The following is a 55,392-nucleotide window of genomic DNA, read 5'->3' on the forward strand; positions in this document are numbered from 1 at the left end:
ATATACAGTTTAGAAAAAGCTATATGCCAAGATTTGAATTTGTTTTTAAATGTAATAACCATTTTTGTTTGAAGATTACGGACAAGTCAAATATACATATCTTTGTCTGATATTAATGAATCTCTGGAGAATATAATGTTATGGCAAAGTGCGTGTCACAAGTAGCAGGCAGAGCGTTGCATCTTCTTATTGCAACACTTAACACAGTGGCTTGATTATAGGAGCGCAGTTGTAGGCTTTCTGGTGTTTAAGTTCGTGACACTCAAATAACATTCAAATCGCATTTTATGTTTTTGGGAAGATTCATTTGTTGGGAATTTTGGCTGGATGGACTGTATCGATTAATAGGTTTAGGCTGGTTAGAGTGCCATGATCTAAGATCAACAGTAATAATACTCACTGTGATATTCAAAGCATTCTTGGGTTGAATTTCAATATATATTCGAAAATATATATTATGATTCCTTAATGATTTGTGACTTGCTTGCTTGTGACATGGCTGAAAATCGACATTTTCTATGAAACTGAACTGTGTGCTAAGTCAGTTATGTAGAGCTGGTTTTATTGTCAAAGAATTAAAATTTGTCAAAAAACAAAATATCAGTGAGGATTATATTTATATTGAGAATGTACACCTGCATAAAAAATCTTTGTTAAATAAGATGGAGAATTATTTCATAAAACATAATGTAGAAATTTGGATACAAAGTTCACGTTGCTTATCTTCGACGATAAATAACCGAAATCTATAAAGAAAAAATAATAATTTAGTGTTGGATACAAAAACTTACGAATATCATATATTTAAAAATATACACACTGGCATTCAGTGTAAATAAAGAACTTTCCTTACACTTTAAAAAAAATAAACGTGGTGTGTTCTTGTTAAAACTCGTTCTGTACTCGTTAAACCCTTTTTAAATGATACCAACATTATTCCGGAGTACCAGGCATTAATATATTATAAAAAATTTTTACATCGGATACCATACAAGTTTATTTTGATTAATATGTTTGCACTAAACATCTTTTGTTCGCAGCTGCAATTACGCCCAAGTTTTTGAAACCCGATAATATCTTACCCCCACATCAAAAAAAAGATTGTTCAGTGGTTACTTATCTGAACATAGGCGTAACAAAAAATAATTTGTTTTCGGTTTCCCGATCTACTATTTTTCTTCCCACCCGACCCGATTTCTTTTTAATTTCCACATGACACTTTTTTTCAGACCGTTGTTTTTTTCTCCTTTTGTGTACGTTTTTTTAAATTTAAAAAGACGTTATTTACTGTTTTATGGAGCGCTCTAGTTAACTTTAACCTAGACCAAATAGAACTGTTTTGAAGTGTGGCAATGATATTCAGACACAAAGAAAAAAAGGAAGAAACAAAACCTTCCTACACTTTTATTTTTTGGTCTTGAAATAGGCAACAAACAACAATTCCTTTGGCCTACTTTGACAACTGATACAGACAATACGAGCTCATTATTCATATAAACAGTTCAAATTGTCCCAACAGCGTATAGTTATAATAGTAAATGTGTTAGAAAACTAAAAAACAAATGTATTTTTTGATGATAGAAATAGGTTTTGCATTCATATATTACCAACTTTGGCTAAAATGTGTGAGCACTGGTCTCACTGCGAATATGGGAACTGTTTTGGCTGAATTTTAAATATATAAGATTTTTTTTACTCAAACATGTATTTTAAATACAAAAACGTAAATATTTTTTGCAATTATTATTTTTTTAGAATAACATTAATTCCATACTGTGAATAAGCTTATTATGAAGTAGATATTTATCGCTTACAGCGATCGAGTGTTAAGAATTATGAAGTAAACCTAGAGTTGTCACTGAACCAAAATAAATTTGCTTGCAAAGTATTATTTGGTGTGAATTATTAACTGAATTAGCTGTAGTGTTACTGTAATAAAATGTAAAAAAAAATCTTTAAAAAATGAAATAGTCTATATAAATTTGGTAATTTACATTATTAAATGAAATTGATGAAAATAATGTTAAAAATAGAAAATAAGATAAACAAGACAAAACAAAACATTGCGCCGGCAGCAGGAGTCAGTCTTGTTTTTTCTTGGTCTGTAAGAGCGGACCATATCCACTGACCTCGGTAGAAAGGTTAGGTTGATAGCTTGATGAACAATATAATCATAATCTGTTATTGTGTCAGAATTTGTCAACATTGTGACAAAAGTTATCAACATTCAAATGCTTAAGTTAATGTTCTGTAGATTAGTTGAACATACGTTTGAGCAAATTCATCGTTTATGTCGACAAGTTTCAGTCAGAAGGCAAGAATCTGTGTGAAAACAGTCATGTATTTCTTTATTCCTAAACATAAACTAATGCACTGTTAAGTAGGGCTTAAATGAATGTTTGCATAAGGGGTATCATGTTTCTAAAATCATTCAGGTATACAATGTCATTTCATTGTGTGTTAATATCGGATAACTCGTGAAAACTCAAACAATCCAATCTCCGAGTTATAAGGACTATCTGCGTAGGATGTTTTCAAATATGATATTCTAAAGTGTGATGTGCAAACGTTAACATGTATTTTGACATTTACCATTGATTGAACTTTAAAAGAACTTTAAAACTAGAACAGAACAGCATTTCGCTCCTTTTCACAAGGTAGTTGTGGTTGATTTTGACTTTCAGAAACAAAAGTGATACAATATTGCCGTTTTTGCTGGTTTATGAAGGAATTAGGAAAATACTCTATACCTCTATCAATATGCGGGTTTGAGTCAGTCAGGAGAATAGAGAGGTTAGCGAATCACTTCTTGAACAGCTATGGGTACGTATGGATTTCCTTTGTGTGGGCAACGTCCTCCAGGTATGTGTACGTATGGATCTCCTTTGTGTGGTCTACTTCCTCCAGGTATGTGTACGTATGGATCTCCTTTGTGTGGTCTACGTCCTCCTTGTATGTGTACGAATGGATCTCCTTTGTGTGGGCAACGTCCTCCAGGTATGTGAACGTATAGATTTCCTTTGTGTGTGCTACGTTCTCTAGGTATGTGTACGTATGGATCTCCTTAGTGTGGGCTACGTCCTCCAGGTAATGTGTACGTAAGGATCTCCTTAGTGTGGGCTACGTCCTCCAGGTATGTGTACGTATGGATCTCCTTAGTGTGGGCTACGTCCTCCTTGTATGTGTACGTATGGATCTCCTTTGTTTGGGCTACGTCCTCCAGGTATGTGTACGTATGGATCTCCTTAGTGTGGGCTACGTCCTCCAGGTATGTGTACGTATGGATTTCCTTAGTGTGGGCTACGTCCTCCTTGTATGTGTACGTATGGATCTCCTTTGTTTGGGCTACGTCCTCCAGGTATGTGTACGTATGGATTTTCTTTGTGTGTGCTACGTTCTCCAGGTATGTGTACGTATGGATCTCCTTTGTTTGGGCTACGTTCTCCAGGTATGTGTACGTATGGATCTCCTTTGTGTGGGCTACGTCCTCATTGTATGTGTACGTATGGATCTCCTTAGTGTGGTCTACGTCCTCCAGGTATGTGAACGTATGGATCTCCTTAGTGTGGGTTACGTCCTCATTGTATGTGTACGTATGGATCTGCTTTGTGTGGGCTACGTCCTCGAGGTAGGTGTACGTATTGATCTGCTTTGTGTGGGCTACTTCCTCCTGGTTTGTGTACGTATGGATCTCCTTTGTGTGGGCTACGTCCTCCTGGTATGTGTACGTATGGATCCCCTTTGTGTGGGCTACGTCTGTCAGGTAAGGGTACGTATAGGTCTGCTTTGTGTGGGCTACGTCCTCCAGGTATGTGTACGTATGGATCTTCTTTGAGTAGTCTACGTCCTCGAGGTATGTGTACGTACGGATCTCCTTCGTTTGGACTACGTCCTCCAGGTTTGTGTACGTATGGATTTCCACAAAAGGTATGTGTACGAATGGATCTCCTTTGTGTGGGCTACGTCCTCCAGGTATGTGTACGTATGGATTTCCTTTGTGTAGGCTACGTTCTCTTTAGCAATTGAAATCATTTAGACTTAGATTTACAACGTTCTATTCGATTTGCTCATAAAGGTAAGTATAAAATGCCTTCAATTTCAACATAGTTTAAAACAATTGTTGCAAACATAAAGCCGTTGAATGAGAACCTCTAACAGTTTAAGGTAATGCGCTATGCAGAAATAAAACGGGTCCTAAGCCGTGAAAAAGATGTTAAAGTTTGATGTCCTTGACAGCAGTATCTAAATAAGATTTTGGAGAAGTTAAAAACACAAATGAAATACCCGTTTTACTTTCAGAATATATAAAAACCTAAAATGCATTACAAACAAAACATGTAACACATTCTAAATCATGCTTGTATTGGAAGTTTTCAAATATATATAAGATACTACTTTTGCCATCAAAAAAATGATAATTTAAACAAGTAAAGTTAGTATTGCTTGACTGTTATCCAAACTATTGCATTAATTACTAGCTACGCGTATGAGATATTGTCGGTTTTTAAATGAAGGAAGATAACTTTAGATATGACGGACTTGTCTCTCTTGATAACTTGAAATTCACTTACTTGATTACGCGCTCATTAATCAGTTATTTACACTTGCATGGTATTTTAAACAACAGTATTGCAGTCCGGACGTAGTTTTATCGTCGTTAATCTATTTTCGAAGAAATAATAACTCAAAGTAAAGTTCTCAAACAGTATCAGAACACGTTAACAATACGTACCTTGGAAATGGATTTTACGTTATCCTAGATAAATACTCGGGAAAATAAGTTTTTATATGTATATTTTCGGATTATAAATCTCGTTCCAGTGTCTGCATTGGATCAATGCTTGTAACAGGTCACAAAATACTATTGGATTTCATACCAACATTAAACCTGTACATATAATGCGACTGTCGTATGGCTCAAACTACTGACCGTCGGTGTATAGATACGTGCGTTAAAAAGTAAGCTTGTTAATCTAATCGCAAACAAGTACAATCCTACCTTGCACTTTAGATCATCGGGATCATAGAAGCATAATTCACCTATATTTGTATGGTTTATACAACGACGAAAACTACTAGCGGTTTCTGACAACCTTGAATAATGAATACAAATCGTTTGAATACAATGTTCATATCTCCATAATTGCACGACTGGCAGTACGGGTTTATAGCTATATTATCGATAGATATGCAATTAAGAAGGAAGTTATGCACCAGCTTGATATATAAATGATATGACTTATTTATTTAGGTTTAAAAAGGATTAAGTGGGCGTATTATTGTCAAACGCATATTATTGTTAAACTTAACTCGATTGTATTTGAACCTTTACAAAACTGACATGGCAATGTGCCTAGCCTGATTTTTAAATGAATAGAGAATGAGAATGCTCTAGCAATATAGATGTCCGCTTCCAACCGTTCGATCACCACCAGGGGTTCTTTTCCATGGGTATTCCAAGTGAACCTGTACTGATTTTACCCAGGAAACGGACTCGAGGATGATTCTATAAGCTATCAGCTTTTGTCTGTCGAGCTAAAATGAATTAAAGTGTACATTTTAATACAAATACTAGAGCAATTATCCGGAAAGGTTAATTTGAAAAAGACAAGCAAATTGTATCGCAAAAGGAATGATATGTACCAAGGGATAAGGCATAATTCAGAGATATATCACGAAGATTGGCATTATGGTAGAGGTAAAATGAACCATACCCTAGAGGAGTGTTGTTATGGAATCATGATATAAAAATGTCCATGACATTATAAAACAGCCCATTAAATGTTGATGTTGTATAATTTTCAGGGTCAAGGTCGACTTTGAGAAAACAAATAATGACAAAATAATTATGCAATTCATTAATCCAACCCCATGTACCCTTTTGTCTAGAATATCAGCCAAAAATTTAGTATCATTTTAACTCATAAATGTATATTTTTAATTATTTGCAGATTCAAAATCGCCCGAATATGAGCGTGAAGAGTGTACTTTCTATTCTTCTGTTCTTGAGTTTAGAACAAACAGGTGATTGCCAATATTTAGCTGAACGGCTTAAACTATACACATAAATATATTCATATATATATATATCATAACTATTCAATAAATGGAAATATATATAGTCTACGTTATAACGACGAATTATCTCGTTACAACAACTGAGCATCTTGCTTTACGACTTTCTGTTTCATTATAATGTCTAAGTATCCCGTTTAAATGGATAACTATCTAGTTTTAACAACCGAACATCTTGATTTAATGACTTAATATCTCGTTATAAGGTATGAATATCTCGTTATGAATATCTCGTTATAAGGTATGAATATCTCGTTTAAACTCTGATTTAAATCTTATAAACGATTAGTTCTCTCTTTATAACGACTTTCTGTTTCGTTTAAGCGACTTATCAACTCGTTTAATCGATACAGTATCTTCCTATAACGCTGTAGTATATTGTTCAATCGACTTACTCGTATAAACTACTTACTATTTTGTTATAAAGAGTATATATCGTTATATGACCTACTTGTTTCATCGACTTACTAGCTCGTTTACACTACTTGGTCGTTATAACGAGTTGGTAACACGTTTAAAGCGATTAGATAAATGTTGGAAGAAGTGTGAGGTTTTACGTACATGAAATAATTTAATCTGTTGGTAGGCTCCTGTTTCGCTATCCGTTTTAAGGCGGGGTCCAAATATATTTTAATAGATGTAATTTGATGCATGTTTAGTCTGTTTTTGCTGTCTCGTATATTGCGTGTCTTTCGTTTAAGTATCTGTTGGGTATTAGACTTATATCTTTAAACAGGGCCTTCGTATATGTTTGGGCTATTAGCTTGTCCCTGGTTATAACGACCCGGAATGTGCTGTCCATTTCTTTGGGCCTTCACCGTCGGATACCCATAACTGAACCTTTCCGTTACACTCCTTCATTAGCGGTGAATGTAAGGTAATGGAATGGGTCGGCTGTTCGTATCCTAAGATGGGGAGCCTTTTGCTTAATTAATTTATAATTTATAAACAATAAAAAACAGTAAAGCGGTTAAAAGTTAAAAGGAATTCAATTGTAACTCGGGTATAGTTGTCAAAATACATTTTTATTCCTGAACTGATATAATTCTGATATATCCCACACATTCCGAGATTACACAGTTTTTACTAGAAGATATTCACTCTCGTTTTCATTTAAACGAACCAAACACAATTAAACATAGTATGCTTATGATTTCAACTTACATTGGCTATCACAAACTATGTTAACTAAACTAAATAATATTATAATGGAAATCACAGAGAAGACCTATCGTTATCAACAACATAACACATGTTACCGTTGCTTTTCAGGAATAATTGTTGTTGTCGCACAAGAACGTGTCTGTGAAGATGGCTGGCATAAGATGAACTCAACCAGTTACTCCGATGGTACATTTTGTATACAGGTATTTCATGACTCTAATCCATATTAATTTTAACTTTTCGGCTTTTTGAAGACAATTCGTCTATTATAATATGAATCGCCATAGCGTTTGTGTCTTGGGTGGAGGTGAAGTCTTAATATTTTGTCATTACACAAATTTTGACAAGAAGAAAAAGGAATTCTTTTGGGTTACAATCACTGATGAAATTACCGTTGTATGCCTTTAGAAGATGAAGTTTAGATATAAAAGTTTAAAATCCTGTGCATGTTTGTGTGATTTATATACTATTGATTATTTAAAATCATGGTGAGTCATTTCACTAGATAAATTGATATTAATTTACCGAACGTATGCTTATGATTGGTTTATTCATTTCACTAGGTCACTGATATTGACTTACCGAACGTATGATAATGATAAGTGTGTCATTTGTTTTATTTTTTTTTATATGAACTAACCGAACATATGGTAAATATTAGTGTGCCATTTTTACTAGGTCTTTGCTATAAATTTACCGAACGTATGGTAATGATTAGTGAGTCAATTTTACTAGGTTAATTGATATTAACTTACCGAACGTATGGTAATTATTGGTGGGTCATTTCACTAGGTCATTATTTTTAACTTACCAAACGTATGGTGAATATTGGTGAGTCATTTTACTAGGTTGATTGATGTTAAATTATCAAACGACTGGTATTGATTGGTGAGTTTTTTCACTAGGTCACTGATACTGACTCACCAAACGATTGGTATTGATTGGTGAGTTTTTTCACTAGGTCACTGATACTAACTCACCAAACGATTGGTATTGATTGGTGAGTTTTTTCACTAGGTCACTGATACTGACTCACCAAACGATTGGTATTGATTGGTGAGTTTTTTCACTAGGTCACTGATACTAACTCACCAAACGATTGGTATTGATTGGTGAATTTTTTCACTAGGTCACTGATACTAACTCACCAAACGATTGGTATTGATTGGTGAGTTTTTTCACTAGGTCACTGATACTGACTCACCAAACGATTGGTAATGATTAGTGTGTCATTTCACAAGGTAAATTGATATTAACTAACGAAACGATTGCAACCGGATTGTTAATAGTGTTTCCCCGAAACATAAATCGAAAAACGTGGTATGTTGTAAGGTCCCCTGAGGAATGCTTTGCTAAATTTAATCTAAGTTGGTGTATTCCGGTGCATTTTACCATTTTATAGAGCTCCTTCTAAACGGTATAATCTAGCACAGGGGATATGCATTTTTGGTGAAATGCGTTATCTATGTCATTTGTTACAAATACAAGATTACTTCAGGTATGCCAGTAAGAAAATCAATCATGTGTTTTTGGTTCAGATCGAAAAATCCGACCCTCGGGCACGCTGCGTGGCCTTACGCGCGTGCTCTCGAGTCGGAATTTTTGATCCGGGTCAGAAACAACCTCATAATAATAATGATTGTCAGACAATATAACCATCATGATTTTGCTCAAACAATTAGTCCTGAACAGGCACCTCACTTTTAATACAGTTTATGGGGGAATGGCATTTCGAATTTACGTAGCTTTCAAAAACTTGACTTAACACTAGGCACAAATGCTCTGGCAGTATAACTAAACTAATACCAATGGGAACATAGATGGCTTTGTTCAATCCATGTTGGGATTAGTCCCAACACGGGCTACAATTTGATAATGATATAAATTTCATTGCAGGTCAACATTGCCCCGAAATCCTTGCCAGAGGCTGCAACAGTATAACGAAACTAAAACAACTGGACACCATATATTGCTTTGTTCAATCGAAGTCGGATTAAGTCCGAATACGGGATACAAATTGATTATGATATATGTGACATTGCAGGTCAACACAACTCAAAAATCTTGCCAGAGGCCAAAACAGTATAACTAAACTAATACCAATAGACCACATAGATGGCTTTGTTTAATCCATAACGGATTTAGTCCGAACACGCGACACAAATTAATAATGGCACATATGACATTGCAGGTCAACACTGCGCCGACATATTCGCTAGAGGCTGAAACAGTATAACTAACACATTACCACTTAACACCACATATATTACGGATTTGTTCAATCCATGTCGAATTCAGTCCGAACAAGGGACACATATTGATAATGATATTTATTCATTGCAGGTCAACACCGCCGCGAAATTCGAGACAGTGCCTGAACTAGTATAGCTAAACTAGTACCGCTTGGCAACATAGATGGCTTTGTTCAATCCATGTCGAGTTTAATCATACAAGAAAATGGTCATATGTTATTGCAGGTCAACTCCGCCCCAAAATCCTGGCAAGAGGCTGAGGATCATTGTTCTGGAAGCATCTCCAATTTGATACCACTTGAAGAGTTATCTAATATTGACGAACCATATGAGTCATTATTTAAGGTTGGAGATATCATGGTTAACATTTGTAAGTACCTTTAATGTTTAAGAATTTAAATACATGTATAAAAGTAGACGGTAAAGCGGGTACTTGTTATCATTAGGGCACTCAGTTTAAAAGAAATCATGCTAAATGTTTTCACTATAGTGAAGGAGCAGTTTTCATATTTTCACTGCTCCTAGAGTTTGGTTCACATATAGATTAATAAAGTAACGTAGCGTTAACTATGCCGGGTTGTGGGCATGGGATACTTCTTTGTAAAACGAATTATCATGGCTCTCACTTATTGCCAGATGGCAGTGCATGGAATCACACTAGTACTTTGGACCTCACATAATACTGGGTACTCGGAGAACAACTTAGTATTGGCAATCATATCAAATGTCCATGCTGAGTGACGCAAGAATATTGGTATCATTTGAAAGGGCAATGCATGATGAAAACTTCATTATAAGTTAATGAAATGACCAAAACATATATAAAACAAGTTATTAACATGTTTATAACTGTTCGCCATTTCTTTTTAAAACGGACATGAGCAATCTTATTTGGCAATTTTTCAAGGCTAAAAAAGCTTGACTATTTATTATTTCGTTCGGTATAATATTTAGACATCCTTTCTCTGCTATTTAGTCTGCATAATGATACCAAAACCATGGGGTCACAGAGCATCCAAAGTTAATAAAGTTATACAAGGGATAGCTTTGTTCCATTATTAATATCGAGGGCTGAATTGAAACACTTTCCGAAAAATTGTCTGAAGAATACATACGTTGTTATAACTCAAGTGCTAACCATGCAAATAACTAGTCAGTCTAATACAATACTCATTTTCACGGATATCACCTATTGCCACATTTTACACTGTTTTTGTCAGCAAATAATCAAGTTTTGGATTCGAACGATATCCGAAAATGTATTTTTTGAGTTATTTCTATGCATAGTCCGGATAAAATCGGTATCCGCCAAACGCTCGATAAGATAGCTATTATCAAACTGTTTATATAATCTCAGATAACCTGGATGAGTTTTGGAGCGGAATGTACACGTCAAAAGAGGGACGTCTAATGTGGGACGACTATTTACCGCAATACGTTCGCAAGTTCCACTATGTTAGTAAAGAGAGAATCGTGTTAACAAATTCTTAAGTTAAAAACGTCTTAGGTATACGTCTTTAAATCCTTCAAACATCGACTGTCGGCTGCAGACTGACTCAAGTCGGTACTAGAAATATGTATTATTGTGTCTTGGTTTGTTTCAAGCCCATCCTGGGAGGCAACAGATAGTTCATGTTCAATTAAACATACATACGTTTCTTATCAGTTGGAACTGGGCACGTGACCAACCGGATCCTACACAAGGCGAGTGCGGACGGACTGTGCTTGGTAAACAACAGATAGTTGACTCCGCCCACTTTGAGTTTAACGGCGCGATAAATGTGTCCCTAGCAGACTGTTCACTCTCGCTTCCTTTTATATGCAAGAAGCAAACAGTGGAAGTCGTTGTTAAGGCAGGTATGTAGTCGATATTTGAAACTATTGATTATTGTATAATTCTAGACAATCATATGCTACAAAGCATCTTAAGGTAGAATGATTTTATATTCCCCCCGTTGCCATTTCATCAACGTTATGTAATATTTTTGAATTTACTTCTACGTTAAACTACAGATAATGGACTACGTCTTAATGTAAGATAACAGTCGAAATAAAGATCACAAAACAATTTAGTTGTGTTCAATCAATGTAAATTATAACAATAGTTGTAGGATATCGACCGAGTGCAATGTCTTTCTTTATGAATCCCGTTAAGATGTATTTTATGCATCTCATTTCATCCTGTACATACACATGCATCTGTCGTGAAACTGGATATACATTTGTATACCTACTGATGACATGTATCACATTTTATTCAGGGCATAATCAATCATGCATCTGTCTTGAGGTCTCGTCAGATTCATGTTTACCCACCAATGATACATGTAGCACATATTAATCGTTATGCATAGATTTGAAAACATGCCTCCTTCTCGAGATTAAACAATCTCAACACATACGTGTTTTACAGCTAATCCCGGAGGTGTAAAATCATGACATCATGTAATTAATGTTATGAGGGCCTGCCGTTCCCAAACCCTAGCGCAATACTTCGTGAATTGCATCCTGGCCGGATGACATGAAACGTTTTGGCCACAACCTTCCTAGAATTATAGGCAAAGTAAATGAGAACTGCTAATCTAGAAGCTACATATATTGTTCTGCTTTTACTTTCCATCTTTAGTTCGTTTTTTCTGTTCATCTCTTTAAGAAATTATGCCACACCTCAATAAAATCAGATAATGACCGGTAGTACATAATTCCTTAATATTCCCCCTAAATACCATGACCTTTGTTTTGTTGACATTTACAACTAGTTTCCAAGTTTGCCAACAATATATTAGTGTTTTGAGTCAATTTTGTGATTAAACTTCTGAATCTGCAAATAGTTCAATCTCGTCTTCTTATAGCAAAAGTAGGAAATTTAAGAGTGTTTATATCAATAACCACTAAACCAATTTTCCACTAAATCGTTAACATACAGTTCATAAAAGAAAGGAGATGAAAGGCAATCCCCTTACCATGTCCCAAGTGAAGAACAAATGTCTCACTTAATTCATTTTTAAACTTTTACGCTCGACTTAGCATTACTAGCGGTTTGTGTTCTTCTACATAATATATTGATACCACAGTCTTCATCCAATATGTTCAATCGGTTATTATTTTTTTGTAAACATAATTTTCCTAATTTACTTAATAAAGATATTTTCCTGTATTTTTCTGGAAGGTTTGGGTCCCCCTTTTTAAATAAACATACAATATAGACCTCCGTCCATTTAGAAGGGAAGTAACCTAATTTTAATAAATGAGGAAAATCTATGTTTAAGGAATTAATTTATAATCAAATCGCTTCCTCGGAGCGTACACTGTTTAATTGAGAATACGCCTCTCTAGATTCATCATTTGTACTTTCAATGTCTTATTCTGAGAATATAACTTGTAAATCCCAATTTAGGAAACTATCATTAAAATATTCAGTATGTTCATCCCCTAGGTAAAAGACAGAGTTTCGATTATGTATGTATTAAAGTATTGCTCAAATTGGGATAACGTTATGTTCAAATAGCTTGTTTTGTGCTTCTGACTGTTTTTCAACATATTGGTAACAGTTACACAAAGTCGATCTTACTTCTACTATTTAATGCAGTCAAGGTATAAGAGTAATATTTAATACGACGTACTCTGAAATACAGAAAAAAACACAATCATATGCATAATATAAAGAATTAATACATAGTTATACACTTCTATACATATTGTTAATAAGGTAATGACATTTTAAATTGAATACAAGCCCTAACAAGTAATTGAATAGTTAGCTGAGACAATCTACTGACCAATGCTAAAATACATAGAAAACTATAAACATATCAAACACAGCTAATACAGCAACAACACATTGTACATACCTATTATGGATCAAGAAGTATATGACTAACTCTATGCTGCTCTCTGCATCTCTGGCACTGTGCCCGTGTAAGTCTGTCTGATTATAAAATAAGAAGGTGATAAATGCACATAAGAATGTGGTATCTTTATGCTAAGAATACACAATATATATGCCGCCATGTTGATTTGTAAAACAATGCAATTACTACAATTTAAATTCAAATAACAATTAAACGGCAACCATTAGCGATTAGAAATAATACCATAACTAACCTCTTCAATGTATTACATCATAAAAATATGTCACTTCCTCTAAAGAAGCTAAATCTACAGAAGCCAAGCTGAAAATGTCTCTGAAAATCCCTCTAAAATTGAACTAACAATAGGTCACACATTTACCATGGGTTATGCAATTTAGCTTTTTGTGAATAGTGTGCCCCAAAGTTCTCTTAACATTCATGCCAGAACTCTTGCAAAATATTGGTACCTAGCACAGGTGTTCGTCACATAACTTGGACACTAAAATGTGGCCCTTCAGTCCTTAGACATTGAATACAAAGTAATCATATGACATTTCAATAAAATCCTAAAAGTTTTACTTGAAAAAAATATCAATTTGTTTATATATATATAGATAGATAGATAGATAGATATAAAGACAAGGTGATCATGTCCAGAAATCCCTTAAACCACATTGCCCTAAACAACATCATATATTTCCTAAAATAATTGACAAAATCTTTTTACACTGCCAGAAGGGTGAAAAACTAAGCTACAAGAAAAACAATTTATGATAGTTCCTGCTACAATTCTTACAAAATGAGACGAAATGCGCAGTCATAACACTGAAAATGCGAATTACGAAACAATGCAGAGGTTCGAAAACTACGATAAAATTCCCCACTAAAACACGTTAAATACAGATTGATACGCAAACTTTGCACATGCATTACAAAAGGGAGCTTTGTACGGTTGTGATTTCGATGATCAAGACGCGTTTATCCGAGATGTTTTAGGTTGCGATAAATCTACTTTCTCTTTCAATCGCCATCTTGCAATTTTGACCTTGACATCGCAATCGGTTATGTCTTGAATGTAAGAAGCGTTTGCATTGAAAGGCTTTCGATCGACTGTTATTTGCTGACCAAGAAATTCGGCGTTTACAATGTTAATGATTTAAATAGTTGGCTGTCAAATGTCGGCCGAAAGTGAAAATAGGATTACCGCAACGAAAAAAACATTCGATCCCTGCAACATTTTTACATCATCACCAGTTACTGTAAACCCAGTTGCTTCATTCAACATTTAAGCTCCAGGGTCATATTCCTCAGCGCTTTGATTGGACTCTGCAATAATTCTAATTATCAAATGACCCTAATAACAAATTACAATAACCATGGTATGCATTCAACGCAGTTCATGTTATTAAAATACAAATAATATAGAATCTAATGTGGCAATTTCCCTAAACAGCATAACAGTATTTTTTTGCCCGCGGAAAACCAAACTTTTCAAATTATCAAAATGTAACAATAGCTCATTCAACATCTAAGTACAGCAATTAATACCCTGCACGGAAAGTTATTTGAGGCAAAATATCACCAGAATATCATCAACATTGCGTTGTATTTCATAAATACACCATCAAGTACAACATTAAAACATTAAAAGATAATTGAATATCACAAATGAAAATGCGAAACTATCAAAATATTTTAATTAATTACGATCTTAATTAATTTCGTAAACGTCTTTATCGTTATTATTTATCCTTAGTTTTATTCTATTTTATTTAACTCTTGTATATAGATGTCAAAGTTCAAGGTATTCAAGTATTATTAATTTAATTATTAAGTCATTTCCAGACTGTACTGAACTGTAATAAATTTGTAAAACTGGTCGAGTAATTTAGAAATTAATCGTATTCCGCAGCTATAAGAACAGTAATTGTTATCAAAATTACATTTCTCAAACCTAAATCATGAATTATTTAAGTATTTATTGATAATAATCTGAATTTCCAATAATCAAAACTAAAAGTTTATATAATGTAATTAAATATTTAATTCACTAAAGAGAACTGCGAATATAAAGAACAATTACTTTTCCCACGGTTCAATGATGTAATTTAACTGATTCATTTAATCTTCAGCCACAGGTTAAAATTTAATGAACGAATTTCATTTCTACCAGCCTCATTTGTATTTATTTATCACAATAAGAGTTTAAATATTTATTTCTATGTTATTCAATATATATCCTTTTTACTTACATAAAACTACATCAATAAGTACAAACTACAAATAATTTGAACTAAATTGTAAATCAAATGTACATTATTATCAAATTATTGTATCATTCAATTAACTGTCCAATTAAATGTTCTCTGCACTATCATGTACATTGTACAGTGCAAGCTAGTCTATATCAGAGATCAATATCGCAATAATTATAATTGACTTATCAGAACGCAGAAAATATTCAGTGTCAAAAAAGAAACATGTGACTATTGAATGCGATCTCAATCAGATGCGAGCTTGGTTTACAACTGCAAATGAAACCAATACACGACCGAATAAATCCACTCGAATTGAAAGAGAAACACTAATTATTGAAATAAGTAATCAGGGTATACGACCGAATGCTCTACCAAGATGATATTAATTTATCGAACGCACTTCAGTAAATCAAAATGTAAACAAATCACTGACATTAATTTCTTAAATGATTGCAGTCAAATGTTATGCTAAATGAAATAATAAGTTGATTTCTAATTCATAATAGCGGCATATGTTTTGCAAATGTATCAGAGAGAAAGTTGCTGTCCAATTAATGAGAAATTCAGAAAAAACAACCTTCACCATTTAGCCTTTACCTTTTAGATGAAAATGAATTATTTATCCTGCAAGTGATTTCCTTTTCATCCAGGATATAATAGTTCACATCCAAATATCAACAATATCAAGCACTGCAGTTAACGTCTGAATAGAAAAGGTAAAAATGGTATTTTAAAACACAAAAATGGCAACTGCAATATCTAAATTGTTAATATGGTTTCTATCCCAATGGAAATGTCCTCTAAACGAACGAAAACGTCCAAGGTTCGAGCAGTTGATTTCGTCTGTAATTTGTTTAGTACGAAAGCAAATATTCGATTATTCAGCTTCAAAAAAAAAAACGTTTGAAAAACAGGATTGCCACTTTTCAAATAAACGGTAAATTTTAAATAATATCTTTATCTAAAAATAGTTTACCTTTTTTAATATCAAATTAGTTTTTTTGACAACATTTTCAGGTTCAAAAGTGATGTGTTTAGTTTTGATCAAGGGGAAGTAACTACAATATATTTAAAAGTAATTCTTAAAATTGATATATTCACTTCTTAGTTATCAGTAAAAATATCAAACTGATAAACCTCGATATTTCATCGAAAAGCATGAAAGAATAATTGGTAATATTGCATAGTTGAATGTAAAACGCCTCAATCAATTCGCTACCTTTATGTAATAAAATTGTTAGGTTTATTTATGGTATGCGTCCAAGGGAACGTGTAAATTTTCATACTCTTGCAGATATGTCTATGTTAGATATTGAAACAAGGAACAAACATCTTCGTCTGAATCATGTTTTTAAAATTGCAAATGGTACAGCACCTTCTTATTTGAAAGGACACTTAACATTAACAACAGTTGTACATTCCCACTTTACCCGCTCCAATTCGTATAACTTTGCTGTTCCAAAATGTAATGGAAAACAAATGTTTCTTTTACTACACTGCAATCAAAGACTGGAATGCTTTACCCGCGCAGGTCAAACACATATGAAGTAAAATAGGCGGGTTCAAGAAAGCTTTTAAATGTAACTTAATAGACAAATTATCTTATTTTATTATTTTATTTATGTTATTACCTTATCAGTAGATAAATTTATTTTCAAGTCCTTAACTATGCATATTTAAAATAGTGTTCGTAAAACATAAAGTGCTGGTACCTTCAAGAAACCAAAGTATTTTCTGTTATTTTGCTGTAATTGTTGCCGAGACATATTCATCATGTCTAACTCTAATGGTTTAATATATGCTTTTTGGGCCGATACACAGAGCTGTCATCGTCGTCTGGTATAGTATTGCGCGTGTGGACAGGCCGTACAGCTTGCTAGACCAGTCGATGATAACAGACTCCATTATAATAGTTATATACATGTACATGATTTTATATTTTGCTTTACGCGAGTCATTTCCTGGCAACAACAGAAGCTATAATTTTATTGTTGTTGTTGATAATGACTTTGTAACCAATTTATTTACCAATTTTAAATGTTCATCAGGACCCAATTGGATAGGGCTTTGAAGGCCACTCCTAGGTCCATACACATTTGAATCTTGTTAAAATGTTCCCTAATACTTTTTTAGCCATGCTTTTTCAAAGAAGATATGCCCACCCCATTTTAACGAACAATGATGTTGATAATATAAGTGAACAATGTCTAGTCTGTTGTCTTTTAAAAGGTTTTGCCATAACTGTTCAGTCTCTACCTTTTTAACGCATTATATGATATCAGTTTAAGATCATAATCCATTTGTTATAACATTTATTTTATCTTTTTTATCAGTTATTACTTGTTAATGTTTTATATTTTTATTACTGTAATTGTGTATTTTAACTGAATAAACATCAATCAATGAATAATTTTAGAATGGCCTTTTGGAATTAACAATGTGTAACATCTTTAAATGCTTTTAAGTGGAATTATGTTGTGATACTTATATTGATATGGATAATATTCCTGTAAAATAGGAAACAATCTAAAGTTAGAGAAAGTTTAATGTGTGTTTGTCTCTCTCAACTCCAGTGTTGCAAGTTCGGGGCCAAATGATATAAAATAAAACAAAGTTGAACTGTGACTTTGCATATAATAAGAACATCATTTTACTTTGTAATGGACAATTTAATTTGACCATGTATCATTTGGGTAGGATGATATATACTAGTAATGCCTAATCAATGAATTCACACTTTTATTTAATATATTACAGCACACTTCTGTGAAGATAACTGGTATGGGAATCAGTATGTCCCTGTGTGCTATCAGATATTCAAAGAGCCTCTTCCGTTCCAAGATGCGCTCGCATCGTGTGAAAGCCATGACGGGAGCTTAGCGCTCGCGTCCACAACCTTTGAACGCAAGATGATTAGCGCGGTGTTTACATACTATGAAAGCACAGATACATGTAAGTGAACTGCAATCTCTGAATTTTTGAGGTGCAACTATTTAAACAAATGCTATGTATTATTGTATAGCATTAACTATTAAAAGTGCGGTGATATCGTTCAAAGTTGCCAGATAATAGACAAAAAGAAAGTACTTACGAACTTAATTTGTGAATGTCAGTCTTGCACACCGGACATGCATTTCCGGTGAAATTAGCCAAGCTCGTAAATTCCGTCTGGCACCCGCATGTCAGACGAGTCACGCACGACATCGCGCCACTTCTTATTTCTTTACTGTGTATGTTATGGAAACAACATACATTTCAGTACGCTCAATTCACATGTTTGTAAACGGTTTAACTGGAATAATTATTTGCTTAATTGGCAATATTCCAGCTAGTCCCACGTTTAGATATCATTGTGTTTTTATGATAAAGCTATATTTAAAAAGTGGCTTGCGTTCCAATTAAATCTTAACAGGAAAGCGTAATAGTTCATCTTGATTTCCTTAAAACATGTTTTAGACCTCCTGTACTTAATGTGTTTAAACAGGAAATTACGTCATAAAATCAAAACAAATTGACGTCAAGTTGCGTGATATGACGTCACAATTTTAAAAAGAAACAAATTCCGTTTAAAGTATAGCGCTTTTATTGTGATTCTTATTTTATATAATCTTAGTATGCATTTCACTTATAAACGAAATTAAAACGATCGGACGATTGTTTTAAATTATTCCGGATTACTACATTTCTGCAATTCATGTAGCGCGGGAAATGATATTGTTTTGTGGTAGTCCACCCATTAGTAGCGCAAGTGAAACAGATATGTTTTGCTATTTTTGTGCAGGAAAAGCATATGATAAAATGAATCTGACAATCGTCATCATATTATACGGAATTGTCTTCAATTCGTCCAGAATACATGAAAGTAAGGTCAATAAAGGCGCGCTTACTCACATATTTACTAAACTCCTTGAATAAATGTGTGGATTATATGACACCACTCGTCATAGATTCTATGCATACAATACTTTTAATTACAAATGAAAATAAATAATCGGCCAAAACATGATTTTTGAAGGAATTATTTGACGTCAACATCTGTCTCACATTACGTTATGACATAAGTCAACAACGTCGCAGGCGCTTTTTAGTGGAAATGTAAAATAAATTAGTTTTAAATATCATTTTTTTAAACAAATTGATCATTGAGGATATACAAGAAAAAAGATCAGTCATGTGTTTTAGGTTTCGAATCGAAAAATCTGACCCTCGGGTGGCCGGTAACTCGATAGTCATACTAGTGTGCCCTCGGGTCAGATTTTCAATTTGGACAGGACACACATGATATATATTATTAATCTGTATTTGTGTTTGTTTGTTCTTTCGTTTATAGCCATCTTCTGATCATTCATTGCCGCCTTCACAGGTCGATAACGTTTTCATATTTATGAACACGTCTTTTAGACTAATCCGTTTATGTTATAGTTTATGTATTACAAAATAAATGAATTTATTCAAAGGGTGCGACCAATACCGTAGGAGTAAATTTCCTTATTTTGTATAAAAAATATAGCCTTTACTTGCTTTAGAAATATATATTTAGATTAATTTGCTCTACATTTCTATACAAATATACTAAAATCAAACCTCTTTCAGATGTTGCAAACAAAAACGTTGACCAACTTTGGGTAAACCAGACGAACTCTACAACGCCGTGTTCCGCGTACTTCCGGAACTTGACTAACGTGGTCTCGGATAGAAATTGTGATGAAAGCAATATGTACATCTGCACAAAATCTACGAGGTTTTTAGGTATATCTTCAATTTCAATCATATGCTATTCATTCGGTGATTTTGTATTGGCTTTGTTATTTAGACAAGGACTTACAAACATTCTACATTGCTTTGTCTGTGTTCCGAAGACAAAAAATCGCGGTATTGTGATAGCCGTGGTGTTGGTGTCTTCGTCGTAGTGCAATTTCTTTAACCTTGTCCATAACTCAAAAACCGATGAAAATATTTAACCGAAACGTGTTTCATAATTATGATACATTAATCATATGCTTTTTTCGTGTTGATCATTAAAGTCAAATGAATGAGTGGAGTTTAACATGATCATGCATCAAAACTGTATTTTTTGCCTCAACCTATATTGAGCGCCTTTAATAAGAAAGACTTTAACACAAAAATAGCAGACCAGGGGCCGTATTCAATATGCAACTTAAGATTGATCTTAAATTTAAGATTAGAAACTTAGTGTTTTGATTGGCCTGTATATTTAGCTGACCAATAGGCTGAATGGAATCACTGAGATATGTCTAAGGATAATATCAATATTGAATACCGGCCCTGGGTGTGTTACCTAGATAGGTAGAACTAAGTCTATCATAAAGATTACAACACAACACAAAGTGATATTCATCTTTCATTTTCTATCGAACTAATTACATATTACGCCAATGTCGAGATAATAAGCCTGTTAATAAATTCTTTATTTTAGATCCGAATCTGGTTTACCAGATTTAATATTGGAGTCACGTAGTTAAAATTCTCTAGTTTTACATAATGTCTGTTAATAACAGGTTATGCCAATTTCGAGATTGGAGGCCCGTACCTCGATCAGGATGAGCTTCTCGAGTATTCACCCTTTACACGACTCACATTGTACGGAAAAACTGACAGGGCATTAAATGAAGGAGAAGTCGGGTTTGTTCAAACGTATGCTTCACTTAAGGATTCTACAAACTGGATTATTGTAAGCAGTCAAATATGTTCTTGCATGTCTCGTTAGTAGGATGAACAGAAAGGTTGTTATCGTAAGGCCCTATAGCAGACATTTCTCGATAAGTATCATGTATTGAAAAGGTCGTAATTATATGGTGTGCTGAAAAGTTGGTGGCCCTGTAACCGAAATGTCGCGTGACTATGATAAGTGTATGGTATACATAAAGGGGTGTAATTGTAAGGCCCTATAGCAGACATTTATCGTGATTATGATAAGTATGGTGTATTAAAAGGGTCGTAATTATATGGCCCTTTATTATACACGGTTACAGATTATATTTAGTATGATGTGCTGAAAAGTTCGTCGCCCTGTAACCGAAATGTCGTGTGACTATGATAAGTGATTGGTATACTGAACGGGTTGTATTTACACGACCCTTTATCAAGCATGTCTCGTGATTATGATAAGTATAGTGTACCTAAAGGGTCGTACATATAAGGCCCTTTATAAGACATGTCTTGAGATTGTATACTGAAAGAGGTGAAATTATAAATCCCATTATCAGACATGTCCGGAGATTATGATCAGTATGTTGTATTGAAAAGGTCCTAATTGTATGGCAATGCCTCAATCTTTAGGATCTCTATCATAACTGGAAAAAGTATTATCGCTGTAGGAGCGTCAGAGATGGCGACGAGTTGATTATTTTCATTTTTTCTACATATTAAAACAAAGTTGATATTTTTAAAGATCAATTCACATAGAGGATATTGTTTTGTTTCAGTGTAAGATAGCAATACATTTTAACCGAGGAGTGAACACCAAAAGCGAAATTTAACGAGTGGCGTTGCCACTATTGAAATATTTATGTTTGGTGTTCATCTGATACTGAAACAAGAATAATTATCTCCATATTACGATTATAATTCATCAGAAGTAACATTTAATTAATTTAAAATCGCTCCAATTTTTAGCCAAATGACGTCATACCAGAAAGTCGTCTGTGATTTTTGTTCCCAACATTGTAAAAACGCTTTTGCAAAAGGAAACATTCCTTTATTTCCCAAACTTATTTTGATAGTTTAGCTTACACTCTTTTGTCAAATTGTTCAAAAACCTTTAATGGTAAACTTTGCCCCACCAGAACATTCGTATTCAATCATGTACTGATGATGTAGTGCACAATTCATGAGCGGTGACAGGGGCAATAAACTGGTCGCTTTCTGTGAATTAGCGACCCAATTTGCTCAGAGCAAAGTGGTAAGATATTTATGACACGCGAAAGACAAAGTTCTAGTTTCGCGGAAATAGCCGAGCGTGATTCGATTCAAACGATTTGCAATTTCGTTTCAGCAAGAGATGAACGCAACGGGGTAATATGTTTCTGTCGACGATTCATTTCTGAAAACCATAATACTATAAAAATCATTTCAGTTGGTACCAAAACTTACAAATATCATTTATTTAATGTGTTTCTACTGCCATATTGTTTTTCTAGAGACTTGATAGCCAAATAATTACATGCCTAATCACTTAATATAGTAATCAATCAAAATGTTTAATTTACTGTTTGTTTAATTAGGTTTCGGTAACAACATTTGAATGGTCTTAAATCTTGGTCAACATACATCATATTACGCTGAAATTCAAATCAATTTCTTGATACCATGGCATTCATCTCGTGTAATGAAAGTATAACTACGTGTTATGTGCTATTTTAAAATATTTAGTGATTTATTACTTTCACCAATCAATCTATGTCGGTCTTTGTTATTATGTTATGTCTTTCAATCATATTTGGTTTTAAGTCACCAATCAGTCTTTGTCGGTCTTTGTTATTATGTTATGTCTTTCAATCATATTTGGTTTTAATTTTATCATTGGAACAAGGTAAGCCATCCATAATATTGATGCAAGGATGTGTTAGTGCAGTTTAGATACTGACATCGAGAACATTTATATTATATATTATTATTTTTGCAAGAATTACATTTTTGAAAAACACCATAATGACGCTACTATTGTAAAATGATAAATGAAAGAGAGGTAATGAAACAAAATTAAACTATAATTTTATCGCAATTTTTATTAATGTGTTTCTTAAATAACAGGATGTCTGAATAAAAAAAGCTCTCGGTGGAAACTTAACATTTTGTAACTTTAAAATGAAACTTTACCAGCAGGATTTTTTTTGTAGTTATGATGGATGAATTACCTTAAACAGCGTCATATGATATTATATCAAAGTATGCCAGTGCGCAATTGCTTGTGTACGAACCAACCGCTGCGGTACATTACGTAATGCCTGGAAAAACAAAAATGACAAGTTGCCAAACGTATTTTCGTTACTGAATAACAAAATCATCAAATAGGATCAATTAAATTGCTGTTTGCAACAATTGATGCACGCTTACAACTGTATAAACTGACGTGGCTTCTCTGCATTACTGTATGGTTGACCATTGAGGACTGTAGGGGACGTGTTCTCTCTTCATTACTGTATGTTTGACGCTGTAGGACTGTAGCGGAAGTGTATTCTCTGCATTACTGTATGTTTGACGCTGTAGGACTGTAGCGGAAGTGTATTCTCTGCATTACTGTATGTTTGACGCTGTAGTAATAACATATTAATGAACTCTTTTTGACAGCACATTAAACAGGTCCAGATGAAAGTTGAAGAAGAAATAGAACTAGATGTTGTTTGAAATGCCTTTCTGGAATGTTTGTCTTAGTTTATAGCAACATTATTCAGGATTTCACCTGAATGACAGTGAACGTTACTTTTCCATTAACGTCGACGTTACCGGCTAGGAAATGACGTCAGACGAAATCAAAACTGGCTGCATGTATAGGTGTTTTAAATTATAATCATATTGATTTTCAGAATGGAAACGTCGATTCATATCCAGATACCTACTATTTCGTCACACATTCTAATCCGAAAAATGCACCATACTACATAAACGTGTCATTACCGGTTTGGAAAAGTAATTACCATATTGCTTATTACGTAATTAACCAATGGTGTGTTTACTTTAGCACAGGCTGTAAATCCTACCTTATAATCATTTTGGTTACAAACCTAATGCTCTGCTGTACTTTAGCTAGCATATGTGTCCATTGCATTTTACATATGGCTCCTCTTTCTGCTAATGGTATACTGTTTATCACCAGTGTTCTGTTTTCTTTGCACATACTGTATGTCCTACCTATAATTATTGTGTGTATCTAATACTAGTGTAGGCAATTTCTAGGTTTTTGAGATTTTGCAGATGGCCATGGTTTTAACACGGTCTACTGGTTTTACCGGGTTTGTTTAACTTTCGCACAGTCTGTCTTATATGCACACACTACGAGGGCAATTAAAATACGTATAATACATAAGTACATTCAGTCACAAAGTGTGTATCATTATACACAAGTATATAATTATGTTTAATCACTGACAAATCACTCACAACCAAACTCTATGCCGTCTGCTCGGTCGTGGATTTGTAGTGTTAAAATAGTCATTAAAATACCAAAACGCAACTGTATTTATTATATTTATTTTGCAGTATTCTCATAAAATATTATAAGAGGTTTTAAAGAAAGTATACGTCTTGTTTGGACGACCCTCATATCTTACTTGCTGTCGTAGCTAGCATTCATTTGTAATAATTTAGAGTTTGCAATTATACTCACCCTTCAAATCTAAAGGCAAACAAATGAAACCATATTAGGTGTGAGCGAGGCTTTCGGTAAAAAAAATGCATAATGATACAACAAATTTATATTAATTTATAATGTAGTATGCTCTCTAAACGATGGTATGTCATGGTAACTACGACAGGTCATTGTCATTCATTGTAATTTCGAAAGATCAATGTTGTTCATGGAAAGTCAGATAGATCATTGTTTTTCTAAAAAATCCGTCAATATTGTCTATGACATAGTTAATCTCTGGTGCTTGCAAAATCAGCATCATTGATAAGATTTTTTATCAATACTTTTTTATGTCACTAAACTTTCTTATAATTCGTATTAGTTTTGTGAAAATACAAATGGCCGCTATTTTTGTTTTTAAAACTGCCTGAAATTATTTAAACTATTCCAATAAGATAAAATACGGGACAATCACGTGACGTCAATTAATCTATGGAATTAACAGACATTTGTTGGAGGCGTGATATAAATGTATGTATCCTTCTTAAAAAAAGGGAAATAAATGTTTTACTATGATCTATTCCTCTTTTTTCTTTGTTGCACATGCATCGCATTATGTTGTATTTACTCGATGAATTCCTATGGTTTACCGTTGGTGCTTAAAAGCGTTTCCCCTGTATGGTTGTGCTTGCTTTATCTACACAACTAAGTATGTGGATCCGAAGAAAATGCGGATTTGACACTTTAAAACTAAGCTATTGTGTGCGAACGTCAAGAACAGTGTTTATGCTATATTAAACATAACTTAGCAAACGTTTCCTATAGCGTAACTACTACTATGCATAAATGTTTCTAATAACATAAATACTAGTATGCGGATTTGCTTCTGCAGAAACATCTATAAGCATACAATTACTATAACGCAGCAACTAGTATGCATAATCGCTTCTGCAAAACATTTATTTCATACATTTTATATAACCTAGCTACAAGAATGCAGTCCTTCGTCTGCATAATCTTTTTTGAGCATACATTTCGAAAAACGCAACTGCTAGCTGCTGCGAGTATAAACATTTTTTTATTTGAACGTAATATTCTTGTTCGTTTCTTTTTAATTCGAACAGTGTCATTAGGTCACACTCCTGAAAATTACTTGAAGTCTAAAAACTACACTCCGCTTGACTTACATCGCTATGTCATTCGCAAAACGAACACATTCATACTATTTAAGTCAATACAATAATTTATTGAAACAATTTAATAAAATATCACAAACTTCTGCAATGACATACATGAATACATTTTAAATATTGCTTTTCAAGTTTAGTATTTGATTCATACGTGTTTTAAATAATGTATAAAAGCATATTAAAACCTGTTTAACTAATACACTTTCACTTTATATATTTAAATGATTCCACTACCATTGTTGCATGTAATGTTAATAATGCCTGTTCCAGTTACAGACAATTTTTTCTACAACTTCATTATGCTGTCAACGGGGTACTATACCTTTGGCTTGTAAATATCAACCCTCCACAGCCATATAAGGCATCACCGCCGGTACTGGTCAGATACTCAGGTAACATATAGTCTATTTCATCTCTGGCCAATATTATATAAATATCATATGGCAGCATGTGTGACATTGATATTGTCAACCCGAGAGCAGAATGTCACCCGAGGCGTTAGCCGATGGTGACATTCGGTTTCGAGGGTTGACTTTGATATTTATTTTATTATTTATTTTATTATACCGAACAAAATAAAGTACATAAAAAAGTTTTAAAATGTTTTTAATTCATTTAATTAAACAAGTTTAACAAGGTAAACAAAATATAACATAATAAAATAATTATATCTAGAACAATATTCCACTGCTTTCTTGCTGACAGTTCCAGTCGTCTGAGATTGTGTGTACACATTGAATAGTGACGTCACTACTGTATGTGTATAAGGGAGGCAATCACGTCATGATTTAGCTAAAATATTAAAGCAGTTATTTGCCCTTATGACATATGACATTCAAAATATCACTGCGGTCACATGATCTGACAGTGAATTTTCGCTTGGTCACGTGTCAAAAAGATTGAAAATGTTTCTGATAGTCAAAATATATCTTTTTCGGGTAATGGGATTTTACCATTGTAGACAAAAGTGAGGTATAATAATGCCAATTATTGTCCATTTACGACCTGTGTAATAAAAATAATGATCCCCAAACAATCATAAGCCATGGGGCATTTTTAGATCGTCTGTTTTTTTAGCTTAGGTATCGTCGGCGTTGTCGGTGTAAGTGTCATTGTAAATATAAAATATACACTAACTTCCAATGAAACTTCGTATACATGTGGCTAGGACAATACACACATGTACAGCAAGGCCCATGGCTTTTATAATTGTTGAAGTTAAAAAGAGTCATGGAAAAACATAAACTTGGTCATAACATAATAACCATTTAAGATTTACCTGAAACTTAATACATATATTATTCAAAATGATATGCGTACCAAGGCCCATGACCTTGGCTTAAACAATTGTCAAGAGATGCCCATGATAGTAAAAAAGTAATGCACAAACTTTATATTGGCCATTATTTAATAACCCTTCAAGATATCCACATATTTACATGTACATAAGTTAACCAGTGACAGTATGCACATGTGTATGAAGGCCCATACGTATTGCTGTAATAAGTGTCGAGTTATGGACGTTGTTGACTTAAAGGAACAGACGTGCGTTGGTGTTCGCTTCGCGGCGCTCTTGTATCACAGTAAAAGTACCCCTATTTGGTATCCTATTTTACCACACTAAAAGCCGTTGCGATTATTTGTGTCAGAATGTACGATGCAATTTGTGATGGGACTGTCACGAATTGTCTTTTCATTTTTGCGACATTGAAAATTCTTGTTTCTTTATGTTTAGTGGGCTTACTGCCAAAAGATGCGAATAAACATTGAAATGGATAGGTTATGTTGCCTTCTGGAATTTATCCCAACGGAATTGTGAATCATACGAAATCATATAAAAAATATTTCCTAAGATATATCCAAAAAATATTATTTCCGTTACAGAATCGGACATATATATATATATATATATATAGCCTATATTGACTTCTGGCAGACAGCGTTCGAAAATACGGGGCTATTGCCGATGCCCATTATACACGAGTTTAATCTGCTCAAAGATAAAGACAGACTTAGCGAAATAAACGCGTACACCGGAGAGATGTATGGTTCGTCCATTTTGCCGGCTGGACTTGAGGGCATTGCAAAGGATTTTAGAGGAACAATTGAATCTGTCAGGTAAATTCATCTATTCATTCTTCTTTAGAATTTGCGATATATACTTGCTTACCAAAGCAAATATTTAATCGGAATCGGAGTTGTACGCAATTGTGGTACCATAGGGTCCGTTGTCATGAAGTACCACATCTACTGTTAAGGCACGGCTTGCCCACGGGGTTAAATTATTGTATACGGACATAACCTTTATCCTGCCTGAAACAGGGCATATGCCTATATGTTTGACGAATTGACATAACGAATTGCAGAGCGCCCAAAATACATTAAAAAATGGCATTGACCAGGAACTGTTTCCGCGTGATTAATCTTGAGCCCAACGTGAACTTTCAGTATCTAAATGCATCTTTACACAGTGTAGTCAGATCTCTCATGTTCCTTATGGAAATTAATTATTTCTTAATGTTTTTCGAAACACATTATACCGCTTAAGCCAGTGGTAGGAAGAATTGGTAGCATGTTGTATAACGGTCGATGAATAGTTGTAATCGCAATATGGACTGATATTTCAAACTCTGATTGCGGTTGTGGTTCCAAATTTTTTTTTATATATATTTACTGTTTTAAAATGTGTCTTTCAGCACAAGGACGCTAAAAATGCGTATATTTGTGGCACCAACGGATTCCCGGAACGCATCAACAGATCTTGAACAAGTTGTGTTGCAAATTGTCAAGGAACATTTAAGGACTTCGGCTAGAGTCATATTTAATCATGATACATTAGTAGTTCGGAGTACAGGTAAAAGCATGTCGGTTGTATTTTTTTTTAAATCGACTGTTTGTCGAAGGTAAAATGTCTGAGATTTGTGATGGCTTAGATGTCGTTGTCGGTGTCGTTTTTTGAAAGCTTTAACCTTGGCCAACACTCAATTATCGTTAAGAAAATATAATGAAACTTGTCCCTTTAGTTTCCAGTATTGTATTATTGGAACAAAGATTAACATATACATATCGTATATACAAGTAGCTTCTTTGTCTATTATACAATCATTTGAGGAGAAAAAGGAAAAGAAAAGGAGAAAATATTACAAATAAGCACATGATTCACAGCATGTAGATAGGTAAAATCATCGGATTGAGAATTCCATTACATTGTGTATTAGGTCAGGAAGTTTAAATAATTAACAACTTCAGGGACAATGCCAGTGGCCAAACTATTTCAACAATGACCCTGTTTAAATGCACAAATCTAAAGCTAAGGCCTAACATAATCTGAACGAAAGACACCCAACGTACAAACAACACTAACCGATCACAAATGCATAAAAATACCTTAATCATTGAATGAACAATAGATCAATTATAATGACTTCGTCGTCTGTATGATTTTCAGTCACTTGTCCACTAACTGTTACACGTAGAGATGGAAAGGACATAACATTCCCATCAGCACGGATAGGAGACCAGACTTTTAGCTGGGAACGTTGTTATCCAGGTAACTTTACGTCATAGATTACAGTTTTGCAAAAATATTTAGAATTGATTAGAGGCTATCGTAACTTCGCAAAAATCCACGATGACTGCTGAGAAAATAATGTGTTGGAACAGAAACTCTTCAAAAAACAAACTCTAGGATATTTTGGTACGCCAATGATATAATTGACAGTAACTGCAAAAAGCCAACTAGACACATTGACTTCATCGGCGACTTTAAACCAGTTTGAAATGTTAAGACTGACTGGTTTGGGCGATATAACATGAACTTGTAATAGGTTCAAAAATGCCATTTAAACTGACTGACAAGCAGGTTTTGCTAACTTTATTTGCAAATAGCAGGATGTGTCTTGTCTTGCATATGTAATATCTGAGTATGTTTTGCTATTTGGTATACAGTCGAAACTCGTTGTCTCTATGTTGAATCGGACCTGTTGATAAATCCTCGAGAGAATGAGCAATATCTGACAAAAGAAACCGATTATCGGTAAAATATCGGATTTAGATCTATCAACAAAATCATGGTCGAAATACATTCAGGTCAATTTGAAAGCGACTTTGCACAATTCATATAGTAAAATAAAAAAATTAACATTCGGGATCATTCGGGATGTAAAGTCTTAGCTTAATTGGCGATCATAGCAATACATGTCTTAGACAGAAACATTTTTATAACAAGTGTTAAGCAAATATATACAATTTCCCTGTTTGAGAATTTAGCAAAAGAGTATATTTTTCTTTTCTTAGCGACGGTTGTTGTTCATACATTACAATCGAGTGTGTTTAATTTTGCTTTTAGGAAAAAACGATCTTTTTAAAAAAAACAAAAAAACATTGTAAGTTGTATTTGGTCGTCCACCAGACGCCATAAATATGCTATTGAATCATTGTGTTGCAGCATCAGTTTTGTAGGAAGCATTTATATATAGTGTTATTCTGTATCTTCAAATAAGCAGTTAGATTCCGTATAGCGCTTTACTATACCCAATCTATTAATATGTTCTTAAAATGTACAGAAAGGCAGCGCGTCCTACTTATTGATGCAAAGATAGTATTTGGGCAAATTCTCCGAAAAAAAAATAAACAAATGTTTTAAAAATACCCGCTTCAAACATCGGTATAATTACAATTTACCCTTTAAGTGACATAGAGATTGTGTTGATTTCACTTAGTCATCTTTAAGGTCGTGTTTTAGTTTAGTTATTGTATGCTTAACTTACTGATTTTCATTCATGTTGTTTGAAGTGTGTTAAAACTGACCTCCCTGCATGTGGCAACTTTCAGGATAACTTAATTAGGTTACTCGACAACAGGTTATTGTATCTTTTTGATAACGTATTCTTTTCCATTTTATCTCATCTGTTTTACAAAGAAAAAAATCGAGCTATTGTCATAGTCCTGTGTCCGTATTCACTAATATCTTGAGACTGAGTTTCAGACTCAGGCTCAGAATAATAATATCTGTTATGTGTTCCAGTTTCGGATAGAAAAATCCGACCCGAGGGCACCTGCGTTGCCAAGTAACGAGGCTTGCCGAGTTACCGGCTACGTAGCGTGCCCGAGGGTCGGATTTTTCTACCCGGAACGGACGCACATGAAAGATATTTTTTCTAGCATACCTTAAATTACATTTTTTTGTGAAGAAAATACATTTTTGTCACATTTTTGTACATTTCACCAAAAAGCGCGTTCGATTATGTTTACTGACGTCATGACGCGCAGTAATTTGTATTCACTGCATACGTCAATATGTTCCTTCGTTATCACGTCTTTTAAGGGTTATTTTGTTTTGTTTTTAAGGTTTGTTTTTTGTAATGTTAAATTAAATGAAACTCATCCATTGAAATCTCATAATCATGATTACATAAAGTGTATGATAAAAGAAATTGAAAGTATTACGTCACAGCTCGTGACTCATCTAGCATGGGGGTGCCAGATGGAGTTTTCCAGCACGGCTGAAATCACCGGAAATGCCTATCCGGTGTGCTAGAAAATTGAAATCGTAATTGTTTCCATTACAAAATATGTCTGTTTGATTGTAGAACAGATGAATTTGAACAGGTACAACAATTTTTGGCATCTTTGCTCCTATAAAAGCACTTTTCCTCTTGTTATTATAAACTAATATACAAACTACTGGCGTCAATAATAATAATTATAATAATAATAATAATAATAATAATTATTATTATTATTATTATTATTATTATTATAATCACATGTTGTTCTATGTCAGATGCTTTTAAAAACACTTGCTTCTCTTATGAACAGTAAACTTATTTAGTTGCGTCATTGCTTATTACAACAAATTGAACAAAGAATTAACACGTTAAAAGCGTTTTTGAATTGATCATGTTCTAGCACTTTACACATATAAAATGAAATCGTTGTCCCATCGTTTGCATTCGGGGTACACATTCCCGTTAACACTTCACAAGTACATGATAAGACACAAAACGTTAACCCGGGATAATCGACAATGCAATCATCCATACAATGCCAGATGGCCTAACAAGACGAATACTTTAAAGCTATTTGCTTTATTTAAACCTAAAATATTCAATGGTCATTCTTTAAAGTTTATGCGTTTTAGCTTGCTCCTGTAATTTTTATGATATTATAAATGTTTTGTTCTACTTTTAGAAAATAAAGCATTTGCTACCGCCGAATGTAAAGGTAATTACGATGATGGGGTGGGATTTGAATATAACACACTGGTCGATGGTTGTGGAGTTGTTCCTGCGTATAGTCAGTCAACTAGTACCGAATTCCTTAAAAACCTGTCTGAGGTATGAATTGTTAATCAGTTCACTAGCACCGAAGGCTTTAAAACTATGTTTGAGGTAGGCAATATTGCACAGTTTAGTTGTGTTTTACTGGCGTATAACAGTTCCCAAGCAACAAAGACTTATGCCTTGTTTGAGGTATGGTTCGAGCCCATTGCGATAGGAGCTCAGTTTCTTTTATTGTTCGAGTTCTTCGGAATCATTGCCAATACTAAGGTTACTTACTGATGAAAATAGAAGATCGCTGATGTTAAAGAGTATACATAGTCCTGCGTATTATTGTGCTTCATACAATTTAACCGAGAGTGCACATTTTTATAATTTGAATACAAATTATGTGACCTTTCGATGGATCTCTCGTACAATTTTAGCTCGTCTGTTTTTCGAAAAAAAGGTCGAGGTATTGCTATAGTTGGGATGTCGTAAGCGTCGGCTTCGTCGACGTCGTAGTGCGAACACTGTAACCTTGTCCTTTACTCGTTAAACGCTCAAATGATTAAAATTAAACATGGTACACATATTGTCAGGGACAATACGCACATTCATAGCAATGCCCATAACTCTGACTTTAATAACTTTTCGATTAAAATATAACTGGTAAGCGTTGACGTCCATTACGCTGCGCTAATATGGTGGAATCCTAATTTTCGTGGGCTTCACATGACAGTCACGTTACATGAGTGTATTTTTAGAGTGGCCCAACTCGGGTGGCGGCAAGGGGGGGCAACTAAGAATGCCCGCTGCGCCCGAAACCGAACAATATTCGCTGCAAACGTTATATTGGAGATTTGGGTACCACCTTTGATAATAGTTTTGCCAAAATGGTGCCTTCTGGTGTATTGTTTATTCTATCATGTTGAAATTAAAAGTCATTAGGAAAATATTTGGTAGGCGCGCGGTGGATGCCCAAACAAACCTTGTTCCCGTTAGTGCGTTGTATTACAAAGAATGCAACTACGTGTTATTGCCATGTTCTCATCAGCATCGCGCGTGTTATTTGTATTTTTTTAGTCGATTACATTAAAGTTGTTGACGAAATTTTGTAATCTTTCTCAGAAATAAGCACATGTAAGAATAGATCAATTAATTAATACATCGTATAAACTGTATGCATTGCAGACGATATTTGATGAGCAAAACTTCAAGCAAATTTTGTACAACACCGTGAATTTGACAGACCCACGGGTCAACTTAACGGAAGCAGATATAATTTATGCAGCTGATATTCTATACCGCTACCTACGTTTTGACATTAAAAACACTTCGTCGGAGGTAAGAGTGTTTGTTTTTATTTCGATTTATTTTAGTCTTTCTTCACTGAAGTCATGACGCGCAGTAATTTGAAATCACAGTCAACGTCAAAACGTTCGTAAGAACATCGCAATTTCACGGAGTTTGTAATATATTTTATTAATTGCTTATTTGAATTTTCTCTTTTGATTTGTCACAATTTAAATTTTGTATATAAATTAACATTAAAATATTTTCAATTGACCCTTTGTTGCGCGTGACTCATTTTCCATGGGGCTTAAAGATCGAATTTTCCAGAACTCGTCACATAACCTGAGACAAAATATTGAGTTTGTCCCTGTAATTTGTATTGTTTTTTGTTTAATACGACAGGTGATGGACTATGTTTTTAGTATCACTAACAACATACTTGAAACAAACCCGGAATCCATAGACCTTGCGCAAAAGATAACGAGCGCAGGAAATAGGTAAGATACGAATTTTGGTTTATAAATAAATTCATTAAAAAGATAATCGTATTCGGAATTAAGTTACACAGTTATATCAAGTGAGTACTTTACACTGATATAGCTTATTTATCAGTGTAAAGTACTCACTTGATAGTAACGACATGTAACCCCACTTTTGTTTGTAAACAAACATCGTAAACATCGTAAACAAAACATAGCTCCAAAAGACTAAAACTCTTTTTTAAAGAGTCCATAATAAAATATTTAAATCGTTTACGGTGAACAGTCAAAAGGTGACGAGTGTTACCGTTAACCACCGTCGTCACAAGATATGTTATCGGTAAACACCGTCGTCACAAGGTATGTTATCGGTAACCACCGTCGTCACAAGATATGTTATCGGTAACCACCGTCGTCACAAGATATGTTATCGGTAACCACCGTCGTCACAAGATATATTATCGGTAACCATCGTCGTCACAAGATATGTTATCGGTAACCACCGTCGTCACAATATATGTCATCAGTAACCACCGTCGTCACAAGATATGTTATCAGTAACCACCGTCGTCACAAGATATGTTATCGGTAACCACTATCGTCACAAGAAATGTTATCATTAGCCACCGTCGTCACAAGATATGTTATCGGTAACCACCGTCGTCACAAGATATGTTATCGGTAACCACCGTCGTCACAAGATATGTTATCGGTAAACACCGTCGTCACACTATATGTTTTATTCAATAACTTATTGGACTAGCAACTATGTCCAAACATAAGGGAATAACACTTGGTTTACGTATGCAATTCTTAAATATTTAATATTTACTTGGATAAACAGGTTTCGAACACTTTTCGTGTTTATTGATGGCTAGTTTTCATTCTGAATAAATTTAAGGTTTTTGTTTTCACCTCTCGTTAAGCTAAATGTAAAAAAATAGAACATACTTTATATATAAAGTTCTAGCGGTGATTAAAGTTAAACAGAGGGTTAAGAGTGAGTCAAACTCCGGCTTGTTACTTTTTGGCGGTTGTCTGTCAGAGGTGGTCAAAGTAATCCATTGGATTATACAACGATGTCCTACTATTCATTGACAAATTAAATTGGTCAATAAATGATTGAGAGACAAACAACGTTGTGTTAATTATCAAAGACATACTTTAGTTAGAAATCTCTTAAGAAAAAATATGTATTTTTAGCCTTGTCGGTGAAATAGGTGCGGTGAATCCGACGAAATAAATATTCATTAGGTTTACTCATGCGTGAAAACTTGCAAGATAAAAGAAAATTCACTGTTTTATTTGAGAATTGCAATACTAAAATTCGTATCTTTGCTCTCAAAACGAGTTTAAAAAATATACATAAAGCAATGCATTTACCTCAAGTAAGGACCTGCGATTGTATTTCAGGATTATTCGTTCAGTTGACGACCTAACGAAACAGGTTCAACTATCCACCAATGGCTCCTTGCAGTTTATTCGAGACTTCATTGCGAGTGAGATTTGGGATCAAAATGGATTTGGTGACCTTATTATTGGAATAAATCTTAGCAATACGACGGCTATAACGATAGATAAAGACTCTCTTTCATCTGTTAAAAGACCGGATGACGTTGATATCCCGACTGCTGTGGCAGCTATTTACCTTGATGAAAATTTGGTTAAAGGTGAATGGTTGTTTTACGTTAAAATGCTATATTGCGTTTCTGTATATTCATTTCTAGGTAGATTGTTAGAAACTAGTACAAATATTAAAAATCATAGAAAGTGTTTTCGTTACTGGGCTTAAACTAGTAGTTTCAGAAGTATTGTTAAACGTATCCGGCAAACATTCAACACAAATTCTAAATACATAAATATGATTCAGCCTGTGAATCTGCATACCGTTGGAGGAGTCATATTTATCATAAATTGTTCATCTTAATACAATAATTGAAACCCTCAGTGACCCACTGTTTGACTGACCGTTCCAAGACTGAAATCTCAACGTTTGTTGATAAAATATATGTCGATGCGTGTGTCATGTATTTGTGGTGTTTTGTATGCGATATGTCTGTGGTTGTTTGTACGCAATGTGTCTCTCATTTAGTGTTTGTTGGGGTTTCACATTTGCCTTTAAACAGGATCAACGTAAATTGCATATATAACAACTACTGAGCTGGTTCCTGTAGTTCTTATTGTATTATTAATGATGTGTTTTCTTGTTGTTTTTCAGGACATGTGTCAAAGCTTGTCTTTAACATTTATACAAAGACTCACCTTTTTGTAACCGCTGGAAATATATTAAAAATTAACAGTAAAGTTGCCGCAGCCAGATTAACAAAGAATGGTCGAGACATTGTACAATTGGGGAATGATTCCGTTACGATTGTGTTTCAAGTGTTCGAGGTTTGTTAAATTACGTATTTATTTTGCAAAGTCACATCCCGGTAAATAAATATTAAGATTAAATATATTCATGAGAAAAATGTTTCAATAGGAACTGGCTTTAAAAGATATACCTGTTGGTTTTAATAGTTGTATGCAGTATTTCAAAATTCAGTTGATGAAAAGCAATTACTTCACGGTTTATGGTATTTACATCACTATTATAAAATGTGATTCCAACATTAGTACTCATAAGCACGTTGTCTGTGCTGACAATGTTAAGGAACTTGGTCTGTCATTAAGATATATCATGCCTTTTGGAGGATGATCTTCTTCGGAACGATTTCTCTAAATATGAACGGTAAAATCTTGGAATTCTTTATCTAACGTACGTTATAATTGTCAGATTTGTTAACTCTAAATGCGAATCCGCCATTGTAAGAAAAGTTTAATGCAAAATATACTTTTTGTATGAGTACATGTATTTGGGTAGAATAATCATAGGCAATACGTTCTTACTCTTATTTTCAGGACCACAATAACCCAGTTTGCTCCTACTGGGATTATTACGCAGACGAGGGTGCAGGCGGTTGGAGAACTGATGGCTGTTCTATGACGTCATATGTTAACAATACTGTCGTCTGCAAGTGTAACCATCTGACAAACTTTGCAGTATTAATTGTAAGTTTCGAGTTTTAAAACTACACTAGTAGATAGTTGCTAAGTGTATAATTGACCATTCCAATGAGTTTCCATTTTAGTGAATTTCTGTCACTGTTGTTTCATTGTCTCGTATTTATTTCGTTCATTTACTTATTATATTATATTATGATATTAACATTATTGAATTGGCGATGGACTAGTTGTAAGCGTACATGACTCTGAATCAAAGCTCCCGGGTTCGAATTACCCACGGAACTGCGACTTAAAATGCCACTTACCTCATCTTACGATTAACTTTCAGGATCCTGAGGGCGGCAGTGGAATTTCAGAGGGTAACAAAGTTGCATTGGGAATCATCACAAAAGTCGGACTCAGCATTTCAATTATTGGCCTTGGCCTTATAATTCTAACGTTCGTCATTTTCAAGTGAGTGAACTCAATAATTAAATTATAAATTGAAATTAAAATATTAAACGTTGTACATAAATGTTCAGTAAAAACGTTCATATTAAATATTTGTTATCATATTTAGTTACTTATCAATAGTTTTATTACAACATTAAACGGCCTCCTCACCACCTTGCTGATCTACTTGATAGTCCACACAATTGTTATGTGCAAGGAAACCATTCATCGATCGGCCACAACATGTTTTATCTCTCTATTTTCATATTCTTGTGCATTGGTCGTGGTCAACAGATTTTGATAAATTAACGTGTTTACAGTCTGTACCCTGATATTTTATTCCTTTCTAATAACCATATGCTGTAGTGTTGCTTTTCGGGCACTTGTGCAATGGTCGTGGTCAACAGATTTTGATAAATTAACGTGTTTACAGTCTGTACCCTGATATTTTATTCCTTTCTAATAACCATATGCTGTAGTGTTGCTTTTCGGGCACTTGGGCAATGGTCGCGGTCAACAGTTGTTGATTAACATGCCGTGCTTTATAATCCCGTTCGTTACAAACAACTGTACGTTGTTATCTCTGCTTCACGGGCATTTGCGGAATGGTCGAAATAAAAAGGCGCAAATAAATGTTTCAGTGTTCTGTTCTACAATCATTTTTGTTACGATCATAATGTTTTCAGACACTTACGCAATGGGCGCGGCCAACAGGTGCTGATTAACTTGAGCGTGTCCATGCTGTGCTCCGCAATCCTGTTCCTTGCTGGTATGGAGAGAACAGAGTCAAGAGGTGGATGCATCGCCGTGGCTGTAAGTATGACATTTAAGTGAGTATTATCACTTTCAATGTAAGATTTATAAATATATATAGGATCTGTCACGAGTTGTCATATAATACACAATTGTATTCAAAGAGTTCAGAAAATTTGTTAGTAAACGAGACTTCGGCAAATTTAATTACAGAAAATGACGTGATGAATAAAAAGGAGGATATAAATCACTCTTGTCTCCATGTCTTGAAACAATTGTTGATCTCATATTTTATTTGCCAAGAGAACATGCCTCTGGTTGGGTTCGAAATCTCGACGTTGGATGAGAGGCAGGCTTTTTACCACTAAATGAACTATTTCCATTTACGTGTGCGCTATGGTATTATTATTATAGTAGGTTGCGCATTCGATGTTCGAATTTTCCGTTTCGTATGTGCACATAACCTTTTGCTTAACGATGTAATTTGCACTTGTTTATTTTGCAGATTCATCCATTGGCACATAACCTTTCGATCAATTGTGTTTTTTGCAGCCTCAATTTTTTATTTGGCACCTTCTGATATTTGCACTTACTAATTTGTTAAAAAAATCTTGTTTGGAGTGGTGTTTTGATTGTTTGATGTTCAAGACATTGATATATAACCGGTTTGGTTTGCAACACGTGTTCGTATTTAATAAGCCGTCTTTTACAAATATTACTCCTATACATGTATATATTGCAATATTTTATGACTGGTAGTGTTGAAATTTGCCCGTTCGATGTTAATTCTGAATTTATTGATCCATAACCTGGATGGTTATGTGTTCGTATTTGAATGTGTTTTTCTTCTAGAACAATATTTTTACCTATAAATTCCCTTGTTTTATGAATTGTTTGAACAAAATTCACATTACGTCATTCATATTTCTATTCACTGTCTAATGTAAGAACAATCGCTACAAAATAAATAAGTTTAATCTAAACAAAAATTAATTCGAAATTATATATTTTGTAGGCACTTCTTCATTACTTTATCCTCGTATCATTCATGTGGATGCTTGTTGAGGGAATATTGCAGTACCTGCGATTTGTAAAGGTTCTTGGGACGTACGTCCCTAAATTCATGATGAAGACAATGATACTTGCATGGGGTAAGGAATCCCGTTTATTTGTGTTTTTCTTATTAGAATTATTCGTATTTAAACCCTTCGTTGATAATATTTGGGACTTCCGGATGTTGGATACCGATACAATAGTTTATACCGCCTTTGAATTCCCACTTTCGCTGACCCTTTGAAAGTTGTTAACCCAAAATGTATTTATAAAGATAAAGAAATGCATTGCTGTCAGTCAAGTGTCTGTAAGTGTCATAGTAACATTCTGACGTCTGGGCTTGCCACAATAGTCTCTGAGAGAAACATTATAAGCTCTGTTTTCGTTTTAATCCGTTTAAATATATCATTTGGAATTTACATAAGTTTTAAGTAACTTGTTTTCTGATCCCTTATTGGTGTAATATTAATGTTTGATATATATATATATATATATATATATATATATATATATATATATATATATATATATATATATATATATATATATATATATATATATATATATATATGTCACTGTTGCTTCCAATGTAGTAGTATTTTGTGTCTTAAAACTAATGTTTCCAAAACAATTATACAAATTATAATTAGTAAGAGGTTTTTTAACATCAAATAAATGTTTTGGAATAAAAAGGGCACATATAACTACTATGATTAATATAATATATTCTAGTACCGTCCTAATATCTATAGTACACTTAACAAGATCTGAGGATGTGAAATCTATGTTGTATCGATACGAGTTACAGATTGTAGTTTGTACAAAGATAAAAGCTTAAACCTTTCCGTACAACCCTTGTATCTAGAAAGGCATTTGTATCTTAAAACAGTTGGAAATATTCGTAACCGGTTTCACCTTTAAATGCGCACTATTCATCCTATACTTACCATAGAACTAAACTATTTCAAAAAAGAAAATAGCTTATTGAACAATTAAATGTTATCGAAAATCATATTTTATTGTTGTTTATTCATTCAGGAATACCCTTGATTCCGGTTATTATTGTACTGGCTATGGATTACGATATGTACTACGGTGGAAAAGGATAGTAAGTTGGACTTGGTATTTTGTTTCCTTTCAGTGGAATGTTAAAGCTGCACTCTCACAGATTCAACGTTTTGACAACTTTCTTTATTTTTTGTCTTGGAACGAGCCAATTTTTGCAAAAATGCATGGAAGCTAAGAAATATGACTGCTGACAAAAATCAGATCGCAGATTTTCATATTTAAGATCAAAAATTGATGTTTTATTCATTTTTTCTTAAAACGTTAGTAACGCTTTTAGCCATAAAACAATAGTTTTCGAACGGAAATATGAAAACTTGCGATCTGATCTTTTGTCAGCAGTCTTATATCACTGGTTTGTTGATATTTTCGCAAAAATTGGCTCATTCCAAGACAAATAAAAAGTCATAACGATAAATCTGTGAGAGTGCAGCTTTAAGGTAACATTCTTATTCAAAATCAATACATATACATGTATAACAAACATACATTTTGAGTGACAAAGCTTAAACTACTTACTGAATTATGCATTTATGGAAAATATTAATTACTGATAACAAGATTCTAACCGTGTTTTAAATAGCTGAAAACGCACAAATTATGAATGACTGGTGAGTGCTTAAAGATTTACTGTGATCTACTATCGTCTAAGATAGAAATATCGTGTTTTTGCACCTTTCTTTCAAATTAAACTCGGTATCCTTCATAAGAACCATTGTATTCGACATGTATTCATCCTTTTTTGTATATCCAAACAATTATATTAATTGTGGTAAAATCTTATTTGGGAGAAAGAGTGCATTTTTAGCTCGCGTACGTCTACATTTTTCCACAAAACTATTTAATTTCCTCCAAAAACCTATCACTTTAACATATTTTTTCAGCTGCTGGTTATCGGAGACGCCGCTGCTGTATGCTTTTATAATTCCCATCGCGGTCGTTATTTTTGCAAACCTCATCGTGTTTACGTTGGTCATGTGCAAATTTTTAAGACGAAAGACGAATATCATGATATCAAACCAGTCGGAACTCAACATGGCGTTCTTGCACTTTCAAGCTGCATTGTCTATATTTGTTATTCTAGGTATATCAGTTATCTTTAAGATCTTAACATTTTAGTTAATAAGTAGACCGGCTGCTATATGAAGGCATTATTTCAATACAAAACGAAACCTATTTAATTTAGCTTATAACGGTACGAGAGTATGTATGTCGTAATAATGAATAACTTGTCCGAAGAAAGTCGCGGTATTGTGTATGAAACTGCGGCGTCCCTAGATTTACATTGTCGATGACTCCAAAAATATATATATATATATATTTAAATCAGACTTGAAAGATATTATAACTAAATCAGTGGTCACATGACACCATATATCTAGGTTAAATCCACGTCGAATCATGCCCCTTGATAGGTTGAGAAAAGACGAACGACCCTTATTGCCTTTCGGTTCTCTTGACTTCAATAGTAAGTAACCAAAGTTATATCAAAATCTGGAACGTTTTGATATTTACCCTAGGCTTTATTTACAAGATTAATTTCATGAATTTGCTGTATAAAAATAGTTATTACATTTGACGTCATACGTGGATGAAATAAATGTTCGTTCTTATGCTAGCGTATGTATTTAGCTCTATGAATAATCAAATAAGTATACACACTGTATACATAATATATACATAATCTTACATTCGTGGTCATTCGATACAAAATACATGTATATTACACTCGTTTATTTATTCTGATAAAACTCGCAAAAGTTCGTTTCTAGAACATTTTAGAAAGCTCTTTAATTGACTCGCACATGGTTTGTAAAATGCACTTTTAATTACGAAATAACATGTGGAAAATCATAAGGAGTGTTAAAACAAAAGTACCAAAAGCTGGAACCCTTCAGCAAATGTTGATATTTGCTCAACTATCGTCTTTGAAGACCACAATTTTCGTTAGCGTTTATAACGCGATTGATAATTGATTACGGCTGTGGTGTTGCGTGATTGGTTGATTGACATTATCACGTGAAGTTATCAATGTATCCTTAACAGGTCAACATTTCTACCAGTTTTGTTCTCCCGGTGACCGTGCGGACTAGCCGGCTGTTTTCTATTTTTCTTTCTTGACTTTACCGGCGTAGGTTCGAACCCCACTACAACCAAAATATTTGTATGCTATAACTGTATGTTTCTGCAGTTTCGATATCATAGAGTAAATCAATGATAAAAAAGTGTTTTCACATGCATTACCGGGAACTTACGAAAACTAATTTTTGGCCCAACAACATGAGCGAGTCACTTTAAAGAAATTCCGTACAAAATGACCACTCATTTAATATCCTCTTTCAATATATGTAAGTTTTATTATCTGATACTCTTGAGTTGATAATGTTCCAGGTCTAACGTGGGTTTTCGGTTTTATGACTGTTGATGACACCAGGATCGTCTTCCACTATCTGTTTGCAATATTCAACGCCTTCCAAGGACTCTTTGTCTTTTTTTTCTTTACTCTCAGGGAAAAGAAGGTACAGTTCGTCTGATTAATGTTGATAATGAGAGGTTCATCGATTATATGAAAATGATTTATTTTATTAAATTTTAAATCATAATACTTGATTGCAGAATTTATCTAGTTGTATATGACAAAAAACATTTAACAAAGAAGAATGTCGATATGGTATAATGGTCATGTCTGCGATATGATGTCGTAACCATTATGAAAACTTCAGGAGTTCGGACGCTTTTTTATATTTTTTGTACGGCTTAAATTGAATACCAATCAATGTCAAAATTGAAATACAGTTGTATTTTGTTTATAATTTCTATTTTTGTATTTATTTTTGTATATGTTGTGACATTATACCTGACCTGCATATTAACTAATATCAATAATATAACCTTCAAAATGTGCAATTAAAACACCCGAATAGGAAATTTCATATTTGTTTTATAAACATTATTTTCTTAAATTATAAAAAAAAGACAATATCGATGGGATTCAAACTTTTACCTAAAATACATGAGCATTTTCAAATGCATATAATACTCCACGGATAGTAATCTTTTCAAACATGGTACTTATCAAATGAATTAACCTTCTTAAATTGCACTCTCACAGATTGAATGTCGAGAAAACTCTTTTAATTTTTGTCTTGGAACGAGCCAATTTTTACGAAAATCCATGGAAACCAGTTATATAAGACTGCTGACAAAAAATCAGATCGCAGATTTTTATATTTAAGTTAAAACAATGATGTTTTATGGATTTGGCTTAAACGGTTAGTAAACCATAAAATATATTTGATTTTTGTCAGCAATCTTATATCATTTGTTTGCGGATATTTATATAAAGAATTTCTCTGTCCAAGACAAAAAAATGTAAAAATGGTATATATTTGAGGGTGCAGCTTTAATATATATCGACCAACTTATGTTGACAACAATTGTAAGTGGGGTTTGAGAGAATTTTATTGTGGCATGTTTACTATTGGTCAACCGGAACTAAAAGTTTTAGCCCGATCATGCTGCTCTAACATAAGGTTATAAACACTGACAAACGGTTAACATGGATGACATTCCATTAATGTATATGCTCTTTGTTGCGGAAAAAATTATATTATGTGAATGTCAAAATCAGAACTGTCCATGTATATATTACCTGAATTTGATGTGTACCAACGCGTCTCATACGGTGCCTAAATCTCGAATAGCTCGAAGGATTCCAAAATCTATATAGGTTTTAAAGTGACTCATATTCAATTGTTACACGTTAATAAACCATTATTTTTATAGGTTCGCAATGCCTGGAGAAAGTTGTGTTGTCCTAGATCCGTTTACAAGTCTACTACCAGTTCGGACGAACACAAAGGAAAAACTACAAATTCAGATACTAAAAGTACTGACCTAGTGGGCAACAGCTAAAACAGTTAAGGCTTATCGAAGGAGAGGAGCCAAAGTTTTGACCGGGGCTATTCATAAAGCATCTAAGTTATTTCCTAACTTAAGTCACGTTCCTTATTTAAGTTTACTAATGGTGATATGATATATAAACTAAATAATTTCCGAAATACATTACTTTCATTGAACTTATTGAACAAACATACTATAGTGTAAAATGCCCTTAACCTTTATTTTAATTTAAACATGAAAAATTTAAGAAATCATCTTATGTTACGAAATGACTTAAGATGCTTTATGAATAGGTCGGTAACTCAAACAAAACAGGGTTATCGAAGGAGATGAGCCAAAGTTGTGGCCTAGTCGACAATAGCTCAAACAATACAGGCTACAAGGAGAGAATACAGACCAGTGACCTGTAGACTTTTATTGCAAATACATGGGATGGATATTACCATCTTTTTGATGGGATTATAATTACATAACATGCCATTTACAGCTTGTTATTTTGTTTTTCGAGAAAACAGTCGAGGTATTGTTATATCCATGATGTCCTTGTCGACATTATAGAGCTCGTTACGCAAAAACTTTAATTAAACTTTGATTTCAATCTGATTAAGTTATTTGCATGCATTTTATTTGAATGAAAACCACAGTGACTATATAAAGTAGAACACGTCACTTACATTTGCTTGACATAACTGTATAGATATTTATGAAAATGCGCTTATGGGTAGCATCACTCTTGCAAACATATTTTGAGTGTTTAATGCCACTTTGTTAAAAGGAGAAATGGAGGAGTGTTGCAGTTTGTTATGCTTTTCTTTTCCTTGAGCTTTGTTAATTAAGGGAACTCGCTCACATTATAGCACATTGCAGTTTCTATGAAAACTATTTTATAAGTCTACACATATGTACATTTCTGTTGATTATACATAATGTGGTAAATGCTATATTCTAGATCGTGCTAATAGTTCAGTTGTTTTTACACGAGAGTGCTCATTGTCAAAGTAGCCACTCATGAACTGGCATAAGCTTTGTATTAAACATATAATAAACAATGGGTGATTGTCTTCCAAATGTTGATGCAGGAATCCCTTTTTTGATACTTTCCTTTATACTAATTGCAGTATTGGAACCCTAATCTTAGAAGAACTTTACCTATTAGTTTATTATTATTTGTTTTATAATTAAGTTTCCTCAATTTCATGCATAGTTTGATTAGATTTACCATATACGTTTTTGCTTTATTCGGGATTGTTGGGATAAGAGTGAGGTTGTGCACACGAACTGGTTTAAACCCCCAGTAATTTTAACGTTCCAAAGCGGTACCTAACAATCTCTGATAAACATCATTTTATATAGTATATATGTACTGTATTGTTTGTGGCGTTGTTTGCTGTTGTTCCATGTTTCTGGTTTGTGAGTGTTTGTTTTTGTGCTCTATGTCTTTGGCGGTTACCCTGTGCCATTAAACGGGGTTTATGTTTCAATTTTCGGCTACTGAGCTTGTTTCTGTAGTTTTTCATATAAATATTGATCATATGGCATATTTCTCCATGATAAATAAAATAATAAAAAGAGTAAAAAGTTCATTTCGACGTGTAGATTTGCAACATGAAATATTTTTGTAAATAATAGTGTATAATGAATCAAACATACGTTATTGTTTGCATGTTCTGTATATGCTGGGATTATGAGCATTGCGCCGAAAACCCTTGAGAAAAAATTCTTCAAAATTCCATGTTGTATCTTGACAATACGATAGTAGATCACAGTAAATATTTTAGTACTCACCAATCATTTAACATTTATGCGTTGACAGCTATTAAATACACGGCTACAATATTGTTATCAGTAGTTTATATTTTCATAAATGCATTATTTAGTAAGTAGTAAAAGGTTTATCTTTCAATATTTCTGTTTGTTATACATGTGTATGTATGGATTTTCAATGAGATGGTCACTCTAAATTTGACTATGAAAATTGTAGGAAATCGACTTACGTTAAGAAATGCCTTCAGATGTTTCCCAGGCGTCCTATTCATAAAACATTTTAGAATATTGTATCTCTATTATCATATGACATAATGGCTTAATAGTTTCGGAATTCCTTTCTCGTCATTGCCTTTATTGAAAATACATACTTTCGGGTTAAAAACACTTATAATTTTCTTTAAAATTGACTATTAGAATTTTAAGAATTTTTTTAAGTTAAAAAATGACTTAAGATGTTTTATAAATACCGGCCCTGTGACGTTAACTGAAGTCGATATTTTTTCAACCTATTTCTTATTTGAAAATTTATCTTGAAGCCAAGACAAATTGTTGATGTGATACCCTGGGGCAATTTGGAATAAATACAAGTTTATACTGTTGCAAAATTTTATCGCTAAGATATAATTTGATTTTCAAAAACAATATCCGATAAAACATTTTTTCGTGAAAATTGTTCAATTCATCGACAGATTAAGAAATGTAACATTTGTCCTAAAAACTAAAGACCAGGTATTAAAATAAATCTTTGCCCATTCCCACCCAATTGAGTAAGAGCCATAAATCAATGTAAACCAAATATAATTTATGGTTTAATAGCTGTAATATAGTTCTGTTTACATCGGCGGTATTAAAAGTTTAAAATAAATAATACAGCATGACTCATGATCTACGAAAATCACGTTTATTGTATTTAGTTCATTGTAATTTAAGACGAATAGTAATTGTACATCCTACAGTCAAAACGTGGGCACCAGAGCGCAAACATTCAGACATTTTCCGCTTCATTTGTTTCATTGATGTGCATTGGCCTATAAATCTTATACCTCTGTGGGAAAAACAAATATGTCCGTTGGGTTAAAATGTTCACGAGCATGACCGCAGCTGGTTTAATTAATGTGTGTTTACTGTGTATTTGAATTTATTGTTTTGGGGATTTACTTCAATAGGATGTCAGAATAAAAACCGGATAACAATATTTTATCGCACCCTTGTAAAATGTGTATTGTTGCTGTTTATAGTTGATGTATTAGTCAGTGAATTTACTGACTTTTTAAAGTGTGGAAGTTTGGATATTAACATCCAATAAAAAGAGGATCTGTTCGTGTAAAGGATTAATGTACATTAAGGTTAGTGGAAAGATGTGTGCTGTTTTTAAAAAACTTTTTCATTATTATTATTATTATTATTATTATTATTTTTATTATTATTATTTTTAGGTTATGATACAATCTGACTGGACATTAAGGATTTTTTGTGTAAAAACCCTTGATCAGTTTGGGGGAGTTTTACCTTCAGAATGGAAGCTGAACGTCATAAATTAAAAAAAAGAAAAAGATTTAACTGAACATTTACAAACATGTATGTGGTTTTGAATGATAAATTATCGTTAGTGAAATAGCCATTTGATCGATGGCGACCGGGTGTATACAGTTTTTATATAATTTTGATGTTTACATTAACATTTTTAAATGAACTTTTAACACGGAGCGAAATATATAAGCGAACAACCATTAAAGAATCTGCAAAGATAAAATACATGTATAATTGTGGTATTTTACTAATAAAAAGAAATGAGCCAATGAAAGTGACTCTCTAAGCGTAACATTGTGTGATTGGTTTTGATACGAGAGTAGGGCTAAAAGTAGATCATAATTATTACAAATGAATGAACGTCTCTCGGCGAAAATGCTTCATCAAAATACGGTAATTAATCGACACTAGTTTCATATAAACCCCCGTGAGCATTTCTTTTAAATGCTATAGTATACATATGATGAATTTCATAATAAGGACAACATTATAATTAATAATATTATAAGTGTGTTCTTAAAACTGCTACCTGCGTGTTAGTGAAATATTAACATTCATTTGTTGGGGATAAGTTCCGCCGACCTTGAACAAATATCAGTTTTTATGATGAAATGACAGTCAAGTGTGTCACTGCTAAACAATGGATCCGCCACTGTAATTACATAAGACCGTTCCTATTATACTAGCACTGCTTTGCCTAGGGGGCATTGTCCACATCAAATACAAAATCAAACGTAGGATAAATACAGAGCAATAAAGAGCAATTTTAGATAATTTGATGTCATTTTTCAATTATCGGCTTCTCCTTTCTATTCAATATCAACATCATCTGCAGTTTTCACTGTCCTGTTAAGTCACAGGTATGTTTTTCTCCTTTCAAATCTTACAACTCATTCAGGCATTTTACAAACATTTTAAAGTATTGAAAGTCTTTCAAAATAATGAAGATGAATATTAAAAACGTGTTTTGAATTTGTAATGATTTAGTTTGAATAAAAAAATATCCTTGTTATAATATTGTGTTCATAATCAATAATGAAAAGGCACACCACAAATACTATTCAAAACATTAATGTATTTCCTATAATATGTCTTCTTTATTTCAAAATTTCTATTGCAAACTAGGCTGAAGTAAATCGTTTAACGTCTTATTTCACTACTTTCATAATTTATAAAACATGCTATACTTAAAGGTTACATATTGTTAGTATGTACTCATAAAGATATAGAGTTTGATGCAACAAACTCGCATTACTATTTATTTTCTACAACAGCATACTAACAAACAAATGTTAAATTTTAAGTGTTCTACATTGGATTGTGTAAACTGTCCACTGATTAAGCCTGTCACAGTTTACATCTACCGCTTCACATGATTAAAATCAATAACGGCTGATAGCTGATTTACTAAAATAAAAGTAATGGAAAACTTGAGAAATTCTACATTCATACATGTTGTGCACCAGTCAATTGTAACCACGGCGCCCCCAGGTCCGGGGAATAGCGGGGACTTTGACTTTCGGTCCAGCCAACCCTGGGTCTAATCCCCCTCCCCTGCGGGGACGAACTGATGGTAAAACCCCCGCCAAATGCCCCCGCACACCAGAGACTCTATATAAGGCCCAATCTCGGCTAAATTTGGCTCAAAGACAAAACCACCGCGGTCACCCGGCCCTGTGTGGCCACATAGAAGCAAATTAGAACAAAGAAAGGATTTTTAAGAAATAATTACTCAATGAAACAGAGTGAAACTTTATTCAGGGGCTATACACCGTATGATGAAATAGCAAAAGAAGAGAAAATTTTCGAAAACTGACATGAACTTGGTATCAATGTGTACAATGCATTGAAACTAACTAACTGAAGTACCACATAGTTTACAATTAATTGATTTTTCACATTTTTTTTCCATTAAATTATCGATGTTATCACTTAATGTTACCAAGCTAGGTATATATTAAATTAAATAGACAAGTGTAAACTTTCGTAGCAGTGGATACAACACTGGACTGCAATTTTGGCGACCACAGTTTGAACCCGGTCTCTGTTATTTTTTCTTTACATTTTGATATTTTTTTTAACAATTATGATATCAAAAGGATAAACATTTTATTGAATAATTGTCCTGTAAACTGGGACTGACCCTACTGTTTGTATAGTCCATTGGTTAAAGAAAATAGATTTAAAAAGAGAAAAAAATAATTGTAAAGTGTGTGCTTAAGGTAGCACTACCCTAATGAAAACCTCCACTTGAAATGCTTCATTTTAATGCTTTATCCTTATTGTTAAGCACATACCTACACATCTTTTGTGGGTTCATGTGAGCAGTTCAACTTCAAAGCAACCCAGAAGCATCTTTTTATTTTCCATTTCATTAGCTTACATTTTTCAACAGTAGTTTTATTAAAAAATAGTTATTTTCTTATACCGAAGGTAAAACATACTGGGTTTTTTTTTGCATAATGTTCCAAAAAGGTTAAAGATATTTCATATTGATAAGGAACAGGTCATGAGTATTTTTTGAACTTGTTGATATCGCTGTTAAATGACATTCACAAGGACCCATTTTTTATGCTGTCAAAACATTGTGTTAAAATTTTAATTACTATTTAAGTACAGTTTGATTATATTTGTTGATTTGACAGTAAAATTCTTCAAAATTTTAAAACCAGGAAATGATACACATAATAATAAGAAATTATCAAGCTGATCATAGTTTGAAATGATGCCCATAAGGGGTATTCTACCTTTAAATATACATGCAGTTTAAAAAACCTTAAAAGCTTAGTAAAGATATTACTTAAACGTTGTTCCTCAATGCTGTTATTACATATGCCTAACAAAAAATAAAACAGCTTTCCTTGTTTTAGGTGTGGGGGATAGCAGAGACTTTGTCTGAAATAGCTCATTTTGAACTAGTTTAATACTCTTTAGTCAACTATATTAAATTATTAAATAAGTAAATTCTTACACAATTTTAGTGGGAAATGCGCCATCTCTATCCGCCCCCCTTGCTACAATAATGCACCAGTCAATTGTAACCATGCCCCCCCTCAAGGTTCGGGGAATAGCCGGGACTTTTACTTTCGGTCCAGCCAACCCAGCTAAATCTTAGTAGACCAAAGAATTGTATGTTTACGGATTTTTTTACGTTTTTTGATATGGCAAATCCTTCATGTACAAATTGTTTAGTATCAAAAGTGGGTAGTTATTCCGATCGGGATTCCGGGTTAAAGCATTTAACATCTCAAAAATATCATAAAACAAGAAATATTACCAGAATATGTTATTTTATATCAGTTCCATACATAAAAATGTCATATCCTACGAATAATTATGAGTTTGACGTGTTTTTTTTCATTTCTTGCTGTCAAAACATAGCAATATATACACATGAAGGGCACCTGCAAGGCTTCAGGGCACAATTTTTAAACAATCAGAACATTTCGGCCATGGCTGAGTTGTTACGATTGTATTTACGAGGTCTATCTAGAAGCTTGTCAGTGGTGGCCAAGTTATTACGATTGGGTCGAGTTGTTTCGCTTGGCGTAATTGTTGTCTGTGTCAGTCAACTTTCGTTTTATTGGAAAGGTAAATAATGTGTTTTAATGCAAAATAACTTTTCACTTACATGGTAAAATATGAATAAAAACCTTTATGATCAATTTAAACCATAAAATACTTCACTTAATACAATTTCAATATTTTTCAAAACAACCCCGGTTTTTGCACAAACCTGTTAAGACGTTACTGGCTAAGGTCACAAATCCGAACACTTTCTGATGTTTTTTACAATTATCTTGGAGAGTTTATGTTGTAGTAAGTTAAACTTTCGTATGAAACATCTTTGGTTCATGTGAAAACAGCTGTCAAAGTACAGATTCACGATCTCGTCAATATTATGTCGAAAATCGTTCATTTTATGGACAGTAAATCACCCTTCAAATTACGCTATGGAGGGCACAAATACCGAACACTTGAAAAGCGAAAATACATGGTCATACAATTATAATTAAAAAGTATGCTATATTAAATAAACACTTAGCTGCAAAGTGATTTATTGTTTCCGAGTTTTTTTCAAAACATTTGCTTCAAATGTAAACCGTGATTTCTTTTTATAAATATCTTAACTGCAAAACCTAAAGATGTGCGTGCGCCCTCTGATGTCATTCCCCCATGTGCTACATTTTGATCTTTAAGCGTATAAACATTGAATGGCATTTTTTAGAAAAATACTTAACAAAACAAGATGAAACTTCGCAAGTGTGACCAAGGCAAGCCTCTGTATTGATCTAGATCATCGAATAATCGATCACGGTAAACAAACGCGTGTTTTAGCCGGTGTTCGGGATTTGTGCCCTGTTCGGAAATGTACCGTCAACCAGTAAGGATTGGAAGAATGTATTACACGTCTATAATTTTAGGCTGGGGGGGGGAAGCTACACTAATGAGCGATTAGGGATACTTTTTTATTATTTTGACATTTCATGTGTATCCCTGTAACTGCCATAGTCTAAAAATCGTCAAAAGACTCATTGATGGTCATTTAGGTGGACTATGGGGGGGGGCATGGCTACAATTGACTGGTGCAACCACTGGGACACCATTTTTTATTATTTTGATATTTCTTAAAATACTCGTTGACGGCTATTTAGGCAGAGTATCCCCACTCCCTGTCGAAGTGTGGATAAGAAGAGGCCTGTTTCAAGTGAACGTTCTTTACGAGATGTCCTACTTCTTGACTGTCTATATATTAAAAAATCAAGACAAAAAAATTAAATGGAAAAAATAAATGACTTACCAATGGGTGTTTGAGATATCAATTTGGCACCACTTTAGTGTCATTCATCGCTCTTCAAAGCTCCATAAAACAAAATCATTCGTCTAACACATCCCCGACATCTTAACGCAGATGGTATTGATTACTGTGACATGTTTGTGTTAAACCGGTTTGAACGTACATTCACTAGAGTAATAAAGATGTACTCTTAAGTACTCCCAGATAAGGTTTACCACAATTAATAATATTGTTTCAATATTCCTAAAAGGATGAATAAATGTCGAAAACAATGGTTCTTATAAAGGATATCGAGTTAAATTTGAAAGAAATGAGCATTACACACGGTATTTCTACCTTATGAGACTATAGTAGACCACAATAAATCTTTTAGCATTTGCCAATCATTTAATATTTTTTGCGCTTTCTGCTATTAAAAACACGGTTACAATCTTGTAATCAGTAATAAATATTTTCAATAAATGCATTATTTAGTATGTAGTTAAAGGTTTACCAGTCACAATTGATGTTTGTTATATATGTGTTTGTATTGATTTTGAATAACAGTGTCACTAAACAAAAAATAATTAAACAAATTTACGCAATTTCACAACCTAAAAGGTTGTCCTGTTTTTTCCAGTTCTTCTGGATTACCCTGTATCCCCTACCTCGAAACGAAAAGTTAACTTGGACGACATCGGTACGTTGTGGTTGGGGGGGGGGGGGGTCACCCCCCCCCCCTCCTTCTGGCCACTCGTGCAATTGCAAAATTAATTTTGATGCGTGAGGGATATACTTAAGCGACGATGTTAACCATTGCTTCAATATTTATGCATGCATATGTACTTGTTGGCATTTTGGGTGCCTCATTTCTACCTCAAAAATGCTCAAACAGGTATGAGTTTATTGTATAAGTTATAGCTCGTAGTTTGTAAAATGTGGTTCTTTAGCAGATTTGTTTTAAATACGAAATAAAAGATGTTGCTTCCAAGGTATGCATGGTCAAAATATTCATAAATTATGTATGAGTCCCTTTTGCTGAGTGGTTATGCTATTTATTTGTCCTTGACGTAACAAGCGTAGGTTCACCCCTGATTAAAACAAGACTTTATTTTCATACTTTCATTGTATTTTGTTCTGCAATTTCAGTATCAAAGAGTTAACTAATTATTTCAGACACAATACCTGGAAAATGATTATTTGGTGCCAATGAGGTACGAGTCCCTTTAAGAATGACAAAGTGTTTTTACAATCAGCTAGATAACAAGTTCAATTTTTTCCACATATACTAGATGATTTACAAGTAATCATCATATGTGTATTTTTGCTTCACTGCTATCTTGTAGGATGACTGGCTTATATACTACTACCGGGTATGTAGTAAAGTGACACCATGGCATTAATTGCCAATAGCGTTTATTTTGTAATGCAAAATTCACCAGCCTTATATTTTTGTACAGTTCGATATTTTTTTTCTAAAACATATACTAGTATTACTGTTTGAGGAAGGCATTTCATGGGCACATGATGCATGTTAACATTCTAAAATGCCTTCCAGCATTTTTAATGGTGTTTAGCTTGGACCAGCTCAAAACCAAATAATAGGGGTTGGAAAGTCTTTGGTTTAGGAGTTAAAAAGTCTTTAATATCATATGGTTATTAAAATAATTCAACTAGGGGTTGAAAAGTCTTTGATATAGGAGTTTGAAAGTCCAAACAGGTAGGGGTTGAAAAGTCTTTGAAATAGGGGTTTAAAAGTCTATGGGTTGAAAACTGAAAAGTGTTCTTTTTTAGAAGGGTTGAAAAGCCTCTTGGGGTTGAAAGGTCCTGCTCCTATGCAGAACAGTGTGTATGAAATAAACTATTATCTTAGGTAAAACATTTCATATGGATTTCCATCAATTAATGACATCTTCATTAAAAATCAAGAAAATGGTACATTTTTTGTGTAAAGGTACTGACAACCGAAATAACATTTTCAAGCGTAAAACTGAGTATAGCTTTGGTCCCAAAATGAATAAGTTCTTAGTCGTTTGTAACCACAACTTAATCGATTAAAAATGGCGTCTGAGGAGATGAAACTAGTGTAAAGATATTTAAAAATTGGAATTTGTGTCACTGGTTGAGTAAGAATACTTCAGGTAAATTTTGATATGATTAATTGCATTCAAATTCATTAAAAGATGCTTAAATCTTATCGCTAAGATATCGGCACAGAAGTATTAGCTTGGAATCGGATGGATACAATGTCAGGACACAGGTAAACAATATAACAAAACTTCAAATATATTCCTAAATAAATAAATAGGTATTCTTTTAAGAGATTTAGGAAAGTTGAAATATTTTCCCATTAAAATTTATTGCCAGAACCTCCAATTGGATTAAGCCCATTGCCAATGTTACCAATTGGAAGATTCCAATGGGACAATGTTCCAATTGGAGTTTACCAATTACCTGACTTTTCCCATATTGAATTGTGGGAAATATCCAATTGGAAAAATTGGTCGACGGGATTTTTTTTTTACAAAAAATGATAAAAAGTACTATAAACGCACTTTTTTTAGATACATTTTAACCATTAATGATAATGATTGTTATTAATCACTAATTCCTTTTTTGAAAATGTGGGAGAATTTTCCAACAAAAAATGTTGGGCTGATTTTCCAATTGGAAAAAAACATTTTCCAATGGAAAGGCCATTTTCCAATGGGAGTCCCATTGGAAAAGTTGACTTTAAATGCCAAAAAAACATATTTCTAAATTAAATTTCAGGAAACAAAAAATATCTCTTATTAGTATTACCTAACACATTTTAAAAATACAAAAATAAAAAAACATTGGGTGAAAAATAAAAAAAATAAGTTTGCAAAAATTCCGGATTTGCAAACTTAATCCGGATGCTGTTATTGAACAAAACCTTTTGTTGACCGCTAAGTCTGAGCTTGCTTTTCTCGATTAAGCTCACTTTCAGGGA

At 33.5% G+C, this 55,392-nt stretch overlaps 1 pseudogene; it reads left to right on the forward strand.

The window, feature by feature from the left end:
- The first annotated feature begins 2,518 nt into the window (after positions 1–2,518).
- On the forward strand, positions 2,519–46,206 carry LOC128241062 (uncharacterized; annotated as a pseudogene).
- The last annotated feature ends 9,186 nt before the right edge of the window (positions 46,207–55,392 follow it).

The sequence above is a fragment of the Mya arenaria genome, chromosome 7, assembly GCF_026914265.1.
Source record: "Mya arenaria isolate MELC-2E11 chromosome 7, ASM2691426v1".
Lineage (NCBI taxonomy): Eukaryota > Metazoa > Mollusca > Bivalvia > Myida > Myidae > Mya > Mya arenaria.